Source organism: Ammospiza nelsoni, chromosome 5 (genome assembly GCF_027579445.1).
Source record: "Ammospiza nelsoni isolate bAmmNel1 chromosome 5, bAmmNel1.pri, whole genome shotgun sequence".
Taxonomy (NCBI): domain Eukaryota; kingdom Metazoa; phylum Chordata; class Aves; order Passeriformes; family Passerellidae; genus Ammospiza; species Ammospiza nelsoni.
Window position 1 is genome coordinate 30762644 of NC_080637.1, and position 72089 is coordinate 30834732.

Below are 72089 nucleotides of genomic sequence, written 5' to 3' on the forward strand. Positions count from 1 at the left end.
AACAGAATTATAGGGCATGTTTTGAGAGAAAATGTAGAAAAATGGCTTGGGGAAAAAAGTGAAAGTGAAAAGATACTGAGATATTCTGTGAGCTTTTTTTTATTTTCCAGATTGAAAACAATAATCAAAACCATTTGTCACAATGGTTAATTTCAGCATTTTTCAAAGTAAAATGCTTCACTTTCCAAACTGAAATTATTTGCTCTCCTTTGATTTCATAAAATCACTACATAGTTTTAAATGGACAGTACTGAAAGCACATTGACTTATGATATTTCTGTAATAAGAAAAAAAATCTGGTTCAGCTACAGATAATTCTACTCCTTGATTCTGCAATATTTTCAAAATGTTTCAGTTTTTAGTCATGCCAGGAAATAATACATTTGGTAGTTGCTAGTGATTTTAAAAAGTAAAAAAAAAAAAAGGTAAAGTAGACAATTTTCTTAGCTGATCATATTAGGTGGTAGCACTCCATATAATCACGAAGACTAAAAGATGATACTCTTAGACTAGCAACCGAGAAGGGAAAAAGGCAAAGAAAATTTCATCACAAACTCCTGCTAGTATTCAAGTATTTGGTAGACAAACAGTTGCACAGATTTTGAAGGTAACATAATCAAAGATGAACCAGTAATGATTCACTGATAGAGCTGTAGCATAAATGGCCCTGTTTTCTCTGAGGGAAAAAGAGAAGTGGTTTAATAACTTTACCCAATATGGAGGCTAAAAATTTTACCTCGAATTTTTGGCTTAATTTGCTTCATTTGTTTTAGTAGTAGTAAAAAAAAAAAAAAAGAATAAAAAAAGGAGAATGCCCTGATATAACGGAAACATCAGTTTTAGAGCACAGACAGTCATTTTTTCCAGCTTTTTCCTGATTTGGGATAGCACTAGGAGGGAAAACTGCACACAAATTTTATGGGAAAAAACCAATTTAATGAAAAGTTTTCCTGGAAGATATGTATTTTTCCTCATCAGTTTTCTTTCATTTAAAGCATCATTCTGGTTTGGAGAATTAAAATTGTACCTTTTGGTGTAGTGGGGACTGGAGGCACTCCTGCTCTTTATTTGATTGGAGTAGAAACTCACCCAGCAGAGACCTGTTTCAGTGGCATCGACTCTGCTCTGATTTTCTCCAACTTGAGTCCTCAAAACAAGTGCTAGCTGCATGGCATGGTATGCAGTTTGAAGTTGGTTTGGGCATCTATATGACCTGAATATATTTTAATGAAATAGTTATGGTAAGAATGCAGTGCTTTGTGGCTTTGTGAGAAATAAGCTGTTCTCTGTAAATACTATATTTTTTTTTTTTTTTTTACTTTTCACAATATGGAACTTCTCTTTTTTTTGGTGCACCTAATTATCTGCCTTGCATTCTCATTCCTTCATTGTTTTATCATTAACTTTTTTGTTGTATCATTCACTTTGTTGTCATTGACTACCATCATACCATTTGTCACAAATTTCTGCCACACATCCTCATCTTGCCCCATCCCTTTCCCTGGTGGGCAGGGGTCTGGTGCTAGAAGTGGGTTATGATGTTCACTGCCACAGCCTAAGGCTGATAGCATCCTCACAGGGGATGACACTGCACAGATGTCAGATGGCCATGGTGCAAGGAAGGTCTCTCCAAATTTTGCTGTGTTCTCATAAAAATATAAACCAGTGGAGTAACCTATGGTGTTTTGATGGGATTTCCCCACCACAAAGCTAGAGGGGGAGCGATGATGAAGAGGGAAATGAAGGAACAATACTCCTAGATCTTGTCAGGTGCTTTTTCTTTCCTCAGTGCTGGAAGGTGGAGTTACAGGAAGAAAAGATGCTCTAAGAGATCTTTGATCAATATCTACAAATTTATTTGACAGATGCTATTAAAACCGAAAATGAAGGCAGTAGATTCCGAAAAGAATAGGACTGATCTAGTTTAATGAAGATGTTTGACAAATTTATATAACGTGATACAAAAATAGTACTTCTATTCATCTCCATAGTAGAAGAACAAAGCAACTTACTGTGAAATTGGAAAAAGTCCGCTTCAAAGCTAATAAAAGAGAATGTGTTGATGCACTGTATGCTGTTAGCCTGGGACTCCTCACAATTTCTATCACAGGCAGCTTTTCGCTGAGCTGACCATTACTTGTGGGAACATTGAGACAGCTGATAATAAAACACTGAAATAAACTTGGTACTTAAAGGTGCATAGGGACACACATGAGTATTAAACCATGTGTTCTTGTCTTTCTTGAAGTCTTTATAACAGAGTTAAGTGGTTTTTCTTTTCAATTAAATATAAAATAAATCAATAAAAGGTACTAATCTTCAATGAAATCAGTCTGTCTTTGTGTGAGATGCTTGCAAAAATAGTTCTTTTTTCATTTTGCTCCAATTTCAGGCCTCTTGATTAAAATAGATGTCTAAACAGCATAACTCATCCCTAGCTATGACAATAATAATCTCTTACAACAACTCTACAATAAGTTCTAATAATAATAAAAAACCCCTTTTCTCTACTGTTTTCTTTCCTGTGCAGGAGGCATAATATGTATATATTTATTTCATGTTTCTCAACTTCTATATTGAATTTTTTTTTGCTGAAGTAAAAATTATATTTTGTATGTAAAATGGACTTTAACAAAATTTTTAGAGTGGATGAAACAGAAGGGCAAATCTGCAATTATCTTGAGTTTTCAATGGTTAAAGGAGTCTGTTAGACAGTGGGAGATTCATAACATTGTTAATTTCCACCAATTTCTGCTTTACACTCTCTCTGCCATTCCCTTTTTATCAGAAGTGTTTGAGCAGGACTCACTGGCAACCATCTGCCATGGATTTTATTTTCATTGCACTGCACTAATAGCAAAGTTGTTTATCTCTGAGAGGCTTACTCAAGAAAAAAAATTGTCTAGCAGTGATTGCAGGGGGGGTGGCTCTCTCTGCTGCTGAGAAGAGTTCATAGAAAGAGCATGAGTTTCCTTCCCTCTAGTGCAGTGAAGTTAAAATCCATGTCCAGCTGATTCCTGTGCCATGTCTGGTAGCTGAGTGTTTGTTGTCTGAGTGGGGGCCATAAGGACAAATTACTTCTCTGTCCCCAGCGGGCAGTGGGATGGGACTTCAGTGAGAGCCTCAGCTGAGGTCTGTGCCTGGTGCTCACCATGGCTCCTGTGCTTGCAGCTGGAGGTGCTGGGGCAGCAGCCTGAGAGATGCTGGCAGGGAAGGGCAAACAACCACCTCCAGTTCAGCTGCCTTCTGCTCAGCCTCTGGGTTTGAGGGATACTGGAAATAATCCTCAGAGAATAAAAGGCTTTTCTTTCCAACCTCTCAAGCACCATGACATAGGGAATAAATCTACAGCTAATTTGGAAAATATTCTCATGAGCAAAATGCTAAATTTTTCTATTGTACACTGTTCCTTGGTGGCATTTAAACAAGTTTTATATAAACGTTTTTCTCTGCCTTCTTTTTTTCTATGGGTGATATTCTTTAATTAAGCAGGTGAGCCTGATTTTTTGTCTATTTCTATAACTTCCTGTGATTCAGTGCAACCATTCTACCTTATTTTATATATACACTATTATACAGTATGTACCTATACATTTGATTTAATTCTGTCTACCTTAAAATGGAAACCAGTTCACAATTATGCATATAGAATTTAATCCCTAACCCATTCCCACTAACAGTGGAGTTTGCATGGGTGCTCCCTGCTCTGTTTCATTGAGCATCAGCATTTTAAAGGCTGGTTTGACTTAGTCTGACAAACCTCTCTGGAGCAAAGAAATAGATTAAGAAATGAATGGAATAAGAGCTGAACTCTAAAAGGTAAAGAACTGGACCCTTAAAGGGATGATATTTTCTTAATAGCAAAGTGAAATTTCCTGGAAGCCACCAATTACAACACTATTTGGAATATATTTTAATTTTTAAACTATCAATGTATTAATACTAATTTAGTAATTTAATTAATATTAGTTATTTATCAATTGAATTATTATTGACATAGATAATGTTATTTATCAATAATATTGATAAATATGATTTATTATTTATTTTTAATTTATCACTTTGTTATTTATAGGTTAATGTGCAATGTTATGGCTATTTCCTCATGTTTGAAAATATATGGTAAATGACCATCATTGAGTTGAGTCTCAATTCTTAAGTAGTTACCTATGAGTTTAGAATTTCTATTCTTAAACTCATGTTAGATTTTGAGGGATTTACTCTGAGGCATGATTAACTGCAGAGCATTAGGTAAAGTACAGTAAGTGTAAACACCCTGTCTTTCCGTATGTGTATGAAGATTTTGTATTTCAGAGCCTTGGTGAATGTGGGCAGTATATGCATTTTGAATAAAAAAACTAATGAAAAAATACTTAAGCCCAGAGAAATATTAAGAAAGATAGACTGCCTGTGTCTGCAATGTACTTGTGGACGCACTGTGACTCAGCTGGACTCTCTGCCTGTACTGGCAGGGGACACCTCTTGGAGCACAGCCCTTAGCAGAGAGCCACTGGTGAAGGCTTTGACCCTTCCTCCTCCTCTCTCTGCACACTGGGAGGATGGGGAGAGGTTTGGCCAGAGGGACTTGGTATGCATTTTCCAAAGAGAGAAATGGTGTGGAGCACGTAAAGGTCATTGTTATTTGCATCTCTTGTGACCTTTCAGTAAGACCACTGCACACATCGCTGACTTTTCCATGGTCCAGCTGCTGCAGAGTTTGCAAAGAACGTGTTTAACTTTGCTATTTGCAACAGGAATTGTATATTTATAATGCGGGTTAAAGTCTTGCACCAAGACCATAGGACTTAATCGCCTCATATCCTCTAGACCCAGGATAGTCTTAATCTGTTTTTACTGTGCCCCTTCAAGTAATGCAATGATGATATTTTTAAAATTATTGCACTCACATCCAGTTTGAGCCAAGATAGATGTAAAGTTGTCCTGGATAGAGCTATGCAAGAATTCAACATTTCTGTTAAATGTGCTACGTCCACAGGTCATCTGTGTGTTTTGCTTGACTGGCTGTTGATCTTCTCCCCTTAGCTGCCTGGAGTTGGGCAGACTGGGGCTGACTGCTTTGGGGTGCTCTTCATCCCTTTTATGTTGATGGGTTAATACAAAATGGATCTAGCAGGGATCCTTGCTACCTGAATAGCTACAAATACTCTGTGTTCTACTCAGTGATGAAACTGGAAGCACTAAATAAGAGAAAACAAATCCTTGTAATAAAAGGACTTTGGAAATAAATATACTGTGAGAACATTTCTTATATAATTGTAATCTGAAGTCATGAAACCAGTGAGAGGAGCGAAATGAGGGAGAATGGGGAGTTTGGCTCATGGTGGTCACCTTTGGAATAATTTTTCTGGACAGGTGTTTACCCAGTAGTTTCACTTGGCCTTTCTGGGCAAAGTTGGTTAATGTAAATTTTTTCTTTATCTATCTTAGAATCTCAGAATCTGCTATATACCTTGTTCTGCATTTCCATTGTTTCAGTAAAGTGGCACAGCTCTGAAAGACCAATTCTGATGTATGAATTAACCAAGCAACGCATGGCTTAAAATAAATAGTTTTAGAAGGAAATCAGGAAGAACTTACATTACATATGCTAATTATAATAGGTCACTGAATGTAAGACTAAAAGGCAATTTAATATGGAATCTGTCTTGCCTAACTCTAACTGTCAAAGCTAAATTAGGAACACACAGGGGAACTAGATTATCAAAGACAGTCATTTAATGTGTTTCATATAAGGGGAGAGAAACAGGCTCCATCACAGAGCAAGTTTTTCAAAGATGCTTAGATATGTATTTTAGATATATTTCACTGGTTATGGAAAATCCCAGCTGATTAGCTTAGACTGTGTGATGAACATGCAAATTAGATGAGGCAAATCTTTGTATTGGTACTGTAGCAGAGCAGATCATGAGATAAAGCAACAGCAAGTTATTAACAGCCATGGCTAACAGTAATGACATTCCAATCATTGAGATGATATTAAATAATGGAGAAATCATTCCAGAAGAATCAGCAGAAGTCTGTCATTAACTTACCTGCTTACAGACTCTCACATTCACCAAGTCTATACTGTCCCTCTGCACAGAAATGGTTGTTTGCCTTTCTTGTATGATCAGTAGGATGCAGGCAACACTGGGTTGTGTAGAGATTAGGTTATATTAGGTCCATGGTGTCTAAATTGACAGAGTTGTAGCTAAAACACATTTAGTGTGAAAAGAAGCAGTCAGCATCAACAAAAAGATACAAGCTTTTGTTTGGAACTGAGGAATGGTCATTTAGCAGTGACTGGAGATGAAAATGCTGATGTAGAACCCAAGAAGTCATTAAAATATTCGCTGTTTTCCTGCTTTGTATTTCAGTTCTGAACTGGAGGTTGCTGCAAATGAAGCATGGTAGTCAAAACTTGTTAGTGGCCATAACAGTGGCAGACACTACGTGTTGCAATGAAATTAGAAATGCTTCTTTAAAAATCCTCTCTCAATATTAACTAAAATATTCTCTCAATATTAACTCTAGTACTACATGGACAAAATACTAACATTTTTGTTTCAGAATCTAATCGCTTGATTGAGTGAACATTTGTGATGGGAATTCTTTGGGAGCTACTAAAAAAATGACACTTCGAAAATCTTGTGTGACAGCAGGGTTGCTCAGCTCCTAGGAAACAACATCTCACCAGCACCAAATCAGCAATAGGCTCTGTGCATCAAGAGGGTATGTTGCTGGTTACTTCTGCTCAGTGACTGTTTTGGTGGAGAGCTGGAAAGGGAATTAATGAGCTCATGGTGTTCTTTGCTGTCTTTGTAGCTGGACAAACAGGATGTGCTGAGACTATGAGAAGGGTGACAATTCTTTATGACTAAATGACTTTAGTTTAAGGCTAAATAGGAAGGCTGAAAATATTTTCTTTGAGAATGGGGAGGCTATTGAAAAGCTATTTAATTGCTGTGTAACTGAAATAGATAAACAGATATTGGAGACTATTGAGAGAAAAAAGACAGAAATGGCAGGAATTCTTGCGGTGGGATTGTGACTTGCCTGTATGTAAGAGGTGTCATTGAGGTAGCTGTGAATCATATGAACTTGGCACTGCACTGTGATTTTTGGCCTCTATCAAATTGCAGTGAGTGACCTGTGCATTTGGTGGCTATATTTTCATGTTCCCTCTAATAATTTCTTGCATGTCAGTCATTTTGTTATTATATTAAAGAGCAAGCTGTATGCAAATCCTGTGACATTGCTGACGTTCTATCTGTGCTAGAAAAAATGTCAACACAATACAACGAGTGGGATGACCCTGCCTACTGACAGTATTACAGAGCCAGAAAACTTTTCTGTAGGGCCATGAAAAGTGTGAGAAGCAGAAAAGCAGAAATAACTAGGACAGAAAGTATCTGTATGCCCAGAATAAACACAGAGTCAGTGTTTCCTCTAAGTGTTAACCTGTGGCCATTCTAAAATCCACATTTGTGTCCATCCAGATGGCAACCCCAAACACTGTGAAGAGAGTATCCTGGGATGCACAAGAGGATGGGGCATGCCACGGGCTGCTCTCCCAGATGCTCCTCTGCCAGTCTTTTGGGGTTCTGGAGATGCATCTGCTGTTTCCTACAGAGCCACAGATGAGGAAAGAAGGCCTGACTACTTCCCTTCAGCAGCTAGGTGTGCTTCTCCTGAAATCAGAGGGATCTGCAGAATCTTAAAAAGAAAAGGTTTCTGGGCCCTCCATCCTCCTATGCAACTATAGTCCACTGATAATAGTGACCTTGGAGGTAATGTTGAACCCTGCAGTGTTTCCCACATTTCTGCTTCTGAATACCTAGAAGTTGAGTTCTAGGCAGTATGTGTTTCTAAAAATGGATTGCAGGCTGTCCTAGTTCCAGCCAAGGACAGGGTTAGTTTCCTCAGTAGCCCTTGAGAGGGTAGTTTGGAGCCATGTGAGTGTGGCAAATACATTGTTTTTCATCTTACATCATGTCTGGGGTGGGGGAAACAACTCTCACACTTCTTAGAGGAAAGGATACCATTTCCAGTCATGGAAAAATGTGGTGGACGTAGGCCCAGCTACCATGTAGGGCCCAGCTACCATTATTCCTTGTGTCAGTTTGGCGAACATTCTGCTTGTAAGTTGTCCTCTCTTTATACACTGTTGCTATTATATTGTTGCTGTTACTGTTCATTTTCTTATCTCATTGCTATTTCCAGTAAATTGTTCTTATCTGAGCCCATAATCTCTGCCTTTCGTGTCTCCCGCTGGAGGGGGAAGGGAATGAGCAATTGGCATCTGATTTGGGAGAGTCTCCTTGTAAGGGGGCACTGAACTAGGGAGTGCTGTTCCTAAAACACAACACAGCTCAAGATCACCCCTGCAAGTGCATGGGACTGGTGACAACTCGCAGTGGCAGGCTTGGAGTACCTGCTCATTTCATCCCTTGCCTATTCTAATTTCCTGACAAATCCAGTGCTGGTAGGTAGTGCATTTATGACATGTTACACAGAACCAAGCCAGAGTGATAGTACATGTCATAGTCATGTAGCCAATATCAATAGTTTAAAGTGCAGTGAATCTTCTATTATTTGAAGTTAGGATAAAGAATAGAAGTCAATTAAAACCAAGATTATTGGTCCACTAAGGTGAAAATAATTTGCCTAATGTGTGAGTTTCCCTTAAAAACAATGAAATTGTTTTCTCACTGTTACTTTCTTTGAAAGAAAGGCATCATGAATTTTATAGTACTTGTTTATAAGCAAGTTTCATATTACTCATGGATAAGACTTCTTGAGCCAATTACACTTTATTCCTTCTCATTTGATTCTGCTCTTCTGGAGAATTGTTTTAGTTATATTTGGCTTTGAGATAACCCAAACATGGGATTTTGTGCTTCTTAGAAGCTTGTTCTCTTCTGGTCTTGCTCTTGATGGATTAATATTTTCACACACACACACACACACACACACACACACACACACACACAAATGTAATGTTATTGTTGTAATTTAGAGGACAGTAAACCAGTTCCAAATGCATATATTTCCCCAGACTCTCACAGCAACTGGAAGGAACTGACATTTTGTCAGCTGCCTGCTTTGTGCAAAAAGAACACAAAGAAAACAAGCAGAAATGCCTAGTTTAGGTAACAGTGGAGGCTTCACAGGTTATACAGTTTGGAATATTTTCTACCATGAGAACTTTCCTTCAGCGGCTCTGAAATATGTAAGCTTTTCTGCAATTTAAAGGCCTTGTATATTTCTGTAATATGTTGTGATTGATGAAACCATAATTTGTGATGAACATCTGTGGTTTTTATTGTAAGCACTTTCCTCTAGCACTGTATGATTGTGGCTGAATGTACCCCCATAAAAGGTCACTGGAAGAGTCTGATCCTGTGGACAAGCTTCAAATCAGGGAGGTCTATCTGTTGAACAGGATTAAACCTTCTCTTTAACTGTGAAGAGGCCACACTGTGTGTTTCAGCCACAATTGTGCACCCAGAATAGAAGATGGGGCTAATGCTTCTATCACAGGTAATTTTGTGCCCTGGTGGCTTTGCACTGTCAGACAATTTCTCTGGGATAGATTGCACAGGAGTCTATGCCTGAGCTAGGCAAAGGGATGCACTTTGTAGTCAGAAGAGCTCATAACCCATATCAGACAAATGCTTCTGTTCACCAGCTGTCAAGGGAATCTGGGTAACCAGTTCAGATGTAGACATCAGCTGAAGGGGTGGCTGGGGTTTTCTGCTGAACTTCACTGTAGCTATACTTCTGTTCTCTATTGCTCAGCCTCTGCATTTTGTAAGCTGCCAGTGCCCCCATTGTGAAATAGGGCCGGCAGAGTCAATCCTTGGCCTTGCTGCTGCAAGTTGTTCCACAGAGCACAAGCATCCTATGGCCCCAAAGACTTGGTGCCCTCAACTCATGTGTTGATCTGCTCACAAATTTGTGCTGCTTATCACTGATTTTCTCAGGGTACATTTGGCCATGTTCTTTCCATGTTTGTGGTTTCTTGTCTCAGGGGTGGGTGGATGTTATAATTTTTTGCAGAAGTTTTTGTGAAAGGAGATTTTTTTAAGGTTTATGTCCAGGCTCAGTATAGATGGAAGCGTATCTGATCTGCTTGTCTGGCTGATTTGCTGAAACATATTCCACCACTAATCTGGAAAATCCAAGGCTTTTCTTTTGAAAAATTGGCATGCAGAGGCAAATCTGGTCCCAGCACTGCAGAGGCATAAAGCATTTAGCAGAGGGATAAATGTGGTTCTTCTGCACAGACTGTGCTTCTTCTCTCTGCAAAACCCAGTCCTTCTCTCAGAGGACAGGAAAGACAGAGTGGTGCTGATCTTGGGGGATAGTTTGCAGCTTTTCACTCTCTCCTTTGTCACTGATTCAATGCATGAACTCAAAGCCTGTAGGAAGAAGTACTCTGAAATCACTTTTGCATTTTAATGAAGATGAAGGACAATTTGGACACTTCAGAAAGAGTCATATTCTTAACAGTCAAGAGTCAGAGGAAATATCTGCTACCAATGCCTTTTTTTTTCCTTGTACAAGATGGCATTTTGAGGTTGTTTTTTGCCTTTGAAAACGTCTGTGAAACATACATGGAGAATGGAGAGGGAGATTTTGTCTGAATGTCTGAATGCATTAAGGTGGAATATAACCGTGCAGTGGCATTTTAGGTTCCCTCTAAACAAAGGGCTGAACAGCAGAGGACAAGGCCCAGAACAGGAAGAGCATTCTTTTCACATGTCCTTCTCAAGTTATTCAGGATAGGAGTGGAACAAATACTTTTCCAGTGGTGGACTGGGAATATATAATCATTATTTTGACCTTATGCTATTATGATTCTTATGATTATGGCCTCATGATTCTTCAAATGAACTCCTGCAGCTGAGGATGCATTAATAAAAATGTCCTGCTTATCCTGCTTTACTAGACTTTCTAGAGTAGAAAACTGAGAATCGCTTAGTTTTTTCTAATTTCCATAAAATCACCTGGAAATAAGTTAATCTATCTTAGAATGGGCATTGGAGTCAAATCAATACATAAAATATTGCTGTTCCCATGTGGTCATGTAACTGAACAGAACTGTATTTTAATAGTCAACATAAAAATATAACAGCACTGAAAGACAATTATATGCATAGGGGAAATTTAGTTAATTCTGTGGTGTTGTATGACAAGATCTGCATGAGTGAGAAGTATGTACAAACTATGACTTGATGTGAAAGCACTGCCTGTCACTTTGGTCAGAGCTTCCTGACCTGTCAGACCAGGGAGAAATAATCCAAAATTAAAATCATCTTACCTACACAGAAGTTCAAAACCTACATAGAAGCTCAATGTCCCATATCAATGTGAATCACCCAGCACACACCTTAGAAACAGGTGCTTCTGGCAAACAATTTCTCTGTCCTGTTTTTAGGATTGAACACAGTACCCTCTGAAGATGCTTATTTTTTTAAGGAAAGGACCTCAGCCTGAGGTGCTGATTTGAGCTGTGAATGATATATGTTTAGATCCCTAACTTAAGGCAGTTGAATCTCACTACTAAACTAATGTGAGATGTCTGTGAAATTAAATTTTTGAGCTAAAGTATTTTGTGGAAAAAACCAACAAATCTTGTGTTAAAAATGATCAGTCATGAAGGATATGCTGCATTTTCTAGTAAATCTAGTAAATTTTCTAGTGTTTTAAAAGCCCTTTGCTTTATTTATAGCTTGGTTTAGTCCACCTTCAACTTTTAGCAGATTGATCTCATTAAACCCTGGCCTGCTCCAGTAAACTACTGCATAGCTTTGCTCCAATGCAGTGTATGTGAGGATTTATCTCTTTTTAATTCACTTGTCTCAGTATCAGGTGTCTAGCCTGAATAAATCATTTACTTTCCCCTCGTGGCCCATGGAGACAGATAATGATTTATCCAGGTTGTTTGGGCCATTTGTTTTCTGCTGGAGGAAAAGCATCCTGGGGTGATGACATTTTCCTTCAGTTACACAGGAGGCCTGGAAGAGGTGACTGACAAAGATCAGTTAAGGGAGGCCTGGAAGAGGTGACACTAGATCAGTTAACATCGGGTGGAATAAATTCTTCTCTGACATGTGCTCATGACATTCTTAACCTTGGTCTCATTAAATGAAGCACACTAAGCTGCTGGAAACAGCCTTTAAAGGTTTTCTTAAATGATTTTTCCCCTTTCCTTCCCTCTCTTTGATAGTTTGTTATGTTACTCTCAATTGAATTATTCTGAATTTCTTAACACACCACTCCATGAGTGGACACCAGAAGTGGACACTCCTGGCTCAAAGGAACATACTGTCCTGCTCCTACTTGGGATTCCCAGTTTAAATTGTAAGGATTATGACAGCCCAGTGCTTTGGATGATGCTCAGTCACTCATGCCTCATTGTGATTGATTTTTCTCCCATGAACCTCAAATCCTTTCTAAACAACCACATCCCAAAACATGGTTCTCCAGCCTGTGTACATGGCCTACATTCTTTGAAAGGATAAATGTTTTGAGGGACTAAGATAAGCTGATTTATTTTTACATTCTAGATCTCAAGAAACATAAGGCAGACACTTTGTAGAAGGGTAATATTTAATCTGTAAAACTTGACCTTAGCTGAAATCACAGGGATGTGGCTCAGAGGAGACAGTATTTTGTAAACAATATGTTCTCCACTTATGGAATCACAGTGAGTAGAATCACAGAAAGTAGCCATAAATTAACTGGTTGAATGCCTGACAATCTGTGATGCAGAGGAATCCTGCAGGAATTCTGCCTCATGCTCACACATCCCTCCTACGTGTGAGCAGTGGCAGGTCTTTGGAAGGAGACCTACATTTTCTGTGCACATAAATGTCAGTGTGGCTGGAATCTGATCTCAGCTGAACCAGCCTGAATCTAAAGGAACATCACTGACTGTGCAGCTGTCACTCCAGGTTTACACACCTGTAACTCAGCCCTTTCTGAAATCTCAGTCAGTCTGCATCTTCATGGACTGAGTGTATAATTTACTGAAAGTTTGTCTGCAAGAGAGAGAAAAAGACAAAGGATATACAGAAAAATTGCTCAATTTCTCAGATGTCCTCAGAATCTTAGGAAAATGTCGTGTGATTTTAAAGAGAGGATACAGAGACTCATTTGGTGTATGTACAGATGTCACCTTGTGGCTCTCCGACTCCAGGCCAGAAGTTACTTGCCAATTACTGTTGCTTGTGCTCAAATGCCAGGTATTTTTGTTTCTGGAATGGAATACAACATTAGTCCATGGTAGGAAGAAAAGATTGGAATATTTTAACCCCATATATTTTTAAGGTGCTCTCAAGTACTCCAGTGTCACAGATACAAGCATTTCTATGGAAATATATAGCCAACATCAGTCCTTAAAACCTAAAACTAAGCTGTGTTACGCTTGAAGTTGTATATAAAAACTGCAGGCACCAGCTCCCATTTCTGTTCCATACTATACAAGTGCTCCTGGGAGTGTTTTCTCTTTATGTCCTGTTTTTATTTTATTTACTAAAGTCTTCTGGTTATAATAAAGAAAAATATTCCTGTAATTCAATATGGTAATTAAAAGAAAAGACTTGCTTTCTACAAAGTAATTGCCCTACATTTTTTCTTCTGGTTTATTTATTCACCTTCCCTCCATTTCCTCCCACATGTGGGTCTTTTACTCAGCTTTTTTTCTCCCTGAGGAGTTAGAGATGAAATAATCATCATTAAACACTTAATTTTATTCCATATCCCTCACAGCCTCAGATTTACTCCTCTGAGAATCTGTTTTATTTTAGCCATAATGGTTTGATGGTGGTTACCAGAGGCTAACTTTAATAAAGGTGACTAAAGGTTTTCCTAGAGAATAATTTTCTTTTGGAAATACTCCAAAGAACAGATATTTTCCAAGAATGTATCAAAAGGTGAATAAATTGCAACAGGAAAAAACTGCAACAATAAAACTGCCACGATCATACCAAAATGTTTTATGCTGGCTATGCAGAAATACATTTTTTTGGTTTTATTTATTTTCATTTCAATTTGCTGTATGCTTAAGTGTATAATGAAATATGTATTTCTCTACTATTTGGTGTTATACATTTTCAAACTGTCATAGTAAAATGATCTTAAATCAAAATAGATTATAACAACTACATATATTCTTGCATAGTGCATCCAAACAAGACAAGACTGGCTCCTTTTGGAGCTGGTGCAGCAAAACAACACCCAAGCTCCATCAGGCTTTCAAGCACCTCAGCCAGCATCCCTGGAGTTTCCTGTGCCCTGCAGATGGCTTAGCTCATGCCTGAGCAATGTCCTGTCTATTACCTTTTTTGTTCCCATTCCTTTTCACGTTCCTACCTCTTTGCCCCATTTCTCTCTCCCTCCTCCAAGCCCCTCCTCTGTGTCCTCTCACCCACTGTGACAGAGTGATGTGCCCATCTCCCTCTGGGCACGGCAGAGCTGTGGGCTGCCCTGTTTCTCGCACAGGCAATCACATCTTCCAGCTCACAGCAAAAGCTCTGTCAGCCACTGAACAGAGCAGAGAGTTGAGACTGGCTCTGAAATCCAATTCTTATTATATAAGATTTGGGCTTGAGGAAATATAATGATAGCAGCTGGCTTTAATGAAAATTGTTTTGGCGTGATATGATTCAAAAGGCCTAGCTCTAGCCACCATTTGCCCCTTAATATGCTGGTACACACACCAGGAAGATTTGAGTCAATTAGCAAGCCTCAGTCACAATTGACTTGAGGAGGAAGAGCCTATCCACTTGAGACTCTTCAGATGTGTAACTAATAACAAGTTGTCAGCTTACGTTAATTTTTACACATCTTGGCTGCATCAGAGATATACAGGCAAAATCTAGTGCTCAGAGAAATGACATGGAGTTGAGGATCCACAGGGAACTTAATCAGTTGCACACATTATATTGATCATAAGTAGTTTTTTCATTGTGATGAGATTTCTCTCCTTGTGTAACTCTTTTAGAATAATGTGTAGGAGAAAAGATAATAGAATGGAAATTGCATCTGCGAAATACAAGAGGCAGTTGGAATATTTTGGGAAACGCTGCTCAGTGAAGCAAAACATCTTTCACAGTACAAGTTCTCTGTCTGAAAGATGCATCCAATATGCATAAATGTAGGTGACTTTCAGCCTCAGGAGCATTGATTGTCATATAATCATAAAATCTTTGAATGGCCTGAGTTAGAAGGGGCATTAAAGATTATCTAGTTCCAGCCCCCTTATTGTAGCCCCCCGAAACTTTTACTAGACCAGGTAGTTCAGAGCCCCACCCAGCCTGGCCTTGAACACTTCCAGGGATGGGGCAGCCACAGCTTCCCTGGACAACTTGTTCCTGTGTCTAACCACCCTCACAGTAAAGAATTCCTCCCCAATACCTAATCCAAACCTGCTCCTAATACCTAATCCAAACCTACTCTCAGTTTGAAGCCATTCCCCCTTGTCCTGTCTCTCCATGCTCTTGTAAAAGCTCTCACTCCATCCTTCTCACAGGCTCCCTTTAGGTATTGGAAGGCTGCAATTAGGACTATTTATGAAGGGCTGAGTCTGATCTCAGTTAAATCTGCATGATCTGAAATGAATTGGTTTGACTTTACTAATGCAAATGGGATCCAACACTGGCATCATGTTTAACCCGAGGAAACTCTTGCCCTTTTCTGCAATACCATCATATTCTCAAAATAATCTTTAAAAAATGTACAGAAAATTGAAAATTGGAGTTTATCTAGATCCAAACCTCCCAGACATCTAGCTGACACTAGGAAGCAGCTATTGCAGATTTCTCTTTTAACACCTGGAGTGAGAAGATAGACAGCAAGGGCCACACACAGAAAACACTGAGGCCAAGTCCCATTTTATCTGTGAAACATCAACGCATAGATGAACTCAGTGACTTTGCCTGAAGATACAGGATACTCTCAGTATAAAGGCTCATTCCTTGCTTAAAATACAGAGTTAGTTCAGTATGAGTCAAAAGAGAAGCCTAGACCACAGCACAGTCCACAGCTTGGACCATTTTGTGCTCTCCAGAACTGACTTTATCATCTCCAGCTCTCCCACCCAGCTCCATGCAAAGGTATCTGAGGGTGTCACAAGTGCCAAGTGTCCATAACCTAAAGGACGGGAAACATTATGTTGCACAGAAAGAAATTGTTCAGATCAATGCTGTTAAAACTTACTTATCTTTATTGCATCAAGTACATCAAATGAATTATTTAGGAGCCCATTCTCATGCTTCTGATGGCTGAATGTGTCCAGAATACTGCAGTTTAATGGAAAACAAATAATGTAGGAAATCCAAAATTTCTCAGTCAGGTTTTATACTTGGGCTAAAAATTAAGATGGATGTTCCTAGTTGTGCAAAGTTCCATCTTGCTGTTGCTTTGCTGTTCAGATCTCAAGAGGCTACTGACTATATTAAGGGCCCTAATTCTGTTCTTAATCTAGTTTATTGTAATTTTATTAAGTTTAAATTTTTATTCTGTTGCTCTGATGCAGCCATCTGAAAGAGCACAATCAAGCCTAAATCTGTATGAGACTAAAATATACCTCGTTTTCTTTAAGGGGTCCCCCTTTAAAAATAAAAAATGCCAATTAGTTTTTAATAAAATCTCATTCTTTTAATAAAACAACAGTCTTTTCAGATGTGTTTAACATCCCAAGCTTATTCAGACTCTAATTCTGTTTTTTTTTAAATATATAATCGGTAAAATATACTTTCAATAGATCTGAATACGTATATATTCCACTACTAATGATATTTTAGTAGCTTTCATTTTTTCCTAAAAAGGTTCTATCTATAAAAAAGACCAGGCAGCAAAAGTAGTAAGAGATGCTCTAGTGGAGTGACTCTGCTTTGCTCACTCAGCAGATTCATGTTTCCTTTGAGAGAATGTGCTACTGGGTATGTGTAAGGATTTTCCACCATTTGGGCATGAAGTATTTTACTACCTGAAATATTGACTAGCTGTTACCCCATTAAATAATAGGCAGTCAAATGAAGGCAACCCTACCTTTGAAGAGACAACATTGTCTTTCAAAACTTGTTACACTCTCACAAACTCAGGGGTGTGGGGAGTAATAATTTATTTTCATTTTGGGGCACTCTTCAGTGACAGGTCCACATCTGGAGAGGTAAAACAGACCTCTCTCATTTTTTAAAGTCCAACCCGGACTGTACAGTTTCCTCTTGCAGAGTAGAAAATCCTGCCAGCAATCCCACTGACTATGTCTCTCTTTCTTGCTGGACTGCGTCTACTGCAAAGCAAACTTTAGCCTACGAGGTCCCAAGAAGGTATCTTTGTCCTCCAAGGCCAAGTTAAACCTGCCTGCACTGAGAGAACCTGTGAAACAGAGAAAGACTCACCTTGAGTGATCAGCATTTACAGCTAAGGCAATATTGTGGTCCAGTGACCTGGGAATATTTGAAAAGTGTACCCAAATGACACTGCTGGTAGAGCTGCTTCGAAAGTGATAGCATGGCATAAGATTTTCCCAACATGCTCATGTTTAGTGCAAGGCAATTTCAGGAAAAAATTACATTTACTTCTGCAACAGTGTGGCCACAGTTTTCCCCCCAACAAATGAATCAGTCATCCTGTGTATGACATTTATTTCAGAGGTACTGTTGAGAAAGAGCAGATTTCAGAAGTACCATTTCTTTAAATTAAAGGAGCAAAATCAAAACAAACTTCTGGGGAAAATTACTGCTTGCTTTCTGCTAAAGTTTCCAAAGGAAAATGAAGCCCACATGAACAATTTCAATTTCAGATCAATTTGAATAAAAGAGTTTATATGTTATCCCAGACAATCTTCGGCAGCCTGCATTCAGGGCAAAAAACATGTAATGAAAGTCATGGGGCAAAGGGGACCTAAACAAACACTGCCTGTGTAATACTACAGGCCTGGAAAAGATCTTGCAGCTCTTCTAGTACAATACCCTACATTGAAGAAAGACCAAGGATGCTGATAACTTTCACAAAAGTTGTGTGCCTAGCTTGTTTTCAAAAATTCTCTAGTGAAAGAAAAGGAAAAGCTGCAGCAGCATCAGTCAATAGCCTCCTGCATTGTTTCACTGTCCTTTGCACAAAAACCTGTCCTTACTATTCAGTCAAGGCCAGTTAACTTGTCAGCAGTGTGCAGGGTCAATACAATTCATTCTTGTCAAATCTGTCAGCTGTTTATACCATTTCAATATGCTCCAGGCACTTATAAATTGGTTACCTAACCACCTATTCTAGAATAATTCCAGGAATTGGTGTTGCACTGAATAATCTATAATTCCCTGTTTGTGGCTGGATTTGTTTTTAAAGGTGGGTATTGTATTTGCTTTTCTTGTGTGGGATCTACCCATCTTCTGCGAGTTTTCAAAGATAACAGAATATTTCAGAGATTTTTTCATATTTTTTTCAAAGGAGTGAAGTTGAACGTCATCAGGACTTCATGGGTTCAATTACACTTAACTTATCCAGACATTTTTAAACCTAATTTATCACTATTCTGGTCATGCTCCTATTTTCACATTAAATTCAATGTAGTTAAGTATCTGATCAGAAATTAATCTTTTTATGTGAAGACAATGAAGACTTCAGGACTCCGTGAATTGTCTGCTAGGTTATTAACCTTTACTTTGCCCTTCTTTTGCTTCTCATGTACTTATTTTACTTTGCATAATTTTGCTACCTTTGTGTTCCCAAAAAATGTTAACACCTTACCCTCTGAACTTTCTCCATTCCTATTAAAATCATATATAATTTTGTTCCTTATTTCTACCTTTTGTATGACTCCTTTGATTTTAGGATCTTAGGAAGGTCTTGATGCAGTTGTAATGCACTTTGCTCCTAATATTTTAAGTTATCCTGTAAGTTTATCACTGTTTGATATAACTCCTTCCATTCCTGATGTGTTTTATCTCTCAGATTACATATTTCAGAAACCCAAGTAACACTTCTTTTTACTGATCTCTAGGCTTCTCTCATTGGGCTTTCTTCTAAAATTTAGCTCACTTCTCTTCTAGTTTTAACAACCTCATTGATGTAGTGATTGCTGGTTTGTGGGTGACTAAATTAGAGGGTTTTGTTACGGAGATTCTTAAATTGGAAACAATGATAGAAAACTGAAGTGCCTTTGTGCTTCAGCTGTAAAACTTAAAATTGCTCACAGACACAGTATATTTATATATATTGTTCATGTAAAGATTACTGACAATCTCAGAGGATTTTTGAAACATTCAAGAAACCCTGCTTTGAATATCAAAAGTCGATTTGAAATTCTGTCATAAATTGAATAATGTGTCTTATGTTGTCAGATCATACTTGGATATTATTCACCTTTGCAGGGTGTAAAAGGCCTTCCATGTGCACATCACAACCCCATCATGGTCATGAGCAAGGCCCATGAGGCAGAGAGAGAGGAAAATAAAGGCAAAAGAGGTTGCATAGGGACAGTGTAGTTAAGTCTGGCTTATATTAATGAATTCATGTAGAAACTACATAAAAGCAAAATGTAAAGAAACCTCCAAAAAACTTCCAGATGCTGCCCTTATTTGAAGAAGGAAGTACAGTTGACAGAAAGCAAAGCCTAAACTCCAGTTGTGTCAGATTAATGTCAGGAATATGCCAGTGTTACGCCATGGAGCAGTCAGTGATGACAACATTTTCTTAGCAATAAGAGGATTCAAATCTATACAGCCAAAATCAGCATTTCTCTGTCAGCCTGGAAAGGGCAGCTGGCATCCAATCTTCACTGGTGAGTAAGGCTCCTTTCTGGCTACTACAGCACACAGCTCAACTTCAAGGACTGGCTTCACATGTGAGTTTTTGGAGAACCTTTCAGCGTGAATACCACAGACAAGCACTTTTCACAACTGTGAACATGGCCTTTTGAAAATATTCAGAGCTAAACTCAAATGGTCCATTATGGCAACATTCCTGCAGGTTAATGTATGCTAAAGGACATTAATCTCCCATTTATTTTCTTGTGTGGTCAGGTGCAGAGAAAAAGGCTTTCTGAAGCTCTAAATGATATTCTGGAGGAAAAGATCTCTCTTCAAGCTAAGCAGATGGCAGGAGGGTACAGTATGGGAGTTCTTGTATTAAAATGCAATAGCCACAGACAATGTATAACAATAAATACCTACCTGTAAATGCATTTGTTCCTTAAAGTACAATGCATGCTTACTGTCCTTCACAAAAACATGCAAAAAGAATCCAAGGTGTGGAAAGATCTTAATATGCTACAGGCTGCTATAATGCTTCCTGTCCCCAGAAATCAAAATGTTTTGCAGCTACCAATGAACTACGCCACAAAGATGCTGAGAGTCAGATTTTAAAGCAGACATTACCAAAATACCATTAGCGCAGTATTCCACAGTGGTTATCAGTGATCAGGAATAGTAGCTTACAGCTTTCCTAGATGTACATTAAGCTCCTTTTTAAGTCCTATAAGCCTGGTGAAACTCCTCTCATATACTCTGGGAAAAAGAATCATTCCTTATCAGGAAGATAAGGCTAATCCTACTTTGCTGTATGTGAGTGTATTGGAATACCTGAAATGTGGTATCTTTACATTCTGTTGGCAGCATGCAGTTGATCTAGAAGAGATGTGTTTCTTCTGCCCTCCATGAGAACATAGCCTCCCAAAGTGGCTGTTCAGGAAACCATACAGAGCAACTGTCATCTTTAATGTTTAGTCTCCAGAGGTACACATGCATTTTCCCCTCTTACTGTGTCAGTTCTTCTCCTCCCACTACAGGGGTAAAATATTAATTGGCAAAGCTGACAGCAGTACACATACTCTGTTGCAAAGACATCTCTAAAGAAGAAAATGTTACATTTTGTCTTTAGGGCACAATTAAGTTAGTTACTTCATTTTCTGCAGAGGAAAAAATAAAAATCCTAAACACTCCTACTTCAATCCCAGTATTTCAGTATCTTTACAAGTGATGGCTTGGAGACAGTAAGGGAATCTACTCAAACCCACAAAAATGTACAGAAATTTCCAGGTCACTACTTCTCTGCCACTCTTAGAAATCAGTCCAGTTATCCACTGCTTCTTAGGGAAATCATGGATTAATATTATGTTCTACCTACTGGGAGCAGTGTGGCCTGAACTCATGATGGCAATTAAAGATAAGCAGAAAGTACTTTTCTGTCCATATGTATGATCTTATTTCTGGGATGAATGATCTGCATCTGCATTATTGAGACAACAGTTCTCTGTGCAGGAGGAAATTACTAAGGCAGTATGAAAATTTAATATATTTTCAAAAGTCTGAGCCCCTGTGAAGGTTCAGGTACTGCTTTTGTTTTTCACTTTTGACTTTCGACTTCTGTACATTATTTTCCCACCTTTACTCAAAGGGTAGCATCCTTCTTCTGGCAAAATCTTCTCACTGCAATGTTTCTATTTTTAACAAATTGCAGCCTGTGCTCTCCACAAAAGAAGCTCATTGCTTCTGGGCAGCAAGAAAACAGCACTCTTTGGAGGCCTTGTCTTCACTCTGCCTTTGAACAGTTTTGATAAGAAAAAGGGGCCCTCTCACAGGTCATCACTGTGAAATGCACCCCGCATGATACAGCAGGTGACACATCCACACAGATAATGAAAGCTAGTGTAGCCCTCAATTCCTTGGAGTAGGTGAGTGCAAATTTTTCAAGTTATGCCTTACTGAGCAGAATCTGTAGGAAAGCTTCAGGAAATGTCCCCAAAACTGAGTTATGACCAGTGCCCATGGTATCTTGTATAGGCCTAATTGGGTACTATTGTATGTACTGCATAGGGGGAGATTTATGGGTATTTTGGAAGAATATGAAAATGACACAATAATGACAGAATAGCTTTATAACATTTTTATGCACCATAATGATGAGAATTTGAAACTTCCTTCCATCACTTTTCTTTATTATGAAGCAATTATAAATCACTATGGATGTGCCAAGTACACAGCACACTGATTCTTCTGGCATGCTTTCCAACAATTTCTCCCTGATTAATATCAAAGGAGGAGGGTCTGGCCATGCTGGAGAGTTGGCCATGTGCATTCTTATCACTCCCAGGCACTTAAATGAGGTGACAGGCACATGACTGAGCTGGAAATTCTTCACAAGCAGTCCAGCCAACAGCACTTTGCAACAGCAATTTTCCACACAAAGCACCAATGAGAATTAGTTTTCTTTAATATGAAATTATATTGCCAAGAGCCACACTAACAACCCTATAATAAAATTCATGGTGAATAAGGGATGAAAATGTATCTCCTACACTGTTATAATGTAAATGTTTTCCTTGCCATGTGAAGGGAAGAAGCCTGTTTTCACACCTGATATGAAGCAGGTGCTGTTGAAAGCCTTCTGACTCTGCATTCAGTGTGAATGACTAGGTGGGACTGCTGAAAGACAAAACCTTACAGTGTTAAAAGAAAAAAAAAATACTATTTTCAGTAAATGCAGTGATTTCTGACATTCCACTGGATTTTTTAAATCTGTGATGGAAAGGAAATTTTAGAAAAATTATATGCCACATATGTAGCAACAATAATAACAGCATGTCTAAATATACTTTTAAAATGTAAAATTATACACAGGACAGCAAAATCAACAAATTGGCATATCTCTACAGAAAATATGGATCACAGAGACCATTCCCTGCAACATGATCATCTTGTTTAAATTATATGGGCTGATTATCCATGCTCGAAAATAAAAAGGGGAGGGGATACACATGCATTGAAAAATAGTTGCATTATCTTTTTATGGACAAGAAGGGAAAGAGAAGAGAGAAAACACAATCCTTTCATCCCCAAATTACAAATCAGCTAGTAGAGTTGCAACAACAAATGTCACTCATTTGCATTCATGAAAGCAATTTAAAAAATAAGATTTTAAATTATTTCAGGCAATAGCTCAAATATATTAACTTTTGCTTAGCAAAACAAGGTCAGAGAAGCAAGTATATCCTCTGCTTTTGCAAGGGTGATTTGCAAAACACCTCCTTCAATGAGATCTAGCCTTGACTTATATATGTGAGTGGTGAAAAGCTTTGTTTCTCTTCCACCAGTGTTTTTACAGGCAGTGGTGGACTGCCTGGAAAAAGGCTCAAGATTTTGTTTGTTCTGAGTAAAAAAAAAAAAAAAAAAAAAAAAAAAAACAAAAAAAAAAAACCAAAAACCAAAAAAACCCAAAACATATATATATATATAACAAACCTAGTGGCTCTCTGATTCTGGTGTCAGGTAAAAAGTAAAAAGAGCAAAGAGGACAAAAGTCAGATGTAGCCTGGTCTGAGGCTCTGTCTAGTACTATAAACCCTTCTGCTCCAAAGGCAAAAGGCTAATTGAGCTGCTCCAGGCAACAGCAGTGCTTATCAGAGCTGATTTATTTTGTGTCTATTATTGCCAACATCACCTCAGCTACCAGGGAAAGTGCTAGAAATCCTTTTGTTTCTGTGAAAGGACATCTTGTCTTATGCAAAGGTAGCACTTGCTGAGGCTCTCACATATCAGAGCCTCCACCCCCTCTGGAGGGGTTGTCAACAATTTGTTTGGATTGGATGAGCATTTTGAATTTAGGACTATTAACCCTTGAGGAGAGAAACTGGCAGTGTACCATATTATGCAGTTCTCAAGCAAACACGGTCACTCCGCCTCAACTGCTCTTTCCCTCCCCTGATGTCCCTGTCAGGAATATATACTGTAACAGTCTATTATGTTCCACGCAGAGTTCCAAAGTGCAAATAAAAGTGCTGAGTTCAAAAAGGAATCTGTAGTAAGGCCTGAATGGGGATTGCAATTGAATTTGTTAAACTAATCTCATTGAAGAAAACATCTTCCCAATAGTCGAGGAAAGGTCTGTATGATGCAGTTTAACTTGGCTAGCAGATGGCTTTAACTTGCCTAGGAAATACAGTTGACTCCTGGCTGTCATGAGAATTTATATAGACTGGACAGCCTCCCTATATACCAGAGCCATTTTAGGCTAACAGAGGCTGTTTCACATCACTGATGGTTTCTATATCAATTTAGTTAAGTAGATGCAAGAAGTTTCAGGAATAGTCTTTCTCCTTTAAAAAAACCTAAAATATGCCATTTTGAATTATTCAAATGAGACAGATAATATCAGTTAAATTAAAACAACCCACAGGTTTATGCCTGAATAATCTCATGTTTGATCAAAAATAAATCTACAACTAGCTTTTCCTGACATCTCAGTAATGTCAAGCTGATTACATAATTCTTGACCCTCCTTGCCTTCCCTACTAAATGTAGACTTCATTAGGAGAACTAAATGAGAAAATATTATTCCTGTTAATTACATTATTCTGCAAATGAAAGGAAAATACAAATTCATCCAAGGAAAAGAATTCTCCTAACAAAATCAGAACATAAACCAGTAATTCACAAGAAAAATATTTTATCCATTGCACCTGTTAGAAATTTCTTTGAAGTAAGGGAGGTAGGGTCCTTTTATCTATGACATGACCTCTTTGGGATACCCCTTGTTCAGAAACTATTAACAATATTCTTATGATTTTTGTATGGATCACTTTCACTGCTTTATTACTGTCAGAACTCTCTATGTTAGTATACAGAACGTCCAAAACACCCATTAAATCTGTGCTTAGGAAATAAGTGCTTGGTTTATTATTTTTTTTAAATTTTAAACATGTACCCTCTGAAGACAAGAGGCAAGACATTAGCTGTCCTTTAAAATATCAAGTGAACTTTGGCTCAGATTATTTCCTGCCCTTATCCTCTTCAACCTCAAATTTCTTCTTTTATTCATATCTGAGCTTTACTGGACAAATGGAAAAAAGAGTAACAGAGGGAAAAAAAATCCTTAAATAAGCATTTTGTTTTTCTGTGTGTTTAATGATTCAAGTACAGATTACCAGAAAGAGCAAAAAGAAAGTAAAATCTAAATTGCTAAATCTGTAAATTGAATGTGTATCCTAAGCTACTCCTTACCAATGCCAGGTCTCATGATTTAGAATCCACTTGGAAGTAGTTGTTTTAATTTATCAAATCAAATAATCCCTTACAGAAATTTTGCAGTTCATACAGAAATCATTTTCAGGAAGCCAGTCCTTAAGCTGAAAACTAGGAAGGAGGAGTATGGAAAAGGTTCCTGCACCTGCTATGGCCAACTGGTGATGGCTCAGCCCTGGAGATGAGAACAGGAGTGTGTGTTGGGACGGATGGCCAGTGGCTGCAGTCCAAAGGGGAGTGTCACTGCTGCATCACTTTTGAGACAACCACAACAGTGGGATTTGGCTCATAAAGGTTGGTTTGCTTTCATCCAGTTCAGAGATATGAGAGGTGCATAGGAATAAGCTGTAGACAAGCTATAAAAGTACTCCAAAGGAGGTTGATTTATTCTAGAGGGGAAAAATCATCTTGTGAAATCCTAATTAAAGTTCTTGGTTTATTTGCAATTTTGCCTTAGGGTTTTGGCTGTTGAGAAGAATGAGCTATATAATCTTTTAGTTCTCTGACACTCAAAAACTAGCAGTCCTTAGAAATCTGACTTTTTGAAGCAGTGATGCTGAGGAGACAGACACATTACTAACCTGGAGCACCACTTGCCTAGCAAGCAGGAGGTATATTATGGGGATAAAGCACGTAGTACTGGCTAACATACCTAACTGCAGATTAAAGGTCGCTGTCAGGAAAGCACTTTGGTTCACCCTCAGCTCCCAGCAGGGATGGCAGCTGCTCAGTGTATTTGAGGGGAAGTCAGATATTGTGCGTGTTGTTAGTGAGGTGCTCTGAGTCAGACACTGAATCTTACCACGGTCAGAAGAGATGACCAGCAAGCAGCTTTACCTGTCTCCTGCCACTACAGGTAGAGAACACAGGGACAGTGTGGTTGTGCTGTTGCTGCACTCTAGACTGACCTGAGAGGTTTCATGCTGGCTTTACATGACTTGTTTCCAACACACTCCACAAAAGCTGATGCCTGCAGGCATGTGTGGTACTGGAAAGAGACAGAGGCGAGGACATAATTTCCCAGAGCTGCCTGCAGACATTATCCTTATTTTTGATCCATGAGACAGCTGTAGCCAATGTAATAGGCCCTTGAGTAGGAGAAAAGCTGCTTACCATCATTAAAGCAGTGGAGGACATAGATTCAAAGGAGCCTCCACAAAAAAGACAGTGTTAAAATAAAGCTTAGAGCTCTGCCTATGCCCTTGTATAGCAGAGTCTCAGGATCTGGAAAGAGGACAAGGGAGAGCAAAAGCACCTGGGGTCAGCAGAGCATGGTGGGGAATATCTCACTCCAGGCATCTTGCAGAGGCAGCGAGTGACCCCATGCCCAGTCACAGAACTTTTGCCGGTAGCTGGGTACCTCTGCTTACTGCAAACCCATTTTAAGAGCGTGTCTGGACTGGTGCCAGAGCATTCAGCACCTCACAGAACTGCACTCTCTCTGCATTAAAAGTATCATTCAGCTTTTTTGTAGTTGCTGGAAGCATCAATGGGAAATCCAGGACACAAGTTAATGGGGAAGACATGGTCGTAAGACAGGTCTGTCAACAAAGCCTTTCTAGGAGATCAGACCCCAGTGGAGCTGCAGGTGAGGCATTGGGCAGCCCCTTCTGCCCATGCGACAAGCAGGGTGCTGCAAGGCCCCAGAGCTGGATGGCAGCACCAGCTCCCTGCTCACAGCCCTGATGGGGCTCACACACATCTGTGCTGTGGGAGGAGAGGAGCTGATGAGCTGCAGTGGCTTTCCACAGCCTTCCAAGGGAAGAGGCGACTGGGGCTACAGACAAATATTCATTAATGATTAAAAATCTTCATTAAACTTAATTAAACCTACTGAACTCATGAGACTATGATAATGTAAAGAAGGAGCAAAAAAGCCACCTTTTTCAAATCTTTGTTTTTACCTCCTTGTTCATACTCATGGTTTGAACTGTGAGCACTTTGAAGGAGTCAGTAAAATACAGACAGTTAATAGTCACAGTGAATATCTGCTGTTTAGATCAATGCTCAGCTTCTCCAGTCATTTGTCAGGATTACTCTGATCCCACAAATCCCCATGGTTTTGCTGCAGGGCAGCAGCCCTGTGGATGAAAGGCTGAATGATCTGTACCTTTTTTTGTTCAGGGCTACCACACAGATTTAACATGCTTGGTGAGTTTGACACGTGATACTTCCACTGCCCTGTGCTGGAAACAGCAGTGGAGTTCACCTGCTCAGCTGCAGCTCCAAGGAGAAGTGTGCCAGCCTCCCAGCCAGCCTGACAACCGCCTGTTTCCTTTTTCTGCCCAATTTGGAACTGACCATCCGCGCTCTTGTGTAAACACTGAAATCTGGGTCAATCAACCTGATGTATGACAAGAGAGCGTAACATCTGCCCAGAGCTGTAACTGATCTGCACAACTGTCTGCAGGGAACTTGTCTCTCTGCCTCCCACCCTGCCCCACCACCATTTCAGCCCTTGGGCCCTGGGTCACCCATCATCTCCTTGCACAACACAGAGGACATCCACTTGCTCCCCAACCACACATGTGAAATAGTAGGAAATCACACAGCTTAGTAAAACTGTAGGGGAAAAAAAGTCTTTGAGAAGGACACAATGTCAAACCTTTGCCACAGTGACAGATGACTCAACCTGATTTCAGCAAAGACATTGTTTTTTCATCATACTTTATATGTAAAAATATAGATTTTGAGTTACTGCATATACACAGATGAAAGAGGGAAAGAGCTTTATGAAGGGACACTGTCCTGCTTGACAGCAGAAGCTATTTTTAAATTTACACAGATAATGTAAAATAAAAGACCCAAACTTCTGTTCATCTTCCTCTCCTCAATATTTATTACCCTCTACCTAGAAAAATAATTTCCATTTTCCATTTCCCTGAATCTGAGTTAATGTCTCCAGCTTTTTTATAATTCCACATACTTTGTACACAATACAGAGACACTGCTTCCTGAACTAATCTGTTTGTCAGATAGCTTGTCTTCAAACAATTAGCTACAACAGGATTTCTCTGTAGCAAATCAATATCTTTGGCTCAGCCAGATATAAGCTTTAGCATGTTGACACGCCTCTCAAAATAAATCACAAAAAATGGCAAGTGGCTGTTACAGTAAGCTGCTTGAAAATAAATTATGGTTGCCATACCATGTAGCCCTTTGATTCTGATTTTGTTTATCCTTTACCCTTTTAGTATATTCCCCCAAAATAGAATGAGACAGACATGCTCTATTTACTTGTCTTTGGTAAGCTGTAATTACTGAGATTTGCTTTGAAGTTGCTACTTATCAATGTGAGGAAGATTGGAAAAGTCCAGCCCAGCCTCAAGGTATACAAGCTTAAAAAAAAGGGGGGGTGGGGGGTACATATAACAGAAAAAGAAAAAGCTAATAGAACAGAATGCTCATTACAATACATGCTCCATGCAACCCATATTACATAACAAGTCCAGGTCAGTTTTACCAGACTCATAAACTTTGACTGCGATACATGCAAGAAAACAAGCAGTATAATACAGACAAGGGCCAAGTCTAGGTACAATCTGTGTTTTCTGAATTTAGAGTGTGTAAAGTCTTTTATATTTAATGGATTTGTCCAAATAGTGCATTTCCTCTTTTAAGAAAAAACTCTGGGGTCAAGTTTAATAAGGCTCCAGAAACTGTGTGCCACTGAAAAAAAAAAAAAAAAAAAAAAATTTCCCTGATTTCACACTTATCTTTGAAGAGAAGTCACTCACCCCTAAGATGAAGCAGAAGCCCTGATGATGGTGGCAGATTTATTTACCACATGTGATGCCAAGCATACAGTTAGCAGCAAAGGTTAAGACAATTGGTTATAATTAATCCAGTTATCACAACTTAAAAAGTTACTGCTGATTTGTATGTCCTCATGCCTGACAACTTTCATTTTTTGACTGAGGCAATTGCAAAGGTAGCATATTAACTTTTACCCGTTTTCATTACATTAAACATTTATAAACAAATACAAATACATTTCACAAGTAATCTCATGACTGTGTTTTGAATAAAATTATTACGATGCCCCTCATTTAATGTTTTCAAGCAATTATTTGCAAATACTTTATCAGCTGAAAGCCACAAACATTTACCCAGTGCTGCTAGGTGTTCTGGTGGCAAATTCAATCCTTTTGTGCCAAGCAGTCCAAGAAAAATCATGACTTTTTTCCTGTAGTGATTTTATGTAAAGATTTTATGAAGCTATGAAAGGAATAGCAGGAAGTCTGGACATTTTTCTCCTTACCCATAAGCTGCTTCTGTGCATACTTCAGAAGAGCTGAGTTATCAGCATGACTGGGTGTTGCATAGGGGTCAGCCTCTGCCTCTGCAGAGTCAGCTGTATGCACTGGAAGTGTCTCTAAACATGCATGAGAAATTGCTGTGTATGGACCAGAGAGTAAAACTGAGGCTGAGCTTGCATTAAAACCATTCACAGTAATGACAAGCTCTTTGCTTTTCCCGAATGAGCTATCCCTGCTGCATGGCCCGTACAGAGAGGAGACGCAGTTCAAGGACTGACAAAATATACCTTTCTTTAAAACATTTAATCTCTTTTTATTTGTTTGTCCTGATGGTTTGCTACAGGCAAAGGAGGTATTCAGAAATGGAACTGCACGATACAAACACAGGCAGCAAACTAAGCTGGCGGCATGAAAGGTGTATCTGAGAACACAGAGTTGACAGAGTCAGAGTCGGATTTTGTTCGAGTAGTTTTTAAAATGCTCTCTGTAATGACACTGTCATTGGGGAACAGTTTTACTTTCCCATTCTGACTCTGTTTTGGTTCGTGCACGGGTTCCAGGAAAACCACCCGTTTACCAGTGCTGGCCTTCTTCTCGTCGGCTGGCAGCTCCTGCGGCAGTGCGGAGTTCAGTATGGACGGGTGGGCACTGCTTTGGTTCAGCTTCCTCTTCCTCTTTTTTGCCTTACATTGACATGGGCAGGGGGTCAGATAGAGATACAGCAGCACTAAAATAATACTGGCCACACAGGCAGCAAGGGTGGTAAAAGCTGTATTAAATGCTTCATGAGCGTGGGACCTGTTCGCTGTGAAATTGCTAACATTTATTCTGACCTCTACGGTTTCATTTAATAGTCTTTTCTTATTTATTGCAATGCAGGAATACAGCCCCGAGTTCTCTAGCTGGGCATCTGTTATCTCCAGGCTGCCATTAGGAAACACCTTGAAGTTATCGGTGTCCCTGTCTGGCTCCAGCAATCTATTGTCTGGACTAACCCATACAAACTGTGTGCCCATATCGCTGATTCTACTGTCACAGTGTACTATCAGCCTGTCACCAACCTGAGCATCATGAATAAACCCAAAGGCTTGGAAAGAGCTGTTGACGGTACTTTCAGAGCAATTCATACCGCTGTCGTGCAGTAAAGGCAGTGCATTATGATCTCTTGGGTCTGACTGCAACAAACAGCTGTACTCATTTTTGAAGTCCACGACTGAGCTGAAATGCCTTTGATACCAGAAGACTAGCATGGAGTACAGGACACAGTCACAATAGAATGGGTTGCCATGAAGATAAATTCCACTAAGTTGTTTGGCTGGCACTGAACTCAGGTGCTGAACAGGCATCGTCTGGATGTGATTAAAGGAAATGTCCAGCAACACAAGGTCTGTCAGTTTATGTTTTCCAACATATAAGTCCAGTGGGAAATGCGAGACCAAGTTGTAGCTTAGGTACAGTTTCTGTAATTTGTACAATCCTCCAAAGGCTAAGGACTCGATCTGTGTTATTTGATTGTTGTACAGCAGGAGAACCTCCAACTCCTTTAGCTCCTGAAACACAGGGCTGCCCAGCGTTTTCAGGCTGTTGGATGACAAGTCCAGATACTTCAGATTCGGAGTTGTGGAAAAGCTTCCAGTGCTAATGCTGCTAATGCTATTATGATTGACTATTAAAGTGTTCAGTTTCTCAGACAGCACTGGGACCCATTCAGGCTCCAAAATCCCAATTCTGTTATAACTCAGATCCAGCCTTTTCATACATTTATAAAGATTTCCTGGCACTCGAGTGAGGTTCTTATTAGTGCAGCTGATGATATCACTGGCACAGATGCAGGCTGCTGGACACATCCCTGGGGCACTGCCACAAACACTCACGGTGAACACCAAGAGGCATGCGAGTCCTCTGCAGCTCGCTCTAACAACTCCAAGTCGAGTAGGAAGTGTCCACCAGTTTAAAGACATTGTCACTGTCTTTTAGCTGTCTCCCAGTGCTCTTTGCCACAGATGACTTGTGCAGTTAGCTTTGCACTCGTTGCTGTCAAAAGAGGGATACACAGGTACAGCACGTTAACATTTACCATTCACACCCTGCATGATTTCTTATGGCTTTTGAAAAATACAGGGAATTAATCCTTAGGGTTTCCTACAATTAATGGTATAATCTAGTTCTAAGGTGATGTAAACTTAACATCATTGTTTTATGTAAACATGAAATTCTGCATTCGTGTGTCAATGTATACACTTTAGATACAGTATTTTTTGTCTTCAAAAAGAATGCAACTATTCTTCAGTCTTCGACAAAGTAATGCAATTTCTGACAGTTCATTTAAAAAAAAATTGGAAATGTTCCTCTGTGGAGCATGACTTGGCAACGGCAACCCCTACCTGTTTCCAAACCAACAGAGATAGAATTCCCTGAAGAAAGAAAAAGCCTCATCTTAAAATGTTTTTTTTTTTCTTGTCAAGTGGGAAGCAGTTATAACATGCTTTTCTTTATAATCAGAAAATGTCACACATTTTCAAGCAAAGAATTTTCTCAGCCTTTCTAGCTTTAAATGTCATATGAATTTCTTTCCTTTCTTTTCTTTTAATTTAGTAACCTATGGTTCAGGTAGCAACAGCCTATTTTGAAAGTTATTAAAGTTGTTCAATTACAGTATTTTGTATTCTGCTTCTTTTATCTTTGCCAATATAAGTAATGAGGAAGAAATCTATGAAGTCCTTACCTCAGGCATAAGTTTTGGGACCATTCAGTAAGGATGAGTCAGCTCTTTCTCAAAACATAGTAAAGAAAAAATTATTTTGCTCGTATGTAGATATAAAAACCCCAACCATACTATTTTCAGAGAATATTTTAGAGTCAGTATTGTTTGAAACAGGGATGTAAGATTTAGCACAGTAGAGATTCTGTGCTAAGGGATATGCTTTTTACCATCTTCTGAGAAAATGTAGACATACATAGCAGAGGAATAAACATTTCTGTTGATTCTTGCTCTCCCTGGTACCTGTTTAGAGTTTTCCAGTAAATTCACAGGTGAGCTCATCTGCATTGATTATTGTCACCCCTTCAAACTTCATATGTGGTATTCAGCCCCCGCGTTATTATCCTCAAACTCATTTCTCCAGTCTCACCCACATGTTGGAGCAGCATCTGAGCAGGGCAAACCCTGCAATGTCTGCTCTGCACTGCTGATAGTGGCTATGGCCAGGAGCCTCTGGACAGTGGGATGAGGAAAAAGAAGCAGCCTCAGATGGAAAGGAGGAAAATAAAAGAAGAATATTCTCTGATGATGCAAGATGGATGAAGAAAAGATGAGTTTGAGGGCAAAAAAATTTAAATCAAGACCTACACGGTGGAGGGCAGCAGGGCAGAGGGGTAGTGAAAGAAGGGGAGAGAAAGAAGGGTAAGAGACACATAGGGAAGGAAAAGCAAAACCAGGGGAGGTGGATGCTAATGGAGCATCATCACTGTCACTAAAGAAACTGAGGAGGAGGTAGTCTGGGGATGCAGAAGTCAGTTAAGGCATATGAGACTGGAAAAGCAGATGAGAAGGGTGTAAAGGGAAAGAAGAGGTCTAAGCAGAAGACAAACAAGAGTTTCAGGAGGTAAAACTTAGAGCACATCTCTCCAGGGAATTTACATCTGCTACTTAAGAACCTAAGACTACCGATGCAATTAATTAATATATGCAAAAAGCAAAAAATTTCACTCCTCCTCCGTTCTTTATTCCCCTCTTCTGTAACCCTCTGCCAATCTGTCAGGCTGCTGTCTTTAGCTGACAAATCTACTCCTAAGTCAAGTGGCAGAAGATGTGCTATGAAACTAAAGAGCTGAATTATCTAATGACCCACTAAAAGAAGAAATATGAAGGCAGCATGGGAGAATGGGACATTTCACTTTTCACAAGAACTTATATATGCATTGGCTTTGTTTGCATTAAAAAAAAAAATAAAAAAGGGAAAAACATTAAGAGAATTGCAAGACTGCCAAGTCAACTGTTCAAAACTGAAGTGTCGGAATTACATTTTTCTTTCTATTTCAGATTTTATATACAGTCCTTGGTTACAAGATTGTTCAATGTTCCCCCAAACCTTTCCTGACAATGTGGAGGAAGAACAGGGAAAAGAATGGGCGATTACATCAAGAGCTTGATAAATCCTTATCCCTGAGAACTGCAGCTGCCCTAGCCTTTGCCACAAAATTCCTGTGAGATCAGGCAAACTATGTGAACTGGTGACTACTACAAAATAATGAACATATTATAGCCACCAGCTTGGCACTTATAAAATAAGAAACCTCTGCATGTTAAGTTTTGGAAGGACTGATCTGAGAAATGCTGAGATGAGGGTCAAAATGCTGTGACTCTGTCTGGCACTTCTGATTGCACAGGGATACCTTGTTTATACAAGGGATACACTAACATGGTTTTAGCTATAGAAATATTGTAAAAATAAATTGATTGGTTTGAATTAAAGTTTAATACCAGGAGTCATAAACTCTTCTAGGCTCTTAAATCCTGAAGCTTCTAACTGCATGGGGTTTTCAATGGAAAGTTAGGAATCCAGAGCAGTATTTTTTAATCAGTCCTAAGCTCCTTACTTGTTTTTGCTAGTTAGGTAGTCTACAGCAACAATTAACAGATACAAGTTCTTCAAGAGGGTGAAGCATTAGAGAAACTGCCATCAAAAATAATTATGTACCACAGCGTGAATTTGTATGGTATACAGACATAAGGAACAATGCAAAAACCCTGGCAGATGAAAAAGGTATTTAGTAACTGCTCATTCAGTTAGTCTACTGCATGAAACAAGGTATCTGAAATCTACATTACCATAAAACCGTGCACCTGAAGACTGGATTATAAAGCATCCACAAAACAGGAGATGAACAGCTGCTGCAAAGGTTGCCTTCCCACTAATGTGTGAATGCCTGATTCTGCAAGCTATGCAGCCTAATTTTTAATGTAACTGCACTTGCAACAAGTGAATGGCACTTAAAAAAATCATTTCCCATGCTGAAAATAACTGTGATCCTGGAGATACTCTGAATGGGATGTACTGGATCAATGCTCAGGTTTGTAAGGGTTACCAAATTTAATACACTAGGTAACCTTGCATGTTTGCTTCTGTCCATGCCTACAATTATCTCATCAGAAATTCCAAGCTAGTCTGCAACCAAATCCCATGGGAAGACACAGATCAGTCACTGGTGCACATCAGCATAATACCTTTCAGTTCTAAGGAGTAAAAACAGTTTGCAAGGTCTAAAAACTGGATTGTTCATTTTCAAAGCTCACTGGAGTAGCAAAATGAAAACTGTTCCAGATAACTTGACTTGTCTGTGTGGGCAAATCCAAATTACAGAAATCCTAAACATACCACAGAACACACAAGAATATTTAGAGAGTACTCTGATGAGCAGTTCCTTTCCATGCCCAACACACAGTGTAGTGCCTACATTACCAACAGGTTCTTTGCTCTTTTGGAGAGAAGGACTTTGAGCTGCACCCTGCTCTTCAACCTGCGTTCCCCATATCTACTGCACAAACTACCCAGGATGCTCTGCAAAGCCAAGAATGTTCAACATAAATATTTATACGCTATGTGATCATTTGAACTTACTCAAAATGCCTGCATAAACATTTCTGGGTTGTAATGTGTTAAGTGGCAAAAAGAACAAAGCCAGCAACAAGCCCTGTATTAAAAAATCTGGCATTTTGTTTCATCCCAGGAGCACTACTTCAGGTCTTAGAGAAGACTTTATTTTACAAATTTCAATATTGCGTATTTTCTCAAGAGAGATATTGTTATTGAATACTATTAGCTAATGTGTGCCAACAGACTTTGGCCAAGCACCTCACCAATATTTCTGAATGAGCTGGGTAGATACCTTTTCTGATTTATAGTAAAGTGAAGGACATGGTTGGGAGTTTTGTTCTGGAATTCTGTTCAAAGAAATAATTCTTTTGTGATGGTAAAATGCAATATTTTAAGTTCAGTGCCAAAACCACATTACTCCCTGAGATTATTTATCTGAACAGTAATGGTGCACATGCTTCTCAACTGTTCAAGAAGAAAGGTGGGACATATCCTGCTATCATAAGGAAAATCCTCTGTGGTCAGAAACAGCAAAATTGACTACAACCAATCACATTCAAGAGAAGCTAAGGATTCAGTTCTTGTTTTGAACTTTTTAATGTGTTTGTTCCTGTCTTTTGTTTATTTCTGAGGGGGTTGTTTGTTGTTTTGTTTTTAAAAGTAATGAGCACTCAGACCTAGGAAAAGGGGGCTGCTGGGCAACATACAGTGTCAACATCAGTTATCACCTGAAGATCAACTAATGTCCTAAATACTCCTTTCTCCTTCTTCTGGGCTCTCTCTCTCACTAATGTGACATTAGTAATATCTACAGCAGTTTTCTTATCCTCTGTAAGTACCTTCAGGCTTATTGCTGTTTCTCCAATGGAATCTGTATACCAAACTACCTCTCCCAGTTCATTTGAGACCTTGCTAAAAATCCTTATGTAGCACATCTCTTAATTTAAGAGTGAATTGGACTGGAGTTCACAATTCACTGGAATGATATTTTGCAAACACTACTATTAGTCCTTTCACTGTTAAAAAAAATTGGATTGGTAGATGTTATTCTTACTTTAAAGCATTTTCCAGTACATTGGTGATGCAAACAGTCCACATCTGGCTGGTACTTTCTGCACAGTGAAAATGCAAGTATTTGCACACAATCCTGCTGCCTGCTGTACTACTGCAGGAATAGTGCTGAGCCTCTAAGAGATCAAGCACGTGAAAACATTAAAGACCTCTGTTGATCCTCCAGAAGGTTCACACCATTTCTACATGCCCTACCTCCTTCCCTTGCACCACATCTCCTGTGATTGTCTTCTCTTGAGGCTTGCTCCAATCTCAGCCCACAAGACAATAATACATCTCTGCACCTCTCACTGACTTCTGATGTTCACACAGGTGCTCTCCCCTATATCAGTTTACATATCAGATGAATTAGGGCAGTACTAGTCCTAACAATATATGAAATAAATGTAAAAAAAAATGATGGCTTAGGTGTTTGTTTTCTCACAGCTCTATTTTTTTTTCTGGCATGACATTTGACAAAGGTTCCTCATGAACTCAGAAGTCAAAGTGGTTTTTAGAATGGGGTTTTATTAAATGATAACAACAACATTATACAAGTATAATTATTCATGCTTTTAGTCCCAACTTTATGAATCCTGTCCAAGTACATGATAAAGTCATTAATTACATACAGACTAATGGCACCCTATGCAATTAGTATTTTTAAAAGTTACATTTTTAAGGAAGGTCTGTATAAACTCGCATTCCTTGTGTGTGTGTGTGATACTGTTAGAGGAAATATTCAGCCACCTCGCCTCAGTCTCCAGGCTCTACTCTGCCTTTATCACTCCTGAGTGGAAAAGGCACTCTGCATCAAATCTTCCTGACAGCTGTGCTCAGCATCTCTGACTCAACAGACACAGATTACCCAAACATTGTAATCCATGAGATTTAGTGACATGATGGATTGAACAGCAAAGACTGTTGGTGAGCTACATCTGGGAGGCGTCTTGATACACTGGACTAAATCCCTGAGCCGGGCTACACTGTGCTTGCTGCAGGACCTAACAGTGATGAAAAAAACAGCTTTACATCATATTTGCAGCAAGCTGATCCTGAGATCAGCAAGGCAAATGGAGTGCTCCCTCCAGCCAGCATCTGGCTAGACCTCAGTCGTGCTGAATTAGAGATTAATTTGTCCAAGTAACCTTAGCCAGAGAAAATGATCATCTCCCACTAATCCCTCACTAAAGATTGAATTTCCTTGAAGAGATATTTTTTCTTAAAACACGGTAACTTGATTGTCTTAAAGAAAACTGAGACACAGAAGAACAACTGGGTGATGCACAACAGAGCCTCAGTTGGACTAATCAACAGTCTCTTTACAGCAGTACCAGCTATGTAAGTCAACATCTCTGCACCTCTTATCCCTCTGACAGGGTACAAGGGAAATACACATCACTGAAACAACAAATTCATCCCTTTTGCCATGCTACTTTGTAAATCAAGCTGCAACCAAGCTTCAACCTTGCAAATTACTTCAGTTGCCAAGGAGATCAGCAAATAATTAAGAAAAAATGCAATGATAAGTGGCAGTGCCTATTACAGTGTCAGTAACCGTCTCCAAGCAATGTCAGATCTTACGAAAGTTTAGTTGCCCAGCGAAGGATCCTCACCGCCTCCAAAAAATTATCTGAGGGCTAAACTTCACAGAAATCCCTTTGCATACGATTTGGGGGGAGTCTCCTGCCAATCTCACGGCGGGGACTGTCCGCTGCAGCCCCAGATTCCTACCGGGAGTCGGCGGAGGGCAAAGTTTCGGAGAGCCCAGCCACCGAAGAGGCTAAAGCGGCATCGGACCGGGGCACCCACAACCATTCCGAGGGGTCTCTGCCCGGCTTCCCCGGGCAGGCGCGGCCGCTGCCGCCGTTCCGTGGCGGAGGCAGGCACCGGCTCTCCCCGCCCGCGGCCGGGCTGCGCTCGCCTCCAGCGGCCCCTCTCAGCCCCGAGTCCAGCCCCTCCGGACCCTGCCCCCGCCATCCTGCCTACTGGGGGGATGTCTGCTCCGCCACCCCGCCGGGCAGCGTTACCTGGAGCTTCCGATGGCCGCCTCATGTCCGGGGAGCGCGATGCCGGCCCCGCCGCCGCCTGCAGCCCCTGCCCCGCATGCCGCGCTCCGCCGGGCTCCGGGGGAAGTTGCGGGACGCGGGAGCGCGGCTCCGGCTCCGCTGCGCTCCCCCGCGGACGCAGGCAGCGCTCGCCCGCTGCCCCCGGGAACGGAGCTGAGGCCCGGAGCTCGGCACCGGCGGAGCGGGGAAGGCGGGAGACTCCCAGCCACAGCGGCGACACAGCGGGTTTTATCCCCTCCTGCCTACGCCCTCCCGCTCTCCCCAGCCGCGCAGCACCCGGCCCGACTCCGCGCCGCTCGCCCCGACGCCCTCCCGGAGCTTCGGCGGCGGCGGGACGGAGCCGTCGGTGCCCGGGGGAGGGAGGAGCGCCCCGGTGCCCCCGCCCCGCCCGGGGCCGCCCCGCTCCGCCCCGCTCCGCCGCCCGGGCGGGCTCTGCCCTGCGCTGAGCCCCGCACGGCCCGCCCGCAGCGGGGGCAGAGAGCCGGGGAAGCCCCGGCCTCGGGGGCTGCTCGTTAGAAATGCACCGAAACTGAGCCCCGCACGGCCCGCCCGCAGCGGGGGCAGAGAGCCGGGGAAGCCCCGGCCTCGGGGGCTGCTCGTTAGAAATGCACCGAAACTCCCCCCGTGAGGAGATGGAACCGCGGGTGCTCCTAAGGCGCGGGTAAATGTAAAAGGCATTGTGCTAGCGCTTAGAAATCCTCCTCCCGTTCATTAAATGGTCCAACCCCACGGAAGGTCCGTGTTAAACTAGGCTTTGATCAGAGCAGAGGAGTCTATCAAATGATAAAAGGAGTTATCTAAAATTAATTGCCATGTAGGGGGATTCTCTTGACCATGGAATCTGTGGGAGAACTGCTGCAAATCAAATTGAGAAGTGTGACCAGATCATGAAGAGGCAAAGCTGAAGCTGAAAGTCAAAGAACACGTTTACTTCTGTTTCATACCGATTTTAACCTCCCCCGGCCAAGTTTCTCACGACATCTCCATCATAATTTAGAGTACCCTACATTTAGAGACTGAAACTGAACATGGGCTACTTTAGCAAATAACAGACATTGTAAATTTACTGTCATTCAGACATACAGTTTATAGACCAGTTCTCAAATGGGCTTGCATATTAAAGCAGCTGCAAATCACACTTTTCTTTTAAGGGCACATAGCAAAGTGGTTTTTAATATGAGGGTTTGTGGCTATATATAAAGCTAAAAGGCTCCTTGTCCTAGAATTCATCCTGCAGGCAAACTAAAATTCTTTACTATGATACAAGATACATGTTAAAGATTTGATTCAATATAGATCAAAGCCTGGTGAGATATAGGTGATACAGCTATTGATTTAAAAGTCTTTTGGAGCACTACCTTATCATAAAAATTCAGCTTTTTATTAATAGTTCTTATTTTTGCTGAATTTCTATGCAGTTAGGCTATACAGCACTGAAGTAATTTTAATCTTGAGGTTATTGATTAAACACTGGTTTGTTTCAGACTCTCCATTGGAATATTCATTTGTTTAAAGAAGTATGTTGTCTTCATTTATACTAAACCATTAAACTTTCCTGATGACCTTGATACCACAAAATACTGGGTGAAATTTAAGTTGGTCACATTACCAATACAGTCTGAGGAAGAGGGTAATCACTTTTGTAGTCTTCCTTCCCCTGTTTTCAAAACTGAAAATGTTGAGCCTGAATTCTTCCTAAAGATTTACAGAATGAAAATTCCTTATGTGTTACCATATGGAGCAGCTGTCCATTTGTGAGTTTTGTGCACCCTTTGATTGAGGTAGACTGGTTTTAAAATACAAAGGATTTTTATTGCAGCTTGTTCATACCTCAGTAAGTGTGGAGGACTGGTAGGTGCAAAGTGACAGTACTTCTTGTAGCTAAGTTATTTAGATTCCAGCCATGAGACCTGGACATAGGAATAATTGCTCTGGGGAAAGCACGATCCAGATCAAAGTTAAGTCCAATACTTAAGGCAATTAGAATTTTGATTTTCAATTTTATTTTTCTCATTAATGCTGGGATATGCTTTTTATATTGGAGATCTCAGGGCCCAGATGCTCAAAAACTTCATGGGAGTTGTGATCATCCTTTCATGGGTTGCTCAGCTTACAGAGAGAGGCCATCTGCCCATAAGCAGACGTAGCAGAGAAATCATGATCAAGGGATGCACTGAACAGTCTGAAAGGAGTTCAGAACCACAGGATTCTTGTAAGTCTGGAAAGAGCTGGTTGTAAGCCCAGCAATTCTTTGTTCCCACTGCCTACTGACAAATTTGAACATGGCATGATGCAATCTAATTTTTTGTGCTATTTCACAACATAAAGGTGCTTTTGCCACTAGTTACATACTAAATTAAAAGGAATATTGCTTTTTAAAATATAATTTGGATGAGAACAACTGGTATTTGTCTTTCCTCTACCAAATAGCACTGATGTGAAAACAGTATCTCTCCAAAATCTTTGTTGATCAAACATGGGCTTGTTGATCAAGCTGTGTGAAGCTGAGAGTACATTAATTACGACGTGAAACTTCTCTTTTGATGATCTGTACAAATGTAAGGTTTCTGGCATCACCAATAGAGATTCTTATTGCAGAGAATTGCTGATAGCTGTCTGCTCCTTCCATTCCTTTAGGAGTGTGCCTGTGTTTCCCTGTCCCTGCACTGCACTGTCTATTAGAGCTGGAAGTTTTCAGTGCTTGTTTTCACATCCTGTGCAGTGCCAGACAGACTGATGGGGCTTGATAAGGTCTTTTAATAACAATATTTACCATGTGATCTTGAAAATCCCCACAAATACAGAAATGCCTCTAGTATCTTCAATATTAAGTTTCTTTATTAAAACCACAAATTTATTACAGTTATATAAATTGATCATTAAAATACTTTTTCAAAAGCCATTTGGCTACAGGGAGTTTACAATACCTTCATGAACAAGCAGTGTAACTTCTGGGCTAGAGATTAACTAGGACCGGGATACTGAAAGAAAGGAATATCCTCCTCCTTTACTCTTACACTCTCCTTCTGGAAAGAGCATGATTTTTCTGCCATAGTGCTCAGGCAGGAATAAGGATTTCCAGCCTCCAGTTTAAGTCCTGGCTACATACATTATAGCCATTGGATATCACACAGTAATAAGGGTCAGAGAGTCTTTTTTTTTTTTTTTTTTTGGTGATTCCCCTTTCTCCATCCTGAATTAATTCTCTTCCAGTGAAAGTCCAGTCTGGGGGTTAGGGTACTTCAGTGAGCTGAAAGAAGTGGCCTGCAGTCCCTCTGCATGAATTCTGAGCCCCCAGAAGAAGACAGGGATGCAAGTTGCACAAGGACTTAAACACAGATTTGTGAGTACCTGAAGGGAGTCCGTTTCCTCCAGCTGGCACAAATATTTTCAGTAAAGTCCGCACCAAACAGCTGGACAACAGCTAGGGGGCCAACCCCTTAGCAGCAAACATGTGGGCCATGCATCCTGTCTGGACTTCACTGCGAGACACAAGCACACATGCTTGGTCCTGTCAAGGCTCTAACAGTTTTGGCATGCCCTGGAGCAGAACATGTCCTCTGCCCAGTCTGTGTGACTCTAGGAATGCTGCAATGCCTCATGCATGATGGAGAAAACAAAAAACCAAAAATAGCCAGTCTGGCAGGAATGGCTGTGGCAGACAGGTGTTTTAAGGCCCTTATCAGATGATAAGAGAAAACTGTCACTTGAAAGTTGCACTTGCTCTTAGAATAGTTTATTGAGTCTGGCTGAGATGGAGTTCATTTTCCCCACAGCAGCCCTCACAGTGCTGGTCTTTGCTTTGGTAGCCAGACAGGGGTTGATAACACACCAGTGCTTTGGCTACAGCTGAGCAGTGCTGGCCCAGCATCAGCCCTGTCTCTCAGCATCTCCCCACTCCATGAGCAGGCTGGAGATGGGCAAGATCCTGGGAGGGGACAGACTAGGCCAGCTGACTCAACTGAAGGGATATTCCATACCATATGGTGTCAGCTCAGGTGTAAAAGCTAATAAAAGGAGGAGGAAGGGGGGAATTTAATTATTTACAGTGTTTGCTTTCCTGAGCAATGGCTGCATGTGCTGCAACGCTGCTTCCTGGGCAGTGGCCTGACATTGCTTGCTGGTTGGAAGTAGAGGATAAAATTATTTTTCTTCTCTTTGTTCATGTGCATGTGAACTTTCACTTTTGTTTTAGTAAATTGCCTTATATCAGTCTATGAGTTGTTTTCAATCTTATTTTCTTACCCTGTTCAGTTGGGAAGGGGGAGTGATCGAGCGGCATGGTGGGTACCTGGCATCCAGACAAGGTGAAGCCACCAAAAATGATGATGATAAAGCGGACATCATGGTGGGAGTCTGTCACAGACCATGACATCAGGATGAAGAGCTGAATAAACTGTTCTCTAAGCAGCTGGCTGACACTTCACAGTCATCAGCCCTTGTTCTTCTGGGAGATTTTAACCTGCCTGATGTCTGCAGGAAACTCAACACAGTGGAGAGGAGGCAGTCTAGGAAATTCCTGGAGTGTTTGGAAGGAAAGTTCCTGACTTAGGTCACCACAACCCCCTGTAATGCTACATCCTGGGACAAAGTGACTGAAAAGTGGCCCAGTGGAAAAGGACCTGGGGGTGCTGGTAACAGTGGCTGAACATGAACCAGTGTGTGCCCAGGTGGCCAAGAAGACCAATGGTATCCTGGCTTGCAGCAGAAATAGTGTGGCTAGCAGGACCAGGGCAGTGATTGGCCCCACTAAACTTGGCATTGGTGAGGCCACACCTCAAATCCTGTGTCCAGGTTTGAGCCCCTCCCTTCAAGAATAACATTGAGGTGCTGGAGTGAGTCCAGAGAAGGGCAATGAGGCTGGTGAAGGGTCTAGAGAGTAAATTATATGAGGGCTGGCTGAGGGAAATGGGGTTGTTTAGCATGGAAAAAAGGAGTCTGGGGGGAGATCTTATCACTCTCTATAACCACATGAAAGGAGGTTGTGGCCAGGTGGGGGCTCGTCTCTCCCACCAGGCAGCCAGTGTCAGGATGAGAGGACATGGCCTCAAGCCGCCCCAGGGGAGCCTCAGGCTGGACATAAGGAATATTTTCTTCCCTGAAAGAGTGGTTAAACATCACCCAGGAAGGGAGTGCAGTGGCCAACCTTAGAAGTGTTCAAGAAACTGGAGATGGCACTCAGTGCTGTAGTTTAGTTTTCACGGCGGTGTTGGGTGAAAGGTTGGACTCAATGATTTTTGAGATCTTTTCCAACCTTAATTATTCCATGATTCCTTTTGGCTCTGCTTTCCAACTAATTTGAAGCTGAGAACAACTGAGACCCTGAGAACAACTCTTCTGTTCTACCAGGACACTACTCACCAGGCTGCTCAGTCTCCAGGGAATCAGACTCTTTTCTTCTTTTCCCTTCTTCATCTAATTTTTTTTTTTTTCCTGCTGAAAAGCTCCTTTTTTTACTCCCACATGGCATGAATGTTATTTATTATACTAAGGACAAAGAAAATTAGTTTTAGACCAGTGTGGGGATGTGAGAAGATTGCACTCAATCCACACCTGCACAAGTGATTCCTCGCTCTCCATACTTAGGCATTCAGAACTGACTTTTCTTCCTGGCACTTAGACATATTTTGTTATTCCCTGTTTTCACTTTCATAGCTCTGCAGATCTAGGGGGGATGTTTGAAGACATTACCTGTCCACCAGGGTCATCTTTTCTCATTCTATCCTCAGAATTGTGATCAGCAGGTAAGTACTGTTGAAGAGGGAGTAAGAATGGCTAATGTTAGGTTGAGCTTCTCATTAGGAGAGTGTATATTTCAGAATAAAATCTTTATACTACTTTTATTTGTTGATTTAGTCCTGACTTCTGGCCCTTTCTACATTCAAAATACTGGTTCCTCAGTTTGGCAGATTTGCTGTTACTTGCAGTCCTCCCTGATGTCTTTGTTTTTTCAAGGATTTCATGAGACCAAAGATGGTAAAAATATCATCAGATACATCTTAAATATCTCTGTTTATCAAATTGATTTACTTTACTTGCTGTGTGCTGGCACCATGAAGCTTGTGTATAACTTACTGAACATGCAGTTTATGTCCTGGATAATTTCTAAAACATTCAAAGAGCTTAAACTGAGATAGTCTCCATCCAAAGGCGTGTTTCATACATTGAATTAAAAAAATAAATTAATATTCTGAGATGATTTCTTATTTTGAGATTTACTCTTGAAATAAAAATTTTAAAAAATGGAGGTGTCAGTGGCTTTGTGTGCCTTGTGGATTTTTAGGGTCTGTAAGTCTTTGAATTTGCAGATCTCAAAAACACCCAAAGACCCTGTTAAGCAGTATTCAAATCTTCAGAGAATATTTATATGCAAGGAAAGCATTGTTAAGCACTAGAGGATAATTTATTTTCATTTTCTATTCCGTAGGCAGAACTTGAGAAAATGTTACAAATTAACAGTAAGTTATTGGTTCACTGAATTGAGCCTTTAAAAGTAAGGACATTTGGGAAAGTAATTTGTCATGGCCTTGAGCAGTCTATTTTAAAGCAGTGTAGTAGCTTTTCTATGATAACAGGTAACTTAACCTTTAAAATGCAGTTCTTCATGCAAATAAACCTGGGTAATGGACTTTAAAAGGTGATTTTGCATGCCCTCAGGCATTACTTATTTCTTGGAACACTATGTCTCTCTCATATATCCAAAATAAAGCAGAAAATCTTTTTAGAACACGAGACTCATTTTGCATTATAATGGAATGTAGTGACGTCCTACGGTAACTGTAAAATATTGTCTAAGGAGAGAACATCCAAGGGGATTTTCTAATGAAACATGGATACTACCCCACAGTAATGTATAAAGTATTTGTGAAAAATCTAGATTTGCAATATCAGTCATGAGGTAAAGGGAAATAGACAATCTCACTCTTGCCTTTAATTGCTCCTGGATACAGCACTAGAGTGGCTGTATTTATCAGGAGTCATAGTTCAAAACCATTTTGTGCCTATGCAGCACTGGTAGGAGATTGAGAAGGTTCTTGAAGTATCTTATATTGAGTGTGTGACTCATTTAATTGGCTCCTACGTCCTGCTCCTGCTCCCCCTCATACTTTTCATGTTTTTTTGCAGATTTTCTGCCTCATTCCAAGACTCCACATGCTGAATATGGCAGATCATGAGTGGTCAGTCTTAAACATCACTGAGATTACAGAGTGGGAGAAAGCACAGGAGGTGGTGCATTGCATAGAAGAAAAAAAAAGAAGAAAAACATTAAAGCAATTTAAAAGTCCATCTAGGAGATCAGTACAGCCTTCCTCTGCAGCTCCTTCTCCCCAGGGTGTGAGCTGGGGGCCTCCATTCTGAGATCAGTGTGTGGAACTTGCGATCACAGTGCCACAGGGTTCTCCAGGCTGACACAGACACCAGATCAGTACATCAGTGCTGTGAGTTTGCTCAGGGGGTGTGTGGGGGTGTAGCTACATGTCTGGAAAAGACAGGCAAGTTTCTGACACAAGTTCCTTCAAAAGGGAGTTAAAGATCTGTAACTCTTTATGACAATGAGTTATGGCTGCAAGTCAATAGAAATACTGTTTAGGAGAAGTAGAACCAATGTTTAATTTTTATATTTTACAAATAAACCAAATCTCCTTACCATTATGGCACTTTTCCCCAGCCTGTGTCCTATTTAAATCAGGTGTTTTACCACTGGCTTTTAACAAGTGTCTGACAAATAAATAGGAAAACTAAGCAGAAAAGAAATAAAATTGTATATTACTTTGGTGAACAGTGCTTTCTTTTGCAAAGGTTTTTATGATCCATAGTAATCCAAGCTAAACCTGCTCTGTCTTTCCTTCAATAATAACAGGGATGAGCACAACCATCCATTAATATTAGTTACTTTTGGGAAAGAAGGATATAAAGAAAAATCTGTTCAGAACTGTCACTAAGATCCTGGACATGAAGGCAGCTTCTGTGCTTATTTTTTTTAGGCAATATAATCTGAAAATAAAAGGATACATTCCCCCTTATTCATAACCAAGCACCTTGAAAGCAGCAAGGGTGACTGTAAGGGTAGAATTTTGTTTGTGTGCAGACTCATGCTCATTATGCTGCTTATTCTTTTTATACAACCATAAGCCAACTCAGTCCACTGCAGTAACTCCCTGATGCATTTCCATGTGCATCTCCATAAGGACCATGCACTGCCTTCTTGTTTGAGGTGCCTTTGGGAACGCTGGGGTGACCCCTCACATGCAGCATGCTTCTGACCCATTCCACATTTTGCAGAGAACCTTTATCTTTCAGTTTCAGGACAGAAATGATTGCAGCATTGTTCGATGCAGTTTGCTCTGAAGTAAACTTGTGTTTGCAGAAATTGGATTTCCCTGTCCTGCTGTCTCCATCTTGCTTCTGTCTTGTGCAGAGCTGGAAGTCAGAATCAAAATCTGTTTTAGGCTAAGTTCATAGTTCGGGGTACCTGAGAGTCTTCTTTAAACCCTGATATTTGTAAGAAGGGAAATACTAATTTAAAGGGAAATACTAACTTAAAAAACAATGTGATTTTTTTTTTTTTCTGATTTGGCTATGTTTTGGGGCATATGATCTGACAAAAGTTATGAGACCTAATAATGGCTTTCATCATATCCCAGTTTCAAAATAGTGGTTAATGCTGGGATAAAAATGAATAAATTTTTATTGAGAGTAAATCCAAGAAGATATTCTGCATTCTTGTCAGTGTACACAGCTGAGGCTTTGGTCTTTTCTGGTTGGGATTCATTTCCAAAACACCTGGGTGGCTGATAGTGTCTGAGCACTTGGGTTTTGAAAAATGGAGAACTGAGAAAAAGTAATATATTGAGAATAATCAGAAAATATTTCAAGACAGCTTTGAACCTCAAATATATCTGAAAACAAATTGACAGGTCTAGAACTTGAGACTGATTTTAAAGTGGGAGAAAAGAGTATTTTGAAAAATGATTACCCAACAAATGAAGGAGAGAATAATCTTTTTATTTGTAGAAAAAATCCCATTATGCTGGAATAAGAAGCTTCCACAATCCATGACTTTACTCACCACCTCCAGTAACATTAAGTAAAGCAGAAATATTTGGGAGCATGAGAGAGCATATAGTAAAGACTTACCCCCTCTGTCTCCCTGTTTATATCAATTCTCATTTCAATGTTCTGAAAAAGCAATTATTTATTACAAATCCTGAAGCAAGAAAACTTTTTTTTTCAATCTTTGAATTTTCCCGTGATTACAAACTCCTATTGAAGATTTTCATATGAATAGAGCATCTGCTGGGTACCCTGTCCAGATGGAATCTCCAGTAAAGCTGAAAAGCTCACGTTCACTTGCTTGGTTCTTCTTTCCACAGTCAGAGCATGTGCTTGTTACTTCTCCTTTATCCAGTGATTATTTTTATGAAGCTGGTTGGTCTAGCATTATGTCTGAGACTTTTGTTCCTCTGTAAGTTTGGCTGAAACTTGAAGTCCCTGGGGAGACAGACAGCTACAGCATCAGACAGACTGTCTGCACAAGCCTCATTTCCTTCAAACACCGTGTTAGAAAGAAAACAGCAGAGATGGGATTGCAGTGCCCAGTCCCTGAAGAAGGAAAAGTGGGAGACACTGTGCATTGGCTCTGCCATTTGTGCCTTTAGGAGTGGGGGACTGCAGTCAGCTTTGTTAATGGTTATGTACATATGGCATATTTGATTCCAGCAGGTACTTTCCCTTAATAGCCACTATAGCCTCATTTATGGCAGACTGAATTGATAAGAGACTGAACAGAATCATGTTGGTAGGTATTGCTGAAGTTAAAATTGGGTAATTCTGGTAAATGACACTTTTGAGTCTTCTGACCTGCTCTATTCCAAAAGCTTTAAATATGTAGGAGAGAGAAGACATCCCTCCATTTGTTATTTATTCAGGTAAATTCATCCCCTTATCAGTTCCTTGAACTGTTCTTATTTTTTCCTATATTGGGCTATATTTTTTGTTAATAAGAATTTTCAGATCTACCAGAAATTTAAAATACAAAATCTAAGGCTAAGATCATCATGGCATCCAAAGCACTTTGTTTTTGTTTTCATTTTTTTTTTGGTTTTTTTGCCCAGGACATACTCATCTCTATCATTCTTGTCAGTAAGTAACCAGAAGGAAGAGATTTATAAAGCAGATGTCAGAATGTCAGGTCTGCCTTCAGCTGATTTTCTGTAAGTTTATTACCACATGAACTACTATGTTCAAGGGTGTAGAAAAAAAGCCCAAAGTTTTATTTGTATTAGCAAATAAAATATTTCAAATGTGAAGCCTACACTAAAAGCCGTGAAAAAAAAAAAAAATCCATTCTAACCTTTGGAAGGAATTCTGCTCTTTTGCTACAAGAACCAATCAGTTTTTATCAGACAAAGCTTTTATTATTTGATAACTCCCTGTGTCCTCACAAATGACTGTGCCTATTTTCCATCAGCCATCTGACTGCTAGAAGCTTGAGAAACAACACATGGTGGGGTAAAATATCTGCCATGCTTTAACCAACCGTGTCTGCTTTTCTCTTCTGGTAAGTTCCTGGGGTTTTTTTGGCTACAGAGAGTATCTGCTTTTAATGAACTCAAATAAGTCAATAAAATTCATATGTACATTATTATGAGGTTTCCTTCCCTTTCTGAGTAAATATGATTAGCATTTTGAACTCCAGATACCTTCTTTGGAGTTTAAATATAGCTCCCTGTTTTTTGGCATCAACACAATAATAATGACTGTACGCATTGGAAGAAGATGCAAGGAAGTAACAATTTGTGAACCTTCTGTGGTTATTCTTGGTCTCACATAAATCCATTAATACATTTCTCTCTGCATTTCCTAGAACTGATTTCTGTATTCATGCTTGTGGCCAGTAGGATCTTGCAAATGTCAGTGTGAGTGGAGACAATGGTAAGATTAAGACCCAAGTAAGAATCTGAGTGTGTTTTAAGTACCAGTTCCTTTTTGGTAAGTTTTGAGAGTCAGAGTTTTTTTATATTAGAACAACTTTGTTTTCTTCATCTTTGGCCATCGCTGCCTATTTCAACTTGCACAGTCTGTACCCACGCAGCTTCTTTTATTTTCTTTTTTTTATTGTTTATGGGTTTTCTGATGTGACATGTAGTTTGCACCCAGCCAAACATCAAAGCATGTTCTCAGACAGTATGCATGAATAGTTTTACTGAGGTATCAGGTCATCTATGCTCTTTATTCCTTTTTTTAATTAGTGCCCTCAGTAGCTGCAGGATTATTTAATCTTTGTATTACCGCAGATCTTTTGGCTGGGAAACTGGAAAGATGTAGCCAGGACTCATCCTATTTTCCAACCTTGCCTATTCACCTGTGGTGGTGAGATCCAGCAGCCGTCTGCTTCTCTTTACATTTTTCCGAGCCCTGCCATAACTGTGGAGAAATAGTTCAGTTGTTTTTGAAGGAAATAGAAGTTAATATGTTAGATAAAAAAATTTTGGTATATTTGGCAACACTCATGTAACAGCTAACATCACCTGAGCCAAGCCACTGCTTTTGAGACGTGCCGTTTCTATTCAGAGCTTTTATTTAGCTAAAGACATAACAAAATTTTATTTTAGTCAAACTTGATTTTAGGTTTAATTTGGACTGACAGTGCATGACTAATAGATACTTGAAGTTAGAGAGCAGGTATGTTGTCATGCAAGTTTATGCTCTAGTTTATTGGTTTGTAATATCAATTTTTAAAAGATGACTAAGGGATTAATTTTTCATTTGGTAGTAACACCTTTTTTTGTTGAGATAACTAAGTAATTCCCATGTAGGTTTCAGGTTTTGGTTCTTCTAGCCTTGTAAATATTTCACAGTTGGAGAAAAAATATCCCATACTGTCTATTTGTCTCAGTTTGTGCTTGATTAGGATGCATCAGGCATTCAGAGATTTCTGAAATGTTCTGAAATATGTGTAGGGAAAAAAGGAAAAATGAATGACCAGTGTTTCCTGCGTTAACATTCATAATGTATTTTTCCCTAGCATCTCATTTTGCAGGAATTTGTGAGGAAGTAGTCAATTTGTAAATCTTTGAATAATTATGTTTTGCACATTAATACACAATATACCTTTAAAGATTCTGCCTGGCACTGGAAATGTCCTAGGCTAGGATGGAGTAAGGGGAAAAAACTGTTCTTGGGCTTGAACCTGAAATCCAAACTGAGAGTCCATCTCTTTTTTTTTTTTTCTTTTTTTTAAAGATCACCTCTGGGGACAGAACAGCTGGGAGAAGGGGGATCCTTCTCTGACAGTAGGGAAGAGGAGTGCTTGGAGGTGGGTATGAGAGAAAAATGGTAATGGAAAAGAATGGTAGGCAATAGGTTAACTGCACAGAGAAAGCTTATGAACTAAACTCTAAACTCTACTAAAACCCAAGTCCTATCCACAAGTCAGGTAATCATAGAGGAGTTTTAATGGGAAAAAACTGTTGGAGATCATCTGGTCCAGCCTCCCTGCTGAAAGTGAATCCAACTGTGAAGTCAGATCGGGTTTCTCAGGGTCTTGCCTAGTTCCAGCCTCTGTGAGCAACCCTTTCCCATGTCCACTTCAGCTTGTCCAAGCTGAGAAGGCTTTGAGCCTCTTTCTCAGGCAGATATGAGTGACAAGCTGTCTCCTGAGTGGAAAACCTCTGAGTCACTCAACGCTGCCTAGTAACATTGGGTAAAATTGTTGATTACAGTGTAAATACTGGCAGTGGATGGCAGTTTTTTGTGAGCTTTCTGGCAGTGATTTTCTGTGAGAATTTTATAAAATGAGGTGTACAGGTAGCCTGCAGCATCTGTCTGGAGTTACAGAGATCTCTGCTGTATTTCCCTCATTTTGACTGCATCCAGAAATGTACTTTTTCCTCTGTCTTCTGTCCTTTTCCCTGGTTTACCTGTTTCTAATTTAATGGGAAGGAGATCTTACTGAGAACTAAGCTTTTATTCAGCTAAGCTTGTCTATGCATGAGCCACCGCCTGCTCCTAATGGGTACCCCACTCAGCCTGAAGATTTAACTTGGCAGAACTCAAATTTCTCAGGGAAATAAAGTTTACAATTTATCCTGACATCTACCCCAGCACATCATGTAATACAGTTAGTTAGGAAAGATTTTTTAAGAGCATTGCAAAAAGGAAAGAAAAAAAAAAATGGGAAAAAGCAAGTTCTGTCCCTATCCCTATTATACAAAGTAATTAACAATGTTTGAAAATCTAGAACAATATTTTGATTAACAGTAATGGCTTGTTTTAAACTTGTATGTCTAAGCTTTCTAGGTTAAAACAAAAAGTGCATATGTCTAGCATCCAAAAATAATTGCAATTTACAAGTATGGACAATATTTATGTCAGCACCAGATTTGGTCATGGCAGTATAGCATCTGGCATGTGGGATCAGCAGCACAGTCAGCTGTTGTGTGGAATAGCAGCCTTGGTTTTTATTTGTGTTTATTTGCCTATTTTCCCATTTATCTACCAATGGAGAAGAAGAAGTCAGGAAAAACCCCTGCTGTTAGGCTTCTCTTTGAAAGTGTAAGGTGGTGAATACATAATTTTTTATGTGGGTTTCATTAACACAGAATCTTTCTGCAGGTTTTCCAAGGCAATAAAGGCTATTCAATCATTCTGCCTGTATATTTGTGTATCTCTGTTCCATGAGAACAAGGTTTTACTCTACTGTTTGGTGTTAATAACATTTTCTCAGATGAACAGACCTTTTGTTATTAGGTTACAGTTCCTATTGCAGCTGAGTAAGGGAACCTTCCCTGGGAGAAAACCTGCAAATTGCCTGCTCTGTTTGGCCTGTTGCTGGCCAGACACCGGGTGAATGCTGCTCAGCATCTCAGCCCAGCGCAGCTGGGAACCAGCCCCAGCCCTGGGCTTGGAGGCTGTGGACAGTGAGGGGTTGTGGGGCAGGTGGGGACACTGTCACGGGCAGAAGGAGACTGCCACAGGCAGAGCAGCTGGAGCCAGGGGGAAATGCAGCCCTGCAAGATCCATAAGATTAAAAGCCTCCTTAATTCCTTCATTGAAAGAACTTGATACTTTTTAATTTAAAAGTGATATATCAAATCTAAGGCATGGTGATGCTTTGTAGTAAGCTTTCCATTATGGTTAAATACAGGCTCATGTTCTTCTGAACACTGAAATCAGATCTGAGATTTGCTGGACTTCTAGGGACACAAAGTTATGCTTTTATTGAGTACTGGGACCAGTACACTCATTCCAAGCTGATTAGTATGCTGTGTGCTCTAATTGTTTCTCTAATACACTTAATTCACAATGATATTTATATGCTGCATCAGTACTTGAAACCTAAAACCCCTTTTTGTCAGTAGTAAAAAAACCATGTATGACTGAGTGACTGATAGAAAATTTCTGGTGGTGAAATAATTGTTATTAAATAGCATCAGATCGTATGTTTTGATTTTTGAAGTCCTTTTCTTAAAGATCTGATAGTTCTCCAGCCAGCCTTCAGAAGACTTATGCAAAGCCAGGAAAGTCCCTTTGGAGTCCTGCAAGGTTCAAGTCAGGCAGAAGGATCTACCCTCCCATGGGCAACAGGTAATTTTTCAAGGTAAAGACACTCTCAGGGACAACTGCTTGTGGGGAAGAGAAAGAGGGTGTTGAAAGACGAAGTGAAAAACTCGAGCACCCTTGACGGGAGAAATGGCTTCAGCTCAGTGCAGTTGTAAAGAAAGTACTGCAAAGGAATTGGTTTTGTGACAAACTTGCTTGTGGGCGTTTAGAGGACAAAGTGCTTTGTATGGTGGTTTGTGCCAGACATCTTGGGACCATTCAGTGCAGTTTTGGATCTCTTCCAGAATTTTGAGATGAAAGGATGAGGAAAGAATTGATCTTTCATTTTTTCTTAAATGTGGTTGGATTTGCATTGCTCTGTATTTGTTCCTTTTGAGTGTTATTTGAAGAGCAGTATCATAGTGATGGTGCTCAGCTCATTTATCAATGTTTGTGCACAGATTTGCAAAATATTTGTGAAGATGGGTCCTATGACTACTTTAATTTCACAGATTTATTGTTTCAGGAACAGAAATGGATAATGACAGGCATTCTAAATAACATCAATTAAATGGAAAAACTGGATGTATATGTGTTTATTGCCTTTTCCCATGCCATTTTCCACAGAGATTTGTCTAACAGTTGCTTCTATTTTGATGTGGGAGCTATAACTTCTAAAGGGGTTTTAGAACCATGAACACATGGTTTCTTCATGGAAAGAGTAGCCATCTCTTTCCTTGAAGGTTAATAAAGTGATCTAATTATATTTACATCTATTAGGACGTGAAGACTTTAGAAAATGAAGCCTGATTATGGAAAAACCCTTATACCATCTTCTTCCTGAGTAGGTTTTGCTGTGGTGTCTCTGTTCTGGAGTGAAATGAGTATTTAACTAAATTAAATGAGCTTTGCACTGAAATGAAAACAACAGGCCTCTTCTTTAATTCAAGGTAAACACTATTTCTGAAAGACTTGATTTCCTTTTAAATATCTAGTAACCAAATGTTGATATCCCAAATTTAAGGCTAATATTTGTTACCAGCAAAATTATCATCAATCAGTACTAAATTTCCAAAAACACAGATGGGCACATAATGCCTGATGAAATATTGTGATGTAAATAAAAATCATCTGATTTAAGAGGGGCAGAACAAGGAGCAGGATTATTTCTGTGACTCTCAATTCCTAACTGTTTCTCCACTCCATACACTTCAAGGAAAAAAGGGGCTAAATGCCTTTTTCTGGTGTCTATGGCAGTAGGCAGAGAGATCCACACGGGTACCCTGCCAGTTGCAATTATTCTTAATTTGTGTTCTCCAGCAATGTATTCAGATGCAATTTATCAATAGTAAAAAAATGGGGTCCCCACCATTTTCCATGAAAGTTTGTTTCAATATTTACTCATCCTACGTATAGTAACCACTGGTTTTTTCCCCTTGATTTGGTATGGTTTCTTTTTTGGTCTTTGGCTTCAGTTATGTCTTTGTCATATGCATTTTACAGAGAGGCATGGTACATGAGGACCTGCCAAGCTGCTCAGAATTTAGCATGACCTTGACAGAAGTCCTTGTCAAAGTCCATCATAATGCTTTTCTGCTACATCATGCCAACACATCACTCAGTAAGCCATCTCTGCTTAGGAAATTTAGCTTCAAGGCTGAGTATGTTTGAGTAGGAACAAAAAGTTCTTCTGCATGTAATAAACAAAAAAGTTATTTCTGTTTTATGATTAAGTCAAAATTGATCTAGCTTTGCTTAAGAGTAATAAACATTCCTGAGAAAAAGTCTGAAAAATGGCAGAACATGCAGTTGCAAGAAATTCTTTTGATTGTGAAATTGTGTGTTTATCCTGTCTAACATGCATATAATTTGATTCAAGCTTAGCTCAAGCCAGAATTAGAACAGACAATTGCTTACTTTTAGGAAGAAGTGTAATCCAGGGCTTTACTGCTTACATTATTTGCGTAATTAGAAAAAAGGCTATGGTTGAAGTCACTAATTTAACCTCCAACAAACTGTAGCTTTTGGTAACCTATTGACATTGAAATCACAAAGATTTTAGGGAACATTTTAACTAATCCACAACTAAAGGAATAGTGGATTTATCTTTTTATAGTGCTTTAGTCATAACACTGCAACTAGAAAGGAAACCACAGTTTCTTAACTATTTTACATGTTTGAAAATTTGATTTTATTATTCAAAGAGAATATATAGATCTCATCTAATGGTTATACAACAGCAGTTCAATATTTGGATTCTCAGAGAAGAGTCTGCTTGTTCCATTTTCAGATCTGGTCTAATGATAAATTCTCGGTTATCACCATACACACTTCAGCCTTTGTCTGCCCTCTGCCTGTTAATAAAATTTAATATAAGTGACACAATTCAGTGATCATAAATAATGACTTAAACCAATAATAAAAAACCCTTAAATTTTGTATTTTTTTATGTTTTTCACATATTTACATTTCAATAGGGTTCTGTATAATGGCATTCCCAATATAACTCATTTGAATCACGACTTTCAAGTAAATTGAACCTTTAAAGTTGGAGATTCATCTTGAGTTACAAAAGATAAAATCTCTTTTAGGTGAATAACTCCTACGGTGTTACATTTATTTGTAATTGTTTATTAAGTGTTTTTGATATGGAAAAATGTAAACAATATATTTCTTAATTACTAAGTAATTAATTTTTGTATTGGAAGTTGTGGCAAGCTGCATTTGATTGGAAATTAAGACCCACTTAGACAAAAAACCAAATTCCTTTCTATTGAATTAGAAACCCTGTTTCACTTCCTTAATAAAAGCAATAAAAATATCAGGTGCTTATATTACTCTGTTGCATGGAAGGAATTATGACAGTACTTAATAGTTGAACTGAATCAAAAGACTAAGTCTTTCAAAGATTTAGTCTTAATAGATCCTCTCCATCTCATTTTTCTTTCTGAGCTGAAAGAAGAAGACAAGATTTATTGCTTTCTTGACTTTTCATTTGTCAACCAAATAATCTGATTCATGGACAAAAAAGACAATGTCCTGAAAAGAAAATGTTTCAAATTATAATCACTTTCTCTTTGAGACAATTAGTCAATATATTCCATCTTTCTTTGAAATTTCTACAAACTTGTACCACTTCAATGACTGCCATTTGCTATGGTTGGTATGACTGATGGGTAGTAGTTAGGGGCATAGCACTGTTTTCATCTCCTGTTTTTTAGGCATTTAATTTAGAACTTTGAATCTTACATAATGGCTTGCACTTCCTTGACCTACCTCTTTGAAAACCGCTATACAACTTCAAAATTTTGCAGTTTCTTTTGTGTAGAAGTTTTTTTTTTTTAGATTTATCCACATCTCAGCAGTGTTCTCAGCAGATTGAATTATTCTACCACCTGTAGAATAGAAATTCTACAGAAATTTGACTGTAAATAATATATATTACATTGATAGAGAATTGATAGCAAATATCTTCCAAGTAACAATTAATAATCTTTCCAACATACTTATTATTAACACAGAGATTTGTGATTATTATTAAATTTCAATTAGTGCTATATTTTACAGTAAGAACTGAGAAGATAGCCATGAATGTGCTTCAGAAAAAATATAAACAGGATTCAATTAATTCACATATGTCAACACTGTTTCCTCATCATTGCTTTCAAAACCATATTATTATTAAGCAATATTTGTGCTCTGAAGAGGATCAGTTGCATCTTAGGTATGCACAAAATAATGTATTAAAGGCAGATAGCAGGGTGAACCATCTGTTCTGAAAAAACCACAGAAACCCCAAACCCCATCATAAACAAAAAACCTGCACCCAAAACAAAAACCCAAACAAAAAAACCCCACCAACATAAAAAAAAAAAAACAAAAACAAAAAACCAAAAAAAACACCAACAAACCCCCCAACCAAAACTTTCTTCCTGTGTTGGTTCTATACTAAGCTAAAATATTGGGGGGAAGGAGGCTTCATTATACCTTCTCTCTTTTTTCCAAAAGAGGTGAAAGTTGCAAGAGGAAAGTGAGAAACACCTTAAGGTAAAGAATCTATCAGCAACTTGCCCATTAGTTGCTTTTGCAGAGATGGTCATGTCCCTCCTTCCTTACCTCTCCTGTTGTACATCTCTGCTGCTTCCCCACAGCTGGATCTAGTGCTTGTCTTTTGGAAGCTGGCTTAGCTTCCCAAACCATTAGCAGACTAACCCACGTGAATAAAAGTCTGCTGCTTCCAAAGGCCACTGCATAAATGAGCTAAACTGAATTTCTGGGGATTTAGACAAGGATAAGAACCCCCCTAGAAAACAAGATATAGAGGTACAGAATAAAAGTAGGCTGTGAGATTGACTTGAATTTCAGAAAAATTCATTCTCTGAGTCTTGAGGTGGGACCTAAAGAAATGGATACATGCTCTAGAATGTGGAACCATGCCTCATCAGCACCTGCTGATGGAGAAAGAAGTTAGAGGGAAACTCATCCTTACATGATGGAGAATATTTGTTACTTGTTCTCAGTCCTATCCCTTCTAGCTTATGCAGACAACCTTGGCCCAGAAGTAAAGCTAAAACATGTTAGGAACCAGTCTGCAGCATTATGTAGCCACATGTCTCTTTGAATATGTGAGTATTTGGTAAAGTGAATTCAGACCCAAATATCAACAGCTCTAAAACTCAGAGACAGACAGGTTGTGTTGTTGGCTGAATCAGGAGAAACATCATGAAAGACTTCTTTTTCACTGAGCACATGTTCTACTATATGTAAAAGATACAAGGCAAGGATATAATCATCAGGATTCTTGAAAATAGGATTGCACAAGGGAGCACTTCAAAGTAGTGTGAGAAAATCCAACTGCATATGTACACAGCTTGACTTTTTGCCACCACAGCATCTGCAGCATCTCTGTAAACAATTTCCTGAGTAGAGACCTTTGCATTCTTTTGTGTTATTTAAATAGAGACCTTGGCATTCTTTTGTGTTATTTGTTATTCAGTATACAGTTCATGAACCACTGGGGAGAATGAATTTGTTGCTGCATCAGAGATGCTTGACTGAACATAAAGTAGGACTCTATGGCTCAACATGCTTGTCATTGATAATTATCAGCCCTACTTTCACAATTCCACTGAATTTGTGATAGAAGTGCTACTTGCAACTGGGCACTAATAGATTCTCTGGGCACAGAGAAATTAGCAGCTGGTAGTTGCCCAAGGCTATATGCTGATTGTAGCGTGGATTGCAGTAGCTGTGTGCAAACACAATGAAAGTATTAAAAAGTTTCCATCAACTCTTTCTGAAAAAATGTATTTACATTTGTTTCCTTCCAAAGAAGGAAGCTTCTGCGAAGCAATCTATAAGGATTCCTTTAACCATATATTGGAAGTTCTCCATTATTCAGGGATTATGGCAGGGTTTCTTCTGCCCTGGTCTCTCTGCCCTTTGCACACCCTGTAGGGAGGACTCTCCACCTCAGCTGGGGCAATCCCAGAAACAGGCTGTGAGGAGAAAGGACTGAAAGCAGCCCTGGGGAGAAGGCCTTGTGAGTGTCTGTGCACAAGAAGCTCAACGTGACCCAGTAATGTGCCCAGAAGGCCAAATGTTTTCTGGGCTGCATCAAAAGACGCATGACCAGCAGATCCACTCCGACCTGGAGCGAAACGGCTTGGGCTGGAGTCAGAGCTGTGGGCCTGGGAATGAAGAATGAACATGGGAATGGAGAGCAAGGGAAGACATGGGAAGCCAGATGCAATATGAAAAAGCTGGCAATGAGGGTTGTAAAGCCATTTTTGAGGGAGGATCTGGAGATGAAGACACTCCAGCTAGGACAACCTAGGGAAAAGTAGGAGCTAAAAATTAAGATTCTCCCATCTGCAAGCTGAAACTTGCTTCACTCATCTTTCTGATCCTAAACTGAGGTGGGAATATCAGCTAAATTTCTTGTCAGCAAAACATTTTAATATGATATTGATCATAGGTAAAATAATGTTTTTGTTGAAAGTGTCTTTGTATCAGCAGAAACAGTTTGTTTCTTTTTAGAGGAAAAGAAAGACAAGGAAAGACGATGGGTCTCCTAGAAGATTTCAGTGTCCCAGGCTTTAGGAAAACAGGAGGACAATACTGACAGAATTCTATCTCATTTGCAACAGAAAATGTTATCAAGGGTGAAAAAACATACAAGTTAAAAGATTTGGAAAAGTTATTCAGATTGAATGAGATGCTTAGCTAAAACTCTGTCTCCCACAAGAAAAACAGCTTTCCTAGTTTTCCAATCTTTCTTGGAAAAGTTTAGTCAAGACTTATCACCTGATACCTTTTTTTTGTTTGTTACTGAACAGAGACATGGTTAGGAGCAGAAATGGTGAAGCTTAATCTTTAGAACTAAAATCTTGTCTTATTTTCACAGTAATGCAACATCCACAGTGATGTAGACTCTGAAAACATACTAGTGTAAGCTTTAATTTGTTTTAGAATTTGGATAGTTGTTAGGCAATGTCTATCATGTATTACAAAAATTGCTATGTATGTAATGAATATTCAGGCTTCCTTGTCTAGTGTAGGGGCAATCAAATAGATCTTTTTCTCAATTCTATTAATAGCAATGGAAGACTTCAATGAGCTGAAAGTAAAAATATCATACATTTCAACGCTGCTCCTCTTACTATGCTTTAGACTGTTTGCATTGCATGCATACTGTCTCAGCTTCTAATAAAGATGCTGTAATCATGGGTTTTGATCAAGAGCACATTATTTTTCCTTGAAACTTACTGTAGTTTATCATAGTATGCCTTGCAGTCTCTAAAGCACATTTCTGTTTATTTAGGAAAATGCCAGGGGGAATGAATCAGGTGGAAAAATAGATTATAATTTCATCTCACAGATGATTTTCAAGAAACCTTTGTATATTAGAAAGCTTTAAAATTGTCAGAAAGGCAGATCTCTGTTAACAGGACATCAGTAGCCATCAAATTCTATGGGGTTATGGGATCTTTTGCCTTCTTGTTGTCCAGAATTAAGACATAGCCCAGTCATGGAGGTTTACAGTCTGAAATCACTTTAAACCGTATTTCAACAGCCTGACTTAATCCTAGACTGGGCCATGTCTTTTAATCTGTTTCTGGGAATTATCCAAAATAATTGTACATAGTATCTGTGATGAGCTTAGGGGCTGAAAATCTTTAAATTAAACTGGAAAGGAATTAGCCAGTGTGCTGTGGGTAGTAACTTAGAAGCAAGTGGTTTACTGTGGGGTTTTTGGGTATTTGCACTTGGGAAAGACTCAATGTAGTTTTGGGTACTTCACCAATTTTTAAAAGTATCTGACATAGTGGAACTTATAAAATCATGTACTTTACCTTAACATTGGATCAACTAAGAACATGCACATATTTTTTTAAGGATCACTGATAATCTGATCAGTAGGAACAAATGAAGCACCTTAATGTAATCACCAATACATAGTCTTAATCACTTTTAAAATAGTTTACGTCTATCTGAGAGTACTGCAGAAGTGTAATTGCAAGGCAGTGTCTAAGCCTTTTACCAGAACTGTGAAATATAATCTTCCACACAGATAATACTCTGCAAGACTGTTCTTAATAATGGATCCTGTTTGAAAATGTAACAGACTAAACCATGCTTCTCTGGATCAAAAGCTAATCAAACTCCCTTCTGCTAATGAGAGACGAGATCAAAACTGTGGAAAACATATTGTGGACAGTCATCAATTAATTGGAAAAATATGTCTGCTTTGGGGTTCGAGCCAGACATGCTGTGAATGGGGTTGTCAGGCACAAGTGGTGCTGAATAATGTGGGAGAGAAAGGGGAAGCTGTAATCATCCTAGTCTCTGGTATGACTTGTAGATGTTTTATCACAACTAGTTGGCTAAAGATGTGTCTGGCCCTGGAAGAAGCTATCCAATGTAGGTAGACTCAGCCTTTCAGAAATCGGGTAATATGACAGGTTTGGCAATGTTTTGACCACATTTATTCAACTCGAGAGGTACTGTGATACTGTTAAAAAGAAATAGAAATCAATGCAACAGAAATCAGTTGAGATATCAAGTTTAGGAGCACTTTTCTTTCTATAATAAGAACCTGAAAATGAAGTATTAGAAAACTTGGATCACAACACTGTGTCACAAACCTGGTTGCCCACTAGAGAAACTAGTCCTCCTCTATGGTAATTAAAGCCCCTGGTAGACATAAATTTGACAGTACTGCTAATTACCCAACCTTGTTCACTGAAAGGGAGCTAGTTGCCTGTAAAATAGAATAAGTATAATAGAATAAGTATAATAGAAATGACAAAGACTCAGAGTTCAAGAGAAAAATAATAAGGCTTGGATTAGGAGCACAAGTGTCTTTATATAGTTTCTCCTTCTATTTATGCAGACCTGAAATTTGTGCAGCAAACAATTGTGGGGAGCAAAGAGCTAATGTGACTCATGAACACTGGCCCACCCATTGGCTTGATTTGGTTTTTAATTCAGAGTACTTCCTTTTTCATTAGTTGTCACAGTGAGCCCCTATTGTGCGTTTTGATCTGCTGCTCCTCATTAAGCCCGAATGATGAGTCAGGCTGGAAGAATCAGACTGGTCTTGCTTAGTAAAAAGTATTTTTCGTAAAGCTTTTTGCCTGTTTTGTCTTTTACCAATAATGAAGTATTCATGGTATTCATACCAAGCAACGTTTTTTTTCTGTTTAGGTTTTTTTCCCTGTTTTTGGTTTGATGGTTTATTTGTTTTCTTGTTGATGGGGTTTTTTATGTTTTGGGTTGATTTATTTTTAAAGTAATATAAACCATTAACAGGGAGAACATGCAATTGGATAAGGGATTCACTTGTGAAGCTCAAATTTCTACAAAGTGTTCTGTAAGCAGCTGATTGTGCCCATACACCCATCTGCATCTTTAAACATTTTTGTTTCATGTTCAGCAGAAACAGTATTGTTTATTTCCTAAAGGATAAGCAATTAGAAATGAATTTAATTAATACGTACGGCGCTTTTTTCCGGTCTCTTATCAGAGTCCCAACAAGCCGTCCACATGCTCCAGTAGGTTTTGTGAAACATTTGCAAATGACAAACAGATGGCCTTTTTGGGTTGCTGTATTAAACAGTGAAGATTAATATTGCCACTCTTCATGCAGTATGTTCAGTCATATCTTGTCTGCCAGGAACTGGTTGTTTTCAGTGTTTCTGTCTGTAAATACTTATGGCCTGTTCTATAATTGAACAAATAGAGAAAGAAGCAAGCTTGAATAGTATTCTTTTAACCAACTCTTAATATTCTTAAAAATATATCAGTAATGAGATTTCTGATAAAGTAGCAAGAACCTATCCAGCCTTACTGAATTTATACATGTTCCCTTCTTAAAATTTATTGTAAGTAAGTGACCACAGTATATTTGTATGGTTTTGCTGTCTGGTTCCCATTGAGGAACACAATGTTTGTTGTGAGAGCTTGTCAACTTCAGGAAAATAGAATATGACAATTTGGTAAGGGTATCAACAGACTGTGTAAGAATGACTTCCTTTCCCTTCCCATGTAGATGTGCTTTTATAAAAGGCAGACCTTTCACCTAAATGTTTGTCTTCCCAACAGATCAATGAAGCAAACCTACATTGTCCTTAGGCCGGAAATAGGGTGGACTTGACTATTTCTAGATTTTTAACACTTTGGAGCATTTGGTTAAGGAAGTCAGTGGTAAGGTTTGGATTTATACCTAACTACTACTCTGCCTTGATTTCCCAAAGTGAAAGAGTTCCAGATGATTCTCATTTAGGAAGAGGAATTTCTAAAGAATAAAGCTGTCTATGCAAGATGTTTTGTCTGTATTATACATTGACATTTCCTAATTTCTGTTAATCGTTAATTGTAAAACTAGCTGGGAGTTCCATCTTTTTTTCAACTTCTGTGCAGCACTGTGCACATTTAACATAGATTGAATGACATTTATTTAATCTCTTCTGCACCCCTGAGGAAAGACTTGCTGACTGAACTCTTTTGATACAGTCATTGAGACAATTTTTATCCACTTAATTTAATTTTTCTATTTTAAATGAAAACAGAAATTATTTTGATGTCTTATTGCTTTGGGGATATCGAATCTCTACTATTCAGTGAACTTCTACCACGCTAAACGGTCCTTTTGGAGATCATAACAGTGTCTGAAAAGCTGCCTCATGCTGTATTCTGCAGCTCATTGCTTTTCTCTTTTATATATATTCTTTCTTATGCTGATCAGTGGTTTCATTGTGTGTGATGTTACAAACATCTTCATCTTTCAACCTCTCACAGTCGCAAGCCTTCCTGGATCAGTATTTCATCCTAAAGGCTTCAGGAATAAAAAGTTCAATTGGATAAAATTATGTGTGAAGACTGTATGTTGGGAAGTGCCAGACTTTTTATTAGCTTTGGCATTTCTTTATAGGTTATTTTTCCTGAGGAGTTCATTAGTTGGGTTTGACTGGATAACATGAAGATTCTTGGCACTCATATTAGAGCTCAAGATATGACAGCTGGCTCTCACCTCGAAGAGGAAAACTAAAATTTGGGGAAAAAAGACAAATTATTCCTAAATGTGTACTATGTGTTCTAATACTGTGTGGAAAATCTTGCTGCCTTATACAGTTGTATTGCTCCAAACTGAAAGAGCAAGATCAGGAAGCCTGTTTTTTCAGACTGTGGAATAATTGATACTCTATGGTCCACATCCCCAAACACCAGCCATGGCATGATATCCACTGACAGAACTGAGCCTGTGGAATGGCCAGTGCTCCCATGCTGCCACTCCTCCTTGCAGTCATTTGATGTCACAGCTTCTGGATGCAGTTGGTGCTTGAGATATGAGAGGGAACCCCAGTCTAAGTGGATGGATAAAATCAGAATGGCCAAACACCTGGGAAAGGTTTAACTTGGCTTTGACAGATGTAACCTACTTGACTTTTTATACAGGGAGCTGCAGGTTGCAGAATGTTGCCTGTTGATTTTACAGGATTGTACAGCAGCCTTCTTTGAAAGTAAAAGTGATTTTTCTTCAGAAGAGGGAAGATGAACCTCCTTGTGAAGGTGATGGTAACAGTAAAGGGAGCCTAAGAAATGAGGCTAGACTTAAACTACACTGCTACTTTTTAGGCAGCTGAAATGAATTTTTTTTTCTGTCATGCTAAAAATAAAATAATAAAAATGGAGACTAAAAGATGTTCATTATCCCCATATTTTTCTTTTAAAATACTACCTTATTTAATCTTATTGCCCTAAAATAAAAGAATGCAAAATATTCAAACAAAATAATTTTGTTTCTTTAAAACTATTCTTCCTATTAAGAATGCCTGTATTCTAAAACTGAATTTAGGTTACATCAGTTTTCAGATCCTGTTAGAATCTGTCTGTTAAAGGGCTATGATTCAAGAGACACATTTCTGTCACATGTATATATCTATCTGATGTTTTATAAACTTCCTCAATTTAAACTTCACAATCTCTGTGTCAGGGAGAACCACATTCAGACTATTTTGGTATTCTCATGGGTCCTGTAGTTGTAACTTTCTGGGTTTTTTTTAAACAAAAGCTCTGGGGAGATCTTTTGAGCCTAAACTGTTTTTTGTACTGTTTTCTAAAAGAATTTAGTTGTCCTTCTACTAAAATAAATATGACATAAACACATTTAAGGGCACAGCTGAGAAAACAACTTTGAATGAGAAAAGGTAGAACAGTCTAATTTTACTGTGTTTAAAAGCAAACATTTTCATGTAGCTTATTTTAATGGTTTTTGTAATTGCAAAGTAGTTCTTCCTAAAGGTGAATGGTTTCATTACGCTTACTTGAATAGCATGAATAATTTGATTTCATGCAATATTTAGCAACATATGTTGCTAAAAATAATCATGATAAAGCTACAACCATTTTTTTTATATTTTGGAAGTCATAAAGTTGTACAAATAGATAAGTACATGAAAAAGGGGTTTGCATAGTAATGACTGAAGTTAGTGTGCTTTATTTGTCCACCATGAGTCTGATACAATGTTCACAATGGTCTATACGTTTCCTTTAGTGAGATTTGCATTGTGCACTCGTGTGAAATCCATTTAAGTTTCCAACTTGATACTGCATTAAGGCATTATCCACACCATATAAATGCCTGTGATGATAAATATGGAAAAATGACTGATACTTAAAGAACTAAAATTAAATAAAAATGCCCACACTAATTATACTGTACTATTTAAGAACAAAGTAATTTGAGATAAATCAGGTTATGAAGTTGTAAAGTCTAAAAGATAGCTTTCAAATAAGAAGGGAAATTTAATAAAGACATACTAAAATAACAGTTTTAATACTGTTAGGTCTAATAATATTTCAATCAATGTTAATGCTACTATTGCAGTTATAATGCTATTATTGTAGTTTTTCAGTTTTGTATCCTGATTTGAGAAAAATTAGTATGATTCTTCTTTATGTGACCTGGTTATTCCTAAAATGTTGTGAAGTGATTTTGTGGTGTGGTAAGGGTATCAACAGACAGGGTAAGAATGACTTCCTTTCCCTTCCCATGTAGATGCGCTTTTATAAAAGGCAGAACTTTCACCTAAATGTTTGTCTTCCCAACAGATCAATGAAGCAAACCTACATTGTCCTTAGGCTGGAAACATGGTAGACTTGACTATTTCTAGATTTTTAACACTTTGGAGCATTTGGTTAAGGAAGTCAGTGGTAAGGTTTGGATTTATACCTAACTACTACTCTGCCTTGACTTCCCAAAGTAACTACCCAGTAATATGTTGCACTTTTATGACAACTGCTTCACATTGCTAAATATTTACAAGATGCTTTAAAAATAAAGCAATGAGGAAATTTAATTGGTAGGATGTGAAAAGCATAGGGATTAGGGTGATTTCGCAAATATTATTCAGAGCCGAAATTTTAATTGAAGGAAAGTCTGCGTGACTTTTGTACAGGACATAAAATTTATGGTAGAAAAAAGTGCTTTGAAGCGCACGTATCAGTCGCATGCAAGCAAAGCAGGCTCATTACAAAACCAGCTCTCTTCCTGCAGCTCCTCAGCTGTGCTCTGTGGGCCACCAGTCATCTACAGGACATGCTGAGGGATGCTCTCTGGAGAGCACAGTGGTTCCTGTGGTGTTCTTTCACTTTGTTTCCATTCTTTTAATTGCATAGAAAGAAGTTAGAAATCTGTCACTACTTTCGCAGTACAGTCTAGCTTCACTGTAACAAACCCCAGGGAGTCAGGGAGAATTGTTCATCCCAACAGGACTGTTTTGGCAATTCTGCACTGAAATAGTGAGGAAACATCCTAGGTCAACTATCCAGTAATATGTTGCACTTTTATGACAGCTGCTTCACATTGCTAAATATTTACAAGATGCTTTAAAAAAAAGCAATGAGGAAATTAATTTTTTTTTTCATAAAACGTGCATTTAGAGGGCGCATCTGACATGCTGTGATAAAGACAAGAAAAATGCAACTGGTACCTAGATGAGTCTTCTGTAAACACACACTCCAGTAGCTGATGACCAAGGAAAACATGTCTGCCTGCTGTTGGAATTACTAAAGAAATGGGGTGGTTGTGACTTGCTTTAAGTGAATTTAGTCAATATTTGATTTCCTTCAAAATATATAATGTAATTATTAATGAGGTGGAATTAATTTTTTGTTAGAACTGATAACTGTGTTTGCCATGATCTGTGGAGAAGGGGGTCCACAGACAATGTTTTTCTTCAGCTTTCATCTATTTTGGTTCCCTGTTTTAATCCCCATTGCACCAACCTATAGTCTGTACTAATGGGGTAAGGTTGTGGTCCCCATTTAAAGTCAGCAGAGACAATTTATGCCAGAGGTACTTTCAGTTGCTCCTAATTTCAATAGGCTCTTTAACTGATTTATAGAAGGAAAATCAACAAGCATAAATCTTTTGTTTAATACTGTTTTGTGATTGTTCCACTTCAATATTATTTTTGTTAAATCTAATTTCAAGCCATCTCAGGTGAATTATTAAATAATAACATTAAAAAAGAAACAAACCTGAAAGAAAACCAGATACACACTCAGATCTTTTCCTGATTGCAATTAAAGAAAGCTAAAACTAGACAATAACAAAGCCTGTAATTATTTGAAACAAAGATATATTTTTTTATTGAACTAGTTGTAGGTATTAAATCCTGAGTATTAATATTGGATATATTCAGACGATCATCTCTTCCATTTGCTACAACCACCTTAACATCATCTAATGCTTGCCATTAGAAACTTTATAGAAATTCATTCTTTTGGATGACTTTTAATATCAACATTTATTATCAAAATAACAATTATTGAAGTAGACATGCCATGGTTCAATTATCTGGCAGATTCCAGTTGAACTAGATAACTTTTAGTCCTTTATAATATAATAAATATTATAAATATTTACAATTTCCATTTGCTAGGTTCAGACTTTTATGATTTTCTCCTTCCATAACTGATCCATTGAATTCTTTTGTAGGGAGCTTCATAGCAGTAAGATAGGCAGAGAAAATAAAGACAGTTTTCTACTTCAGTCTTTGATGTAGCCTTGATGTCACTGCACATTCCTCCTTGGGTGCAAAAGAGCTGGAGAACTGGCTTACTGCTGAGTCACAGAGTTAAGACGTGTGTGGCTCCAGTGTTTGGGGCTGCCATTTCTAGAAAGCAAACACTGTGGATCTCCTCCTCCTGCTGTCTGCTATGGGAAGCATTGGTGGGAGCAGCCTCCTGGTGTCATGGAAAACAGCCTTAAGTTAAGCCAACAAATACTGCAGTTATGGTCCTGCAACACTTTAAAATTGACTGGTAATTGAGAGACCTGTTTCAGAGTTGCCTCAGCTGCTGCCCAGGATCAGATGCAACTCTCAGCACATTCCTGATCAGAAGGAAGGCTCTGGAATGGCCACAGAACTTATTTGCAAATGCAAATTTCAGTGCAATGACTCAAACTATGTTTCTGTTACTTACTCACCGATGATGCTAATAGTATCCAAAGAGTAAAAACACTTTCAATTTGTTGTTTTTAAATTGCAGTTGTACTCTGACAGCTGAAATGGTGTAGTAAACTTTTTTTTCAAAATATAGCATTTTTTTCTTATTCAGTTTGCAAACTCAACATCATTTTTCTGTGGCTTTGAAAGCAAGTACTCATCTGTAGAGACAGAAGCTTGTCAGATGTATAATACATATGCTTGTCTAGCTAAAACAGCTGTTATGTAACTTGTCCTAGGTCAGTCTGCTTAATCATGACTTTTTTAATGCATCATTATGCTCTGCAATTGTCAAAGAAATTTTATAAACTTTGTTGAGATAAAAAATTATGTCCAGTCGTTATTTCCTGATAATTTTTTTCTGTGCAGTTAAAAAAAGCCAAAATACAATTCTGGTGGTTCAACATGTAAAATGAAATGTTTTTGTTTGGTGTATCTCAAAGCTTAGAAGTAGTTGTTTCTACTATTGATGCAGTGAATGTAAAATAATCTTACTTCACTTTGTACCATGCTTTGATTTTAATTGTTTAATGTCCCTTTTAAAATGTTCTTTTCTAAGAAGCAATTAAGGAAGTTTCCATAGTAATAATTACTTTTTCTTGAAAATTCCTGATTCTGGTTCTCCTTAAATCAATTGTAAAACTGCCAATGTGTTTCCGAGGAAACTGATGATGCAGATGTAGTTAACACTGATCACAAATAGTCAGCTGGTGTTCAACAAGAAATCCATCTCACCAAACGCGAATACCTGCTTGTGGGCAGGGCGAAGCAACATCCTGGCACCAATGACAGAGCTCATCATGAACACCACAGATCACAATGAGCCCCGGTGAGGACTTGTAGACAGCTAAAATAGTGCAAATGCTTTTACCTTTCATCCTTCACCCCCTCACCCTTCCGAGTTCTTCTTTTCTAGCAGGCTGAATATTAAGATCTCCTCTCTTAATCATCATTGGGGAGCATTCAGCCACCCACCAAGGAGTGCACATTTTGCCAGAGTCGTTGCAGTATAAACAGTTCATACTTCAGAAGGTAGAAACACTGCCTCAAAAACGCAGCTTTGTGAGAATGTGCAGTTAACATTTTTTGGTTTGTATTTTCACAGTTCATCATGCTCGATTTCAAAACATCCAGCTGTATTTGTATGGGAAGGGCCTGTTGCTGATTGCCAGGAGACACTTTGAAGATGCTTGTTTAAATTAAATATTTATGTGTGTTTATAACAGATAGGAAGAAAATTAAACAAGATAATCATTCTTAAATTGACCTAGACATACATTAAACTTAGAAGGGAGAAATAGCTGATGTCCCTTCAGAACTATCCTGTCAACTTGTTGGTCTCTCGTTGTGTACATGAACTACAACATCCAGAGACAAAATCCAAAATATATTAACAATCTTTTCTCATACATCTTTCTCTCTTCCAAACATATATTTGGGGCAAGGATGGTTGGAGATGCTTCACATGCTGAGATACCAGGCACACCTAGAAGCAAAATAGTATTGTATTAGTCTTGTCATGTAAAGGACTTTTTTTTGTTTATTTATTGAGGGAGTAATACATTTTACACAGTTGTGTCTTTCACTGTGTCTGGGGAATATTATCTATTTTAGGGTGAAAACCTGTTCTGTAGCAGCAACAAGTGTGAGTGCATCAGCTTTTACTGTGTGGTAGCTTCTGCCTGATATCTCTGGGAAGATTATTGTTTTTTGGGAACTTCAGGCAGAATCTGTTGCTAACATCACCACATTTATAGGCAGCTGGGTCTCCTGAGCTGAGGGAGTGGCTGTGCATCAGCTGAGCTTCGGCCACTGACTGGAGGCACTCCAGGAACGCTGAGAGTGTGCCACAATAGCGTAAACTATAGAAGAACTGGCTTCAGCAAGGGTGTTCTGCTTCACCAGAAGAACATGCTGGAGGAAAGTGAGGATGCTTGCTCAGCCACGAGTTTTTTGGAGCTGCCTAAAACTTAGCTTAAAATAGGAGAGTCAGCTTTTGCATTTTAAAGTCAGTCCATCACCTACCAGCTTATCAAATGGGGTGCCAAATCACACCATACTTCTTTGAAAGATAATCATAAAGTCTGCAGAGTGAGTATAATTGGAAATATGATAACATCAATATATCTCATGTAATATTGTGAATGGTGGCAGAGAAGTGAAAAGATGCTGGACAAAGCAAGCAACTAAGAGCAAAAATGCTATTAAGGCCCTTGTGAGAGTTCAGAATTCACCAGAAATTAAGAAATAAAAACTAACTGGAAAGCTTCATATTGTAAACTGACAAAAATCATGTAACTTTGAAAGTTGTCTTGCTATTGTGTAAATGAGGTAAGTCGTGCATATAAATGGATTTGCTTGGTGGCATCAGGGCAGAGCTGTGAGCTGTATGTAGCAGAACAGTAGTAAAAAGAAGTAAATGTCAGAGTTCTCCAATGATGATGTACTCTGTAGCTTAGGCTTTCTGAACTGGCACAATTAGATCTCAAAAAGTCACAACTCAACAAGGCAATGGCGAATCTGCCATTGACAGCATTAGGAATAGAAAAAAATAGTGGCACTTAATTCTGTGATTAACTTTTTTACTGGAAGGAGGTTCCTTTTCTACTGATTTGAAACATTATATTGAAGGCAATGTGACACTCATTTTCTCATTTCTCTTTTAACTCATCTTTTCTACTGTTGCCTGTAAAGGATGCATAGTTTCCTTACTACAGCAATTGTCAACTCCACCTTATCTCTCTCAAAATATCTTTTTTTTTTCCATTTTTTTTTAAAATATCACCCTTTCGTATACATTCAAATCCACTCTACATCAGATTTCTTACCAGACTATCTTGTGAGACAGCTATTGTATCCATCCTAAACTGCTCTTATTATTCTGCATATTTATTTAGTGTGTTTTGTGATAATTGCTGTTCATTGTGCAGGCTGCTTCTTTGTACTAAATCTGGAGAGATAAAGAAGATTTTTAAATAGCAGAAATTCTATTTTAAACCAATTCTTTCCTTTTGTAATAGGTAAAAAGTAAGACTATTGGGATTTTTTCCTCTGCTTTTTAGTTTTAGTTAGCAGTCTTGTACCTGAACTAGAGACAGTGGACTGAGGAAACTGCATTTTGTACTGTGTCATGTGGTTGACTGGTTCCAAGAGTTACACTGTGATAGAGGCTTTTTCATAATTGAAAATTGAGGCCATTCTGTTACTTTCCACACATCTTTATGATTTCAGAGTAGGCATGCACTTGAAGATATGCATTTCTGATGTATTTAAATTTGTATATGATGAGAAGTAGATGAATGTGGACAAGGCCTCCAGCTCCACACAGACATGTCACATAAGCTTGACAATGCATTCTCTGAATTTTTCTTCTGATGTGTAGGAAAAAACCGTACAATTGTCAGCAAAATACAGACAAAATGCTGTCTAATATTCCTCTAAAGGTACAACCACAAGAAATGCAATGACTAGCAGTAGAAAGTGTCTAGTCTTTTAATGCTCTGTTAAATACAAATGCTATTTAATGACAATGTAGGTATCTAGATGATCTACTAACTGTTTAAGAAGACAATTGAACAATGTCAGCTAATTAAAACTCACAAAGGTCCTGCTTCTGCTTCTGCTGTTGTCTGGAAAAAAAACTCTACCATTTAATTTAATGGGGAAAAGGCTGGAGGTTATTTAGGTTATACAATGCCATGACTTATTTCTGACATGTAGAAGACATTGTGCTTTCCAGTAAAAAAGTGAGAAGTGTAGGCAGTCTTTCACTGCTTAATGAACTGATTTATTTCTTAGAATTGGTTGAAAGTGCATTGGCACAATATTATTACTGGGCCTTTTAAATGAAAAGTCTAGATCCTGAGGGCAGGGGCTGCCTTCCAATGACATAAATAAAACTTGGTCCTTGACTGGAACTTCTAAGCACTGTCACACGGCAAATTATAAACATCCACAATAAAATACTTCTTACAGAATCTGTTTGGATCTGAATCAAGAATGAATAAGTTACTCCTAAAGATTCTGGAAAATAAACTCCCATCTCTTTTTGTACACATGCTGAGCTTCCAGTAATTTGCTAATTATTCTTAAAATTAATGCACCCTAGAGACTGCAGGAAAAAATGCAGCAAATCCTCAGGCATGTGAACTTCTGAACCCAAACTTTTAAAATATTTGAGATGGTCACTTAATAAAGGCTTTAATCAGAATTTTTATGGGTGTCATTCTGTGCTGAACTGCAGAGAGAAAAATAAATAGCACACAATCCTTTGGGAATAAAATATGGCTGATTATAACTTTGGATATGTGAGATTATCTCTTGCTGAAGAGCCTTATACCCCTTATATGCTCCCCTGAAAAAAACCCTTCTGTTTCTGAAGAAACTTTTTGAGATTAAATCTACTAGAAACTTGTGTTTTATTACAGAAATTAAGTCCAAGAAACATGCTGACAAGATCTCAGATTGTCATCTTTTAGAATGAATCAAATGCACATTTTTAAGAGGGAAAAAGAAACAGCTT

General features: G+C 38.9%; 1 protein-coding gene across 1 annotated transcript; it reads right to left on the bottom strand.

Annotated features, from left to right (window-relative positions):
- Positions 1 to 29578: 29578 nt before the first annotated feature.
- On the bottom strand, positions 29579 to 38152 carry AMIGO2 (adhesion molecule with Ig like domain 2). Its single transcript, XM_059472695.1, has 2 exons — positions 37968 to 38152; positions 29579 to 31324 (listed from the first exon to the last, which is right to left on the bottom strand). The coding sequence occupies exon 2, from the start codon at positions 31249 to 31251 to the stop codon at positions 29686 to 29688; it is 1566 nt and encodes a 521-aa protein (XP_059328678.1). The 5' UTR covers positions 31252 to 31324; positions 37968 to 38152; the 3' UTR covers positions 29579 to 29685.
- Between the last annotated feature and the right edge of the window lie 33937 nt (positions 38153 to 72089).

Bases quoted from the DNA above. Each gene is read 5' to 3' on its own strand.
- AMIGO2 (XM_059472695.1), bottom strand. From the start codon at position 31,251: ATGTCTTTAAACTGGTGGACACTTCCTACTCGACTTGGAGTTGTTAGA.